A 72,089-nucleotide genomic window follows, 5' to 3' on the forward strand; every position below is an offset into this window, starting at 1 on the left:
TTGGTAAAAAGCTAATGTTGATGGAGAGATACAGTGTACACATTTATGGAAATATCACAATGACTAATAAAAGTTAATAAAAGAATGAAAAATGTAGAGATTTGTTCAAATTACATATCCTATAAGTGGTTGACAATTACATGTAACAATCTTTCTTGTAGTGCTCTACTACATTCATCAAATAGAGTTTGCATCAAAATGTTTCTTTTTAACTCACTAATGTCCTCTCATCACTGACAGAGCAAGTACTAACATTATTCAAAAGGGCAAGGTTCTTCAGACCAGAATTATAAATCTCCCCTTACACCCTCCTCAGATCCCACAGTCTGGCTTTTCAATATTGCAATATTTCTTGTTTCAGTCTACTATATATGCTTGTAACATCATGCTTTTACTCTTCTTCTCCATCACTCCAAACTATTGCCTGGTAGCTACAAACAAATATCACTTTAACTTTGTATATACCTCAATACTGTCTCAGAATTTCTGTAAAATTCCTTATGCTCCATTTGCTTTGTATGTCAATTATTTGTTTATATTTCTGGTTCTGTTAAGATTTAAATGTTTTTAAAATCATGTGTATGCCTGGTCTATCATCTCCTGGAAATAGATTCCCTCACAGGCCCCCAACTCTTGATAACATTTGATACCTAGATCACTTTATGCGCTGGTTCACAAACGTTGCTCCAAGACACAAAAATTGTATTTACCGAATACTCAAGTGTCTGAAGGTAGGAAGAGGTGATCGTTCCTCCTGACAGGCTCTTCATATTTTGGAAATTTTGGATATTTGAAGAAGCCCCTGTAAACATCAGATAAAAATTACATGTACATGACACTGGCAACCTGTGATAGAGCTAGACAGAGAACTGGACTGCCACTGATCAATGATGCCACTCAAGAGTTAGCCCAACTGCCTTCCTTTAAAGAGTCGCCTTAACAGTAGATTCATTGGAAAATAATAAGATATCATGAAAGTTTTCTCTAGACGCTTGGACTGACACCATTTGTTTTTCTATCTCAACTAAACAATGAAAACAATTTTTGTCTGATTTTCCTCCATTAGGTAATAAACTGAATCCCCTTGCTTCATAGATTTTAAAAATATAAATGAGAAAATACATATGTCTCTACCTGTGTGGGAACTACAGTGTAAGTCATCATAAAGCTCTCTTGATTCTGTTTAGGGTATATTATCCTTCAATATCATTATTAATTCTGGTCAAAACACATTCTCCATGCTAAAGGCATTGCAATGGGCTTCTGATTAAGGCACTCAATGGATATTTTTCTATCTTTCTGGACAGAGGGTACAGGCTTCATGAAGTACCAAACTGAGTTTAACACGAAATAAATTAAACATGGCACATTTTGGTCAGTCTAAGAAAAATCAGGAAAAACAGAGCAGTTGGCTTTATTTATTTATTTATTGTTTTGGTAGTACTAGAGCTTGAAGTCAGGATCCTGGGCTTGCTAAGCAGGTGCTTTACAACTTGATTTGCATCACCAGCCTTTGTGCTTTAGCTGTTCCTCCAGATAGTATCTTATGATTTTATCCTGGGCACGACTCAGACTACACTCTTCTTACACATCCTTCATGACTAGCTTACTTATTGAGGGTCTCACTAACTTATTTCTCCCCCTGTGCCTTAAATTATAATTCTAAGTAGCTACCCTGCCTAGCATTTGACTTTATTATTGATGACTGACTGCTGATAACTCATTTTCCAAGCTATGTCAACGTGGGACAATATTTTACAGGTGGTAAAATTGGGTAGAGCTATACCCTATGACCCAGAAACCTCAGTTTGGGGCATTTGCCCAAAGGATCACAAACAAGGCCATATTAAAGCTACCATCACAAGCATGTTCATTGCACTATTATTTACCATAGCTAAAATATGGAAGCAACCCAGATACTCCTCAGTAGATGAACGGATCAAGAAATATGGTTTATATACACAATGGAATTCTATGCTACTATCAGAAAGAATGACATTTCCCCATTTGTAAGGAAATGGAAAGACTTATCTTATTAAGTGAAGTGAACCAGACCCAAAGAAACATAGACTATATGGTTTCCCTCATTTGTAATAATTATTATAGGTCTAGGATACTCCAGGGAAATGATCACATTGACTCAATAGCTATGAACATATGATCACATAAGATGACACTAAGCGAAATGAACTCCAAGATATGGAAACAAGTGGATTATCATTGTTGTTGTTTTAACATGCTATGTGAAATTATTTCTTTCACTTAACTTCCCTATGGTTCAGCCCCTTTTGTCACTGTATTTGATTTTGGTACTTGGGGTATTTTATATATTTTTGTCTGGATTAGTGAAGGGAAGGGGAACATCAAAATGGAGAGACAAAGGGTTAAAGGCAAACCAATGCAACAGTAATACTTAAAAGACAATAAGTTTTAACCAACTGTACAACTTGGGAGAGAAGGGATTGTGGAAGAGGGAAAGTGGGGGAAAAAATAAAGGAGGAGGTAACAAGTTTAACAAGAAATGTATTCACTACCTTATGTATGTAACTGTAAACCTTCTGTATATCACCTTGACAATAAAAATAAAAAATTAAGAAGACTTAGAAAAGATGTTTATATGCACAAATCTGAGAAGAGTGAATGATAGTTATTTTTATCTAGTTATGACTTGGTTAGCCGGCCTTCGATATTTTTCCAGTCCTCTGTGTAATCTGAGTAAACAGTTAATTTGCGACTGTGCTCAGGGGAATTTCTCAAAGGCTTTCTCCAAAAAGACCCTGTGTATAAATTTTAAATGTGTTACTTTTATTTCAATACAAAATCTTATGAGGTAGTTCAGATCTAGCATTTAGTTGTCCTATGATGTCAGATTGATAAAATAGTATTTTATATACATGAAACAATATAGATAATACCTACGCTATATGAGATTATATATGTATATGATATCCTTATATGTACCAGGTTTTATCCAAGATTCACATGCATGCAAAATAAAAGTTTCCCATTTCAAGAATCCAGACATGTATTAATCCCAAATCCATTAATAATTTATCAATAAAAATATTTGATAACTTCCTAGTGGGGCCTTGAATCATTTCATATGCAAATGAAAGTAGGAAGTAAGTAAAAAGGAGGTACTGATTTGGGCTGCTTCCCCTATGGAAAGATCCACAGTTGACAGAAATTCAACATGACCGCACACAGTGCTGAGAGTCTTGAGACTCTCAGTGCTTGAGAGTGCTGTGGGAAAGCCAAGGAGCATCTGGAAGGAAGTCGGTATGGAAGAGGGTTGTGTCACCAACACTAGAACTTCAATTGGCATTTGTAGTCTTTACCGATACATCCACATTTGTTTCTCATAATTCCATGAGGTGCTTTATTATCGCCATCAGTTTAGCATTGTACTAAGCTCTGTTTATAGGCAGCCAAATAAAGCTTGGTAGCTGATGGGGCTCGGATACAGTTCTTTAGTTCATGAATAACAGTACCATGTGTTCAGGCTAAGGAAGCAGAGCCTTTCCTCTGGGTCATTCTATCCTAGGGGCACGGATTTCCTTAAATGATTTTCTCATAGCTTATGAGAAGCATGTGCATGAAATAGGTGAGATTTATTTGGAAAAATACAAGTTTCCAATGTATTTCTTTCTCCTTTTGCTCTTTGGTCTATTAAGCACAATCAGTAAGAATGAGATTGTAAATGCCAGACTAACATTTTTTAAATTGCTTTAGGAACTATAAGATATATGAAAGAGCGCCCAGTACTCTTTTGAAATACTTTTTATTGCTATAAAGGTGATGTACAGAGAGGTTACAGTTACATAAGTCAGATAAACAGCATATTATTTTGGACAATGTCATCCCTTCCCTGACTCTCTCCCAGTTTTTCTCTCACATCCCACAAACAAGTTATATTGCTGATTTTCCACATAGTGTCCATTGAGTTCCACTGCTGCATTTATCCACCTTTGTCCCTCCTTGACTGTGTCTTTGAACTATTTGGTTTCTGTAACTTGCTTACCAGCTTTATTTTTATTTTCTTTGCAGCATTGGGCATTGGATACATAGCCTCATCCATGCCAATTACTCTCAACACCACCAAATTCTATCCTCAGCCCACATTGTATATTTGTCTTTTATTTTTCAAAAAAAAGGAATCAGATTCTATAGTGCAGGATGAACACTATCATGTAAGAGGAAAATGTGCTGTTATTTACATGGTGGATGGTACTGTACATAGGATCACTTATTATTCCAACAAACATGAATTATTTGTATAGAATTACCAACTAGGCATTGGTTAGCATATATAATAATAATCAGCACAATGGAAGTTTCCTTGTAGCCTATTTTGCTGATAAATCCATTTCCTTAGCTGCTTCTTCAACAGTTGATAGGGTTTCATAGAAACAAAATACTAAGCCAGTTCTTGACAGATGAAGAGAATTTTAGCGAGCATATTAAAAGTTTCTATATCATGAAACACGGATAAGCATAGTCCTTTGTTAAATAGAATTGTTTCTGAAACAACATTTAAGCATTAACTTATCTTAAGGTTTCTAATTTCTATTAAAATGAGCCAGGGAAACCTCAGTAAACAGGGTATTCACTGAAATAAATGAAGGCCATCTATCTTACAATATAGTAGCTGACATACACCAGTAATTAAACATTTTGGAAAGTGAAGAGGAACACTACATATCTTGATTTGAGTTTTTTTGATGGACTACTGGGTGAGCCAGTCCTGAGGCTTGCATTGAAGAGTCAGGGCACTACTATTATTGTACCTTTTTTTTTCTTTTTTGTTTAAGGTGCGCTATGTCAATTAACTTTAAATAGCATTGAGATTTTTTGCTAACGTCTACCATTCTAGTACTATCCGCAGATCCACTTCTGGCTTTTTTTTTGGCAATTAATTGGAGATAAGGGTCTGTAATTTCTGTCCAGGCTGGCTTCAAATAATGATACTCAGATCTCAGCTTGTTAAATAGCTAGGATTACAGACTTGAGCCACTGGTAACTGGTTTCATATTGGCCTTTTATACAATAGTTACTCAAATTTTTCCCTGAAAAGAAAATCTATTGTATATAATAGATTTATAATAATAATAATATATAATACTATTATAGCATATTTATATATAATTGTAATTATATATTATGTTATTCATTGCAAAATATATTTAACACTATATTATATATTGATAATGTATTATATATTTTATATAATATACATATAAATTATTTCAAGGAATTACCTCATATGATTTTTTTGGGAGTGTGGGAATTCTAAACCTTTAGGATGGCCAGAAGATAGGAAGTAAGGGGAAGAACTTCGCTAGGAAAACTGCCTTCCTTCATTCAGTTGACTGGATGAATACCAAAGGTATGAATTTATCGAAAGCTGTTAAGCACACTACAAATTATTTCCAAAAAACACCAGTTATATTTAAAATAACATGGACATGTCCTATAGTATAGATTGCTTCTTAAAGTTAATTGACATAGCACATATTTAGGATCTGCATTCTGGAGGGACAATTCCTGGGAATGGAGTAGAATCACATGCACATGTGGCCTTGAGCCTCTCAGAGTTTCTGCTTCTCTATGGTGAAAGTCAGATAACAGGATAAGCTCTACCAGTACCCTGCTTTGAATGTAAATGTGATACATGAACCATTAAGAGCAGGACCTGGTGCAGCATAAGCTCTGAGAAAACAGTTGTTTTTTTTTCTACTGTTAATATATTCACAATCCTGCATAGGAATGCAAAAACTACAGTAAATTTTTAGATGTGAAGTCTCATTTTTATATCCCTGCCTTTACAAATATTAATGATTAAAGTATTAATGATTTAGGAAAACAATAAACTGAAAAATAGATAAATGGAGATTAAGTGTAATTTTAAACCAACGATCGCTACTTATGTTGTGGAAAAACTTGTACATGAAGTTCATTGTTCAGTTGGTTAGATAATTAGGCATTTTAGCTATGAAACCTTTACTTGTAATCATGATTTATGATTCACATGAGAAAGATAGTCAAAAATATCTGCACTTGAACCATATGTTTATGCTTAAGTACCAGATGCTAAACGTGTCAGAAATTTATATCCATTTTAATTATTTTAATATTTTAATGAGTCATTTTATCAAACTGCAGTTAACTAAAAGAATAAAGCAAAGGTAAACTAAAACAGAGCTATTTCAATAAAACTGAAAATACTGGTTAGCCATGAGTATACCAAAGCATATTTTAGTGTAAGAGCATAATTGTCTATTAGAATATAAGAAATAAATTATTGTATTTGAAAGAAATCCTCTTTAAAATGTTATCATTATAATAATAATAAGAAAGTTATACTTTGGGATATGCTGATTAATATTTTTGTTTAAAAAATCTATATTTTACATTTGTTCATTGTAGATTCCAAACACACATCATTCTAGTAAAGCTTCTGGTAATTTATATGGGGAAAAAAAAACAGTTTTAAGCCTATATGTATAAAACACATTTTATCAGTGACTTTATGTCCTACTAAGTTAGCATCGTATCATATTCATTCTGAAATGTTCTTCTGTTGTGTATATCATATATTATCTTCTCAAGCATACGTTTCCATAGAAATGTGAGAAACAGTCACTGAAATCATAACATAGAAAGTAGAAAACAGGAGATACGGGTGGACCATTATTAATTATTGCCCATAGGTTAGCCATATACCAGAGAAAGAAAACTATCACTCCATAGCAAACACTTCCCTCCACCATACCAGGACAAGTAATGTTAAAATACACTAAGTTACCCAGCTATAATTGATGCATGAATTTAATGGTTTATCTCTTGAGTTAAGGAGATCATCCCATTAGTTTACAAATATCCTAAAATAACTATTATCTGATCCTGTGTGAATCTCTATCACATTAAAAGCTTTGCCAGCACAATGCGGGCATACTCCATCTGGTATTGGTTTCCTATTCAAATTCTGGGTTTTTATAAATTGAAATCAAGTTACTGTAGAAGTTTCTAGTTTGATATCCTCCAAACCACATCCACATAAGTTGTGAGAGTGATATATTCCTTATCATGTTTCCTTCACCTGTTAATGCAGGTGAGTGTGCATATGAATGAACATAGTGATATTTTTCCATAAATACCTCTAGTCCGAGGACAGACTTTTAAAAATTTCTTTTGTGCTATATTTTTATTGACATCAATTATTTGGACACGATGATTTTCATTTCAACAATTCCAATAATGTATACAATGCTCCTTGATCATAATCATTCCTCTATCCATTCTCCTCAGCCCCTGAAAACTAGTCTACAAGTTCTCTTGTTCCTTTTCACACACATGCACACATACACACTATACATACATACATATATATGTATATATATATATGTATTCTATTTCCAATGACTGGTTGTTTAGGATAAATATTTAGTCCTAAATCCTCCCAGGAAACACCAAAACCCAATTTTCAGACACACGTTTAAAATTGGTTCTTTTGAAACAATTTATAATAAGATAGTATAGAAAACTGCCAACGATTGTGAGATCCTAAACTTCAGGGGGAAAAAAACCCGAGAATCTGTCATAAATTTTATGTGAACATGACACTTTTTATATCTCACATGCTGCTTGCTGCTTGAAATGTTTTACTTTGTAGAAAATAAAGTTATCTTCTATGACTTTTTTTAGTTGCATGGATGAGGTAAAAAGATTACTGAACAGAATTCTTCTGAACCTTAACAGAAGCATCTTCAGAAATAAGAGCTCACAGAGAGTGATAGAGCGAAATTGTTTTACATTTCCATTTTTGTACTTAAATGTATGGAAAACAAAGTGAACATACAGAAGCACACTTAGAATGTGCTGCCTCTCCTTTTTGAAGAAACCTACAAAAGTACACTTTCTGGTACATGGAGAATTTCCTCTTAATCATTGCCAAACTGATATTCTTAGCACAATTCTGTCTCTCATTTGTTTGTCCTGACTGCAATGGCAGCCAATGGCAGTCTGATTACAAATGGTTACAAAATGGCTCAGCTCTAATTTTCTATTGTAATAATGTGTTCAAATTTGTACATAACTCAAATATCATGTCTTAAAATATTTCAGTGTCAGATTTTTTTATATTTAGAAGTTGGTTGATAATAAACTATTTCAACAGAAGTAGGAGATATGTAGCTAATGGAACACTGGCACATGACAAAATGAAAACACGCTGTAATGATAAAAAAAAAAATGTGTAGCAACCAACTGCAACGCCACTGAGACAATTCCAGTGCTTCAGGTGGAGGCAGTGGATACCCATGTCGATCAAGTCACATCTCCTCTGATGTTTGATAACATCTGTTCTTGTCAGTAATTATGGGTATCTGTTCCATGCACAACCTACAACACTGAGATGCAACAGTCATCTCATCTTCCTGCTCCAAAGAATTCTAATAGACCATTGTCTGAGAAAATAGACCTCTCAGTTCCCAAAACTAAGCCTCAAGAGCAGAGCCAAAGAACTCTATATGATATTTTACCCCAAAGCCTAAATATGTATACTTCCAGGTTAAAACTCAGATTTCCTTGGCATGAATATATTAAATATGCCAAAGTATATAACTACTATGGCAGATCTCTTTTTAAATGTTTTAGGTCAGTCAGTCATTAGCTGTGAAAAGTAGTCACTTCCAGGAGGGTATGAGGGACAAGGTAACAAACAGTACAAGAAATGTATCCAATGCCTAATGTATGAAACTGTAACCTCTCTGTACATCAGTTTTATAATAAAAAAAAATTTTTAAAAGTAGTCACTTCTTAGTTTTGAACAATTCTGAGCTAATGGATAATGATCAGTAAAGACTGTGATGTGATTTTACAAGGACAAGAAATAAAATATACCAGCATACATGCTTCCTTCCTGTGGGCTTGACAGTGTTCAAAACTACACCTCTGCATAGTCTTGACAAAAATAGCACAGAATGACTTTTAGACCCATAATCTCATTAGTAAACAGGGGTAAAGAGCCTACCAGGTATAAATACACCACTTGTGCCACAACTTTACTTCTAGATTTTTGGTGGTTAATCGGGCTAAGTATCTCATGAACTTTCCTTCCTGGGATGATTTTTTTTTTTTTTTTTTTTTTTTTTTGGCCAGTCCTGGGCCTTGGACTCAGGGCCTGAGCACTGTCCCTGGCTTCTTCTTGCTCAAGGCTAGCACTCTGCCACATGAGCCACAGCGCCACTTCTGGCCATTTTCTGTATATGTGGTGCTGGGGAATGGAACCCAGGGCCTCATGTATATGAGGCAGGCACTCTTGCCACTAGGCCATATCCCCAGCCCTCCTGGGATGAATTTGAAACACAATCCTCAGATCTCAGCCTCCTGAGTAGCTAGGATTAAAAGTGTGAGCCACTGGCCACCTGTCCCCTTGAGGCAGGTTCTCAACCATTGCTCAATTGGACCTTAAAGTTTTATTTCTCCTTCCTTCATTTTCCTATTAGTTGATTCCAGTTGTAACTCACCATATCCACCTGGTGTTTTAAAATCTAAGTCAAGGTTAAGTATTTGTGGTAAAAATGCAGCACGTCTACAAAAGAAGCTGAGCAATGGTGCACAGACCCTGAGTTCAAGCTCCAGGACTGGCAAAAAAAAAAAAAAATAGTGAGACATAACTGGGGTTCATGATGTCCTGAATTCTACTTGAATGTGCTTTAGTTAATGATTGATTTCAAATTAATGAGATAGAGATACTTTGAATATCTCTACCCAAGTAGAATTAACAAAATCTTTGGGGAAAGGAACAGGAGTTAAAGCATGTCTGTCCATACATTCCGGACTTCACACAGAAAGGCATTGTCTTGAGTTTTTGGCATGCAGTGATTTGGAATGAGGAAAAGTGTAGTACATAGGGCTGGCTAAAGAAAGAGATTAATTAAAAAATAAATCAATGGAAAATAGCCACAGGTGGTTTACATCCATAATCCTTAGCTACTCAGGAGGGTGAAATTTGAGAATCAAGTTTTGAAGCCAGTTTGGGGGACTGCATATCAAATTAACCAGCAAAAATTGCTGGATTGGAGGTGTGTTTCATGTTTCAAGTGATAGAGCACCAGCCATGAGTACAAAGGTTTGGGTTCATGTCCCAGTACCATAACAACAACAGCAATAATAATAATAATGTAGATGCGAGTGGCTCACATATGTAACTCTAGCTACTCAGGAGGATAAGACCTGGAGTATTTCAGTTTGAAGCCAGTCTAGGCCAAAAATGCTTTGAGACTCTATCTCTAATAATAACCAGCAAAATATCTGTCTTTCCTCCAGACAGATTGCATAGCACAAACTATTTTTTAAATTTTTATTATCCTTAAGTAGTTATTCAAAGGCATTGTCATATAAGAAAGCAATTTGTACATACAACATATCTTGATAATATATCTTGATCAGTGTCATCCCTTTCAAGATTCTCATCTATCCCTCCCCTATTCCCTCCATTTCCTCACTTTTCTACTTTTGTAGGATATACATTGGATTTTGTTTTACTACATTCTTCCCTTTTTCTCTTCTTTCTTTGTCCACCCCTTTCCCCTTGACTCCATCCCATCTACAGAATAAATGTTTACTTAAACTTTTCATAGACTTCATAAACAGCATTTAAATATATTTCCTCATTTGGCTATATTACAAAACAAACTTTGCTTTCTAAAAGAAGGGGGAAATGAAGATGAGAAAAGTAAAGTGAACTCATTGAAGACATACACCTACTAATAAGAGAAGGACCAAACAAATCAAATTTTCACCTATTTGGCCAGTCCTAATCAACGTTTCTTACATTTGGGCTCAAACTCTATTGTGTTATCTCTGTATCTTTGCTATATTAAGGACATCAAGAACTGTCTTGGTGTGAGTAGATGGAAGATTTCTGAGGAATGTTTAAAGGAAGCTATTAACCCCCCAATCTTTTGGATTCATCTCACTGAGTGTTGCTTTAACATCAGTCCACTATCAGCAAAATTTCCAGCTCAAATAAACCCAGTGAAGACCGTTCAGTCCACAATCTCTTTGAAACTACAATTGAAAAAGAATTCTCTGCATGATAACTGACATTATGAAATTGTGAATTATGATATAATTTATTAGATGATTTTAGTAAATGTGAGAATGTGGACTGTAGAACAAGTCACTTTTGTCATGAAGCATAGAAGATGCTGATCAAGGATTCAGAGGTCCCACTTCTAAACAAAGTTTGATCAAATGATTGATAGATGGCAAGAGTCCTGACTGCAAGGGGAGACAGTTGAATTCAACACGATTTACCAACTTAGTGTAGCCCCACGACTTACGTTCCCCAGAATGAATCTAGTTAGAAGATGCATTCTAATTTTCAATCATCATAGTTCCATTCATTTATTCCACATATCCAACAGGCACTTCCCCCTATATTTTGACAGCTTCAGTTCCACTGAAATATTCATAATGTTCCCAGCCTCAAGCAGTTTCCTTTAGAAGCTTCTGTAAATTCAGAGTGCATCAAGAGGATAAGACATTTCAGGTTATTTCAACTATTTTACATTGAACAAAAACACATTTATCAAATTAAAGGAAGATCGTCGAAGGCACAATAGAGCAATGAGGCTCTCTACAAAAAAATAACTAATACTTCATATGTAAAAGAACATTTGGTGAATGTTTTATTTTTACAATTTCCACAGTAAGAAAACAAACATTTTATCCAAATACAGAACAACGACTCTAACCTTCTAGCTAGTTCAATTTCTGTTATAAAAGAAATTTCCTTTGGCTACTTTGTCCTTCATTGAGACATTTAAAAACTTTCAATAACTTGTATAAAATTAAACATTGTACCTTTCATCAACATTGTACTTTGAGACAGTAATCTAATTCACATTGTATAGAAGTAGAACTGTATGCATCATTTTCTGAGGGCATATTAAGTTTTGGTTTATTGTTAGTTGTAGAAATGTAACTTAAACATATCTATAATTACAGGAAATTATGTGTTGTGTAAAATTAAACAAGCCATATATTACAAGTTGCGTTTGGAACAAGGAAGCATCTGAGATCTCACAATTGTTCGAATCTAACAAGCTCGTCTGCTGTGGCTACAGGAGGAACATTAGATATTCCTGGGTCAAAGACCAAGGGATTTTGTTGTTATTGTTTACAGTAGTAACAATAATGGTAATTTATCATTTGCTTAAAAATTTTAGGATGATATGATGATACTGTGATCCTGTATGTGCAATAGTCTTTGTGGTAGAAGAAATCTGACATAAGGAAATCTCATCTTTTGTACTCACCTGCAGGTGAGCCTAAAGAAAAAAAGAAAAATTTGTCCTGTTGTCCAAATGAAAGCATCATCTCTTTTTCTTCAGTTTGTAATCCTGGGGAAAAGAGTTCCAGAAGAGGCCTCAGTGCCTCTGCTTGCAACATCCACAGAAATATGGAAACTTGCCTGGTCTTTCACTGCATTTTTTTCACTTTAGACAAAAATAACTTTTATTCTACCGTAATCTGCTAACAATGGGTGCCATACATTTTTGACCACAGTGAAACTTAAGCACTAATCTGCGGAGATATTTTGTTAGGTAAAATTCAGAGTTGTAGAATATAAAGATAACAAAGTTTGGGTAAAAATAAACCACGCTTATTGGGATTTTTTTTTAATAGTCTTAGAATGTTTTCATAAGAATTCATTGGGGAGTTGGGTAAAATACTGATTCATGAGTCCTAGCCCCCTGAATTCGCTGGCTCATTATCTCTAGTGAAATGACCTTGAAGTTTGAATTTTTAACTGATCATAAAAGGAATTTTATGTGTCTTAAAATTTTTGAGCAATGGGTAAAACATTCAAGCTGATTATAGAGAGGACTTAAAGGCACTATAGGAGAAAAATATCAGATATAAATAAAGGTAGTAAAAAATGTAGGGAGCCTAAGTGCTGGAAGCAAAGCCCAGAATGGTTAAAAGTTTCATCTTTATTACCAGCCACTTCTACATCTTTCTTGAAAGCTGGATTCACCCGGAGCCTATAGGACTGACATATGACAATAGATCGTACTCCACTTTTTAGAATTATCATCTCTAAAACTAAAAATCCTCACCTAATAAACAGCAAGTAAAATTCACTAGTATGTAAAAATAACTATATACCATGACTAAAATGGAAGTTACTTTAATATTTAAAAATAAGTTGATGTCACTAGCATATTAACAGCATAAAATTCACAACGATATAATCATTTCAAAATGAAGAAAAAACACTATATAAAACCAATATGCATAAATTTTTTTTTTTAGTGGCCAGTCCTGGGCCTTGGACTCAGGGCCTAGGCACTGTCCCTGGCTTCTTTTTGCTCAAGGCTAGCACTCTGCCACTTGAGCCACAGCGCCACTTCTGTATATGAGGTGCTGGGGAATCAAACCCAGGGCCTCATGTATACAAGGCAAGCACTCTTGCCACTAGGCCATATCCCCAGCCCCCAATATGCAATAATTTAAACTGACCAACAAGCAAGCCAAAAAAGGAGTTTTCTCAGCATGACACAGGCCAGTAATCATAGCTATTTCAAAGGCTGGTCCTGTAGGAGTATAGTCTGTGAAACTTAAACTCTGACTCAAAATGAAGTAAAAAATAAAATGCTAGGGATATTAACTCAAAGAAAAGGCAGTTATCTAGAATCTATCTAGATTATCTAGAATCTATCTGGAATCTAGGAGATCCTAGGTTCAAGTCCTAGTCCCACACTAGTATTACGTCTGTGAAGGGTACTTGTGCCAACAATAAATTTAATGGATAAAATCCTGAGATTTAACTCTAAAATAGGAAATTAGTCAGTAATGTTTTATTTTACTATTTCTGCTCAACTTCATATTAGAGATTATTTGAAAGCTTAAGTAACTAGAAGAATAGGAAGAAAAAGATGAGGACAAAACAAAGAAAAAGTAAGAAACAATGAGTGGACCAGGGAAAGGAGTTAAAATACAAAGAGTAGCTTTGCAGAAAGGAAAACAGTAAACTTGGTTCACAAACACAATGATCTTATATTCAAGAAATGTGTTTAAAAATCTAGTGGACCTATTTAGCAGCATTGCAGGATACAGATTAATATATAAAAATTAGTTGGCTAGCTCTACGTAGAAATCACACATATGACTTGAAGTTCAGTGGTGCCTTAGACTTTAAGTCTAGTTAAACTATTAGTCACAGTTTTCATCTCTGGCTTTTTTTCCCTTTTTTTCCTTTCCTGGTATGTGTTTGGTTTGTTCTTGGTCAGGAGACGACTACTGCTAACAGAAGTCATCATTGGGCATAGCTGCTGTTGAGAAAAAAATCCTCCTAGACTGGAAGAACAAATTAATCCCAGGCTTACCTTGATTATGCTAAATACCACACACTAGGCCACTGAGATGTCTGGTGCTGATTGGGGTAGGCCGGGTCACTGCTCATTACTGGCATACTTCTGAGGCTAGGAGTTATTGTTAGCACCCCAACATTGCTATTTTGAAAGGAGAAAACCATTATCTGAAGAAATTTTTGGCTCTTATTTGAAAGACAGAAACAGCACAGGTTGTTCCATCCCTCAAATTTGTTGTATGATAGTTATTGTAGTCACTATCCTCTTCCACACAAATGAGAACAATGACAGCACAACTGTGTTATACATACAACAAACCTAACTTCAGTATTTTAACCAGTATACATGTATTGTAATCTCTAAAGCTATGAATACAAGAATTGACACTGGATTTTGCCTGATTTCTCTTTCTAACTGATCACAAAGTATTTTTAAGTCTCCCTGATAACTACCTCTTGAAACATGAGGAAATAAATGAGAAGCTTTTATAAAAGTTTTTTTTTGTTTTTATTTACTTATTAAAATATATTTATTTGACAAAGAGATTTCATTGTGATACCCCATACATGGATGTAATTCTTTTGGTCTTAGGCGCTCTTTACAGCATATCAAAATTAGTGAAATACTATTCTAATTGCCTTTCATCTAGATTTTCTAGTTTGTCCCTCTGTTTTTGTCCATGTGATTATTCCATTTTCCTTTCCATCACAGTTACCAATATATTACACCGAAGTTTTTCATAGGATAATTTTTGTTTATCTGCTGCTTAACTTATTGGTATATAACTATTATACATCACCTACCACTTACTTGGTTCTCTTTATTACAAGTGATAGGAATAGCCTCATTTACATTTATTTTTTATATATTTATTTTCTTTTTATTTATATATTTTTTTATTCTTACATAAATTTCTATTTACTTTTATATTGTTATTTGCTTATATATTAGTTACACTTAATTATGCCTTAATTTTCTTCTCCTTTTGGATAGTTTACTACTTTTTAACTTAATTAAAATACTAATTTCTTTTATGATATATGTTTTGGCTGCTAAAAATTTCCTCTTCTGTTAATTTCATTTTATTGTCAAGGTGACATATAGAGGGGATATAGATACATAAGTAAGGTAGTGAGTACATTTCTTGTCAAACTTAAACTTTTCCTCTTAAATACAAAGTTAGATACATTCCACAAGGTTTTTCATCAGAAACAGTCTCTAATAAACATCAACATAAAAGGTTGTTCATAAATTCTGATTTAACTATGTATTAATTTTTACTTTGTAATTTTTAAGATGTCTTGATTTAGTATCCTACCAGTATCAGTACATTGTCACAGGCAGCATCTACATTCTCTGTTTTCAAGAAAGTTAAAGATTTATGATAAATATATGCTTTTTACCTACTTAACCTTCATTTATTTGATGTCTATTATTGTCAGATATTTTACCAAATTTCTGTTTGGGTGGTTTTGTTTTATTATCCTTTGCTTCACACACACACACACACACACACACACACACACACACACACTATAGATATTGAACATTCTTGCAGTCCAGGAACAGTCAGAGCATAGTCTTATTCATAAACATTCTTTGAATATGAGAAGAGTTTTAAAATAGTAACTAACACTGATTTGGCAAGATTAATTCTTTTACACATTTTTGAAGTTAAATATCACTGAAAAAAATCTTAAGCTTATCTTTTAAGTACAATAGAGAATATTTGTTTAACGATTCCGAGGTCGCCATTATGAAGCATGTCACTTCCCTCCTCAGGGACAGACTAATAACATTCACAGTAGCTTTCCCTGATTCACATTTTAAAAATCCTTGACAAGTCTTAAAAATCCATGAAAAGTCTTCAGTGTCCTCCATACTTTTCCTGTGTGGTAGGGAGTTTTTCTTTCTAGCATTTTTGCAGCAATCTTTGATCTGTCTGAAAATGTTCAGAATGGACTGGTATTTTACCTTACAGACTATAATACATAATTTCAAATTTATACTCATTTTCTTTGTGTGTGTGTGTGTGTGTGTGTGTGTGTGTGTGTAGTTTAGTTGTGTGTATTCCAGTCCTGCAGTTTGAATTCAGGGTCTGTGCACTGTGTCTGAGCTTTATTGCTTAAGGTTAGACCTCTAGTAGTTGAGCCACAGGTGTTCTGTTTTTTGCTTGTTTTTGGTAGTTAATTGGAGAGGAATCTCACTGGCATTGCTCTCTGGCTGGCTTTGAACTGTGATCCTCAGATCTCAGCCTCCTGAGTATCTATCATTACAGGTGTGATCCACTGGTACTTGGCTTCAAATTCATCTACGTTATTGATCAGTTTCGTTCTTCATCCTGAACTATAGAGGAGCAATAGCTTCACAGTGTTTTCCAACCCACTGTAAAATGGCTCAAAAGTCGCTCAGACCTCATTTGAGTTTGGTGGTACTTATCACCACAAATGTTGCTTTTGTCTCAAAGTTTTCAGTGGAAACCTATGTGTAAGAACATGGATGAAAATGTGACAAAGGCAGAAGACAAGGAAAGGAAGAAATTACGACCTGCTTGTGTATTACTCCAAAGCACAAAGTAAAACACAGGCAAGTCTGTGGCTTCGTGGCAAACCTTGGCAGCCTTGCCTTTCACTGTGTATGTAAACACATACATTCCCAACTACAAAGCTAAGTATTATTTTGTATATATACACACCTTCTGCACATAATCACAGTGATGCAAATATTATTCTACTTCCTTTTATCTAAATAATTACCTTGAGGCACTGTTTCTTGAGACCATCTTTCACTTCTCTAGAATACACTGGCGTTTTCCTATCCATGAGATAAACACTAGATTCCCCTATTATGGTTTTAGTTTGCTACTTTGTGAATGTAAAAGATAAAATCAACATCTGGTATATAATCCAACTATCACTTATAATTTTAATGAATTTTTCTAATCTCATTTCAGAGAAATGTTAAAGACCCAAGAATGGAAAGACATTTTCGTAAGTGCTTCCATTATACCAAAACAAATTTGAACCTTCATCAAATCAATTAACTCCAAAGAAATCAATATGAAAATGCCACAATCAAGTGGAAATTTAACTCAGAAAGAGGAAAGGTCAAGTTTTTAAATAACCAATTTCATTGAATAATCTTGCCTGAACTTTTATCTTGAATGACATAAAAAATATTTTAATGAAAAGTGAAATTGTGCAATTGGCATGCAGGAAATTGAAATGACAGAAGTCTTAAGTAAATATCAAAGAGATAGTTACATGAAGTCTAAGACAAAGAATGGTATTAATATTAAGATTTGTACCTTACTCTTGCATGTATAATATGCAAACTTCTCTGTGTAAGTAGTGACTCATACCTCCTAGTATTGATCAATTTTCTGTGGCTGAATGTTCTTTTATATAAATATAGTAGATTTTGTCCATCTACTCATCAGCTTATGGATATATGGGTTGTTTCCACTTTGAGGCTATCATGAAGAATGTAGCTCTAAAATACAGATCAGAATAAGCATGATTTCTGGAGTCAATGACAATCAGTAAGAGAAAAGAATTATTCAAGGTAAGACAGTAGAGAGATGAAAATATTCCATTTGCAAAATTTTGGAGGTCAAAGAAATTTATCAAAGAAAGAATGATGAATTATATGCTTAAATCATGGTAGGCCCATATTAGTGCTCAACTAAAGAACAGAGCCATGGGCTGCAACCACAAAGAGAAAACTACAAATATTAATAGTAAAACAGTAAGACAAGCCTCTTGAAATTCATTGTGTGACTGAGATTACAAAGGAAACATGCCACACAAAATCTAAGAAAAGTTTACCCCTCCCCAAAGGGAAGGTACAGCAGAGGAAAGAAAGCAGAAACAGAACAAAAATTAGAAAGTGATGGAAATGTCTTCAAATTGATAGTTTACTTGCATGCACAGCTAACGTTGCACTCATATTATATTTATCGATGAAACCCATTTATTGTAATAATGTCCAGAAAAATAGAAGATGCAATGAATACTTCTAACAACCCTACTCAATATTTTATTGGATTCCCTACCAAGTACTCTAAAATAGCTGACTCCTACAGCTAATAGGAAAATAAGTAAAATATTACCTATTCAAAGAAAATCTGATTGTCAGGTTGAAAACTATTCATTGACAAAAAAAGTAGAATTAATTAATGTATCCAGAAGATAATTTTTTTAAGTTTTTATTATAAAACTGATGTACAGAGAGGTTACAGTTTCATACGTTAGTCATTGGATACATTTCTTGTACTGTTTGTTACCTTGTCCCTCATACCCCCCTTCCCCCTCCCCCTTACCCTTTCCCCCCCTGAGGTGTTCAGTTCACTTACACCAAACAGTTTTGCAAGTATTGCTGTTGTAGTTATTTCTCTTTTTTTACCCTGTGTCTCTCAAGTTTGGTATTCCCTTTCAATTTCCTAGTTCTAATACCAGTATACAAAGTTTCCAATATACTCAGATAAGATTACAGAGATAGTGTAGATACAATCACAAGAAGGTGATACAAGAACATCATCAATAGTAGAAACTACAGATACACATGGGAGGTTGAAAGTAGTTACAACTGTGATATAACAATCATTTCCATAAAATGGAGTTCATTTCACTTAGCATCATCTTAGCATCATCATAAGGGTATAGCTATTGGGCTCTTGTGATCCTCTGCTCTGACTTGCCTAAACCTGTGCTAATTATTCCCAATAAGGGAGACCATAGAGTCCATGTTTCTTTGGGTCTGGCTCACTTCACTTAGTATAATTTTTTCCAAGTCCTTCCATTTCCTTACAAATGGGGCAATGTCATTCTTTCTGATAGAGGCATAAAATTCCATTGTGTATATATACCACATTTTCCTGATCCATTCGTCTACTGAGGGGCATCTGGGTTGGTTCCAGATTCTCGCTATGACAAATTGCGCTGCAATGAACATTGTTGTGCTGGTGTCTTTACTGTGATTTTGTTTGTGGTTTTTCGGATAGATTCCCAAAAGTGGGGTTGCTGGGTCATAGGGGAGTTCTATATTTAGCCTTCTGAGGAATCTCCATACTGCTTGCCAGAGTGGTTGAACCAGTTTACATTCCCACGAACAATGAAGTAGGGTTCCCTTTTGGCCACATCCCCTCCAACAACTGTTATTGTTAGTTTTCTTGATATATGACATTCTTACTGGGGAGAGATGGAATCTCAATGTTGTTTTGATTTGCATTTCTTTTATGGCCAGTGATGTAGAGCACTTTTTCATATGTCTCTTGGCCATTCTCATTTCCTCATCAGAGAAGTCTCTTTGTAAGTCTTTAGCCCACTTGATGAGCAGGCTATTGGTTGTTTGTGGTTTTGTTTTGGAAGAAGGTAATTTTTTTAGTTCTGCATATATTTTAGATATGAGGCCTTTGTACGTTGAATGGCCGGTAAAGATCTTCTCCCAGTCTGTGGGCTTTCTGTTTATCTTGCGAGCTATGTCCTTTGCCATGCAGAAGCTCTGCAGTTTGATGCAGTCCCATTTGTCCAACCTTTCTTTGATTTGTAGCCTTTCTGGGTCTTTGTTAAGGAAGTTCCGTCCTGCGCCAATCCAGAAGATAATTAAGAAACAAAAAATATGAACTCTATTTCTGTAAACTAGCCGGAAAGTGAGGCAAATTAAAATGAAGTAAATATACATAATGATAAAATGTTTCAATATAAATCTGCCATTTTTTAACAATTCTACAAATAAAACTATGAACAGTCAATGAAAGAAGTCAATGTTTTTGTGCATCAATTCAGAATCGTGTCACCAAAAATCTTTAAGCCAGATTTTAATTATATTTATTGAGTATTTATGACTAATGGATGTATTCCATTATGATGTTCATGGAAAATACCCAAGAAATTGAAGGTAAAATAAAAGTAGATATTTATTAATACACTGGCCTATTAATAAAAAAAGAAGCCAGAGGTGAGAAGCAACAAGCTATCCTTATGTCAAAACATGAAACAAGACTAAGATACCTATTTCTCCAAATTAAAGTCCTAAAACATTTTATAGATATACATGGGCTAATTATAAAAAAATATAAAATTAAAAACAACTAAAATAGGTAACACAATTTTGAAAAAAAAAAAGATTTGACGAGGACCAGTCATGCTACCTGATTACAATTCTTGATAGATAACGCTTAATATTCCAGTGTAATAGTAATCAGACACATAGATTGTTAAAAGAAAAGAGAGTCAAAGAATATGAATTTACACATGAAAGATTCATAGACAGAAGACACACAGATAATAGATAGATAGATAGATAGATAGATAGATAGATAGATAGATAGATAGAATTGGATTCAATATGTACTTTGCTTTTCTAAAATGTATAAAGGAAGTTTGAAGAAAAATCTCCTTTTCTGGGGCTGGGGATATGGCCTAGTGGCAAGAGTGCTTGCCTTGTATACATGAGGCCCTGGGTTCGATTCCCCAGCACCACATATACAGAAAACGGCCAGAAGTGGCGCTGTTGCTCAAGTGGCAGAGTGCTAGCCTTGAGCGGGAAGAAGCCAGGGACAGTGCCTCAGGCCCTGAGTCCAAGGCCCAGGACTGGCCAAAAAAAAAAAAGAAAGAAAAATCTCCTTTTCAACAAAAAGCACAAAAAATAAGATATACAAATGCAAAAATATTTTATATAACATTGGATTAAATCTTATGAATTTAATAAAAAGAAAATCTCACACTGGGTACTTATGAAGGGAGATTGGCAAGCCAGCTACACAAACAGACAGAACATTTCAGTTAGCTAGTGGTGGGGCATGGGCCTAAGTTCCTAGCTACATTAACAGCATAACTAGGACAACTGATATTCCAGTCATACAGAGCAAAAACATAAACCCATACCTTAAAAAATGGCTAATTCAAAAAGAGCAGAAGGCAAGGATCAAATGCTAGAGGGCCTATCTAGCAAGCAAGCAGCCAAGTCTAACAAGTATTATCAAAGGAAAAAGAAAACAAAATACATGCTTTGAAATAAAATCTAAGATTTTGATCCTTGTAAGGGAAAAAAACATGAACATGTGAAATTATGCCCTTTTTCTTTTGTCTTTCTTTCCCATGGTTTTACCTCTGATGTCACTGTAACTGATTTTAGTACCCTGGATATTGTATATATGTGTATTGGAACTAGGGAAGGGAAAGGGAATACTAAAATGGAGAAACAAAGGATAAAAAGACAATCCAATGTAATAGCAATACTTACAAAACTATATGATGTAAACCAACTGTACAACTCATGGGGGAGAAATGGGGAGGGGGAGAGGGGGGAATGAGGGAGGAGGTAACAAGTTGGATAAGAAATGTACCTCATGCCTTACGATGAAACTGTAAGCCCTCTGTACATCACTTTGACAATAAAGAAATGAAAAAAAAAATCTGTGAATCTAAGTGAGCAAGTCATTGTTTTTAAATAACAGAGCAATAAAATGATATGTTAAACATACGTGAACCAGACTTCACCCATAAGAAAAACGTACTTTTTATAAAACCACCAAAAAATAAAAATAGCAAATTTCTGGCAGAATGTTTGAAAACTGTATGTCTGAAAAATAAGTTCTCTTTAAGACATATCAACACCTCTCTATACTCAAAAGAAAAAGTCTTCACTAAGATAGGATAATAGATGCTTCACCAAATGTGTGAGTGAAAATGTTATAAAATGTGCCCATTCCATTAGACATTAGATATTAGGGACAGAAATGCAATTTGCAGCCAAGGGAAGTACGACATCACTCTACTAGAAGTGATTATGAGCATATACCAAGCATTGACAAACCAGAGTTCTCATCCCAGAAATGTGGACTCAAACTGCCACTCTGAATTCAAGCCTCAGCCATTCTGTGTATTAACAAAGCACAGAATGGCACTACTCTATAGGAGGCAAAGAACACACACCTAAATTTGATTGTCATAAACATTTCATAATATGTATGTATATTAAATAATCACATCATAGATCTTAACTATCTGAAAGTTTTATTTGTCCATTATATTTCAATAAAGCTGGAAAGGAAAAGTGAAGCAAAAGAAATACGAAAGTGATACAAACTTCACTGAATCCTTGCTTAAAGAATCCAGGAAGAAATGCCTCTTGAATTCCAGAATGTTGAAGATGGCTTGGATTATTATGGCTAATATCTGTCGCATGTGTTAAGCAGTAGATTCTTTAAAAATAAGGGCCTAAAATAATTATTAAGATGTTAAATTTCTCTTATGCATTTATCAAGCATTATCCAAGCGGAATCTCACATAGATTAATATATGAAGTAGACTCACTATGAATTTGACAAGCATGTACTTATAGCTGTCTCTCAGAACATAAACCCCTGTGCTTATTGAGAAAAACAAAATCATTACCTCTGCGATATAGCAAGGCACGTTCCTCAGTGTTTTTGATTATATTCATTTCTGTGAATGTGTAACAAATAAATTGATACTAATATTATCCACATTTATAAGTTCTGCATGATAGTTCTGGTGTTTAACCTCATTAGCAGGTTTCATAATATAAATTCTGCAGCTTAAATGAGAATTGGCACTAGGAAAACACATATTTCATGTAGAGAGAAAATTTCTCTAAAAATAAAAGATTATGGAAAAGATTTACAAATTTTGCTTGCTATTAAAGTCTGGCAATGTGAACAAATGTTTAAATAAATTAAAACATAGAAAAACAATTAATTCTGATAAGCAGAACCAAGAATTAGGCAAATTCATAAGTGATGTGATGTTAATTATAAAAGATAAGAAAAAGCAAAAGGCAATGCATAATTATTATCCAATGTTAAATGTTTTTTATAATATATATGACATTATTTCTTATAGTGAGCAAAATTATCATTAAGCTATGCCACTAAAATTATGTAAAATGTTAAAAATCATGGGCTGGGGATATAGCCTAGTGGCAAGAGTGCCTGCCTCGGATACGCGAGGCCCTAGGTTCGATTCCCCAGCACCACATATACAGAAAACGGCCAGAAGCGGCGCTGTGGCTCAAGTGGCGGAGTGCTAGCCTTGAGCGGGAAGAAGCCAGGGACAGTGCTCAGGCCCTGAGTCCAAGGCCCAGGACTGGCCAAAAAAAAAAAAAAAAAAATCAAACCAAAATACTGTTTATAAGTCATAAATTTCATGTTGATACTGGAGAACTTACATGCTTTTCATGATTCTATCTTGATATAAAATGTACATCATAAATATAGTTCAATCAAAGCTGTTTTTAAGTAATCGTTTCTAGACTGTGAGTAAAGTTCCATCACAATTTCTGTTCATCTGCTCTTATTTGTGTTAGCTCTGAGGTAATAAATGTTTGAATTAATACAGCATTTTCTAATGTATGTAAAATATTACTAGTGATTATAAAAATCATTGTCTTTATATTGTGTTCTGTATCAACATAATTTAATGAGTTAAACTGAAGGAGAGCCTGAGATCTATACAAGTAGGAGTAGAGTTGACTGAAATAATCTGCAAATAGCACCAAAGAAAGAAAAACTTCCTTCAAATAGATTGTTATGTATAATTAAATGGTAATTTACCTGAATGTTCAAATTCTTCATGTGATGTATAATGTCTATTCATATATTTTTTACTTTTTGTATCTTGGAAATTTTGTAAAACTAAATTTAATGTTTGCTAACTGTGCACTGTACAACTGCCAAGAAATTGTTGAAAGTTTTCTTCACCTTTTGAGAATGTGAAGGCAGGAATGTTGTTTTGCTACTACTTGTCTCACGGTTTTTATCACAGTTGCCATTTCAGTAATATAGAACTAAGAATTATTTCCTAGTATCTATCAGAGTACTGAGTATTATTTGTTTCTTTTTTTAAGTGAGAACATTTAGCATGACATTATATATATTTAGAAAAAAATTCCATTTAAACAGAAAAATCTTGTGTCACATACCAGTCATGCTACTTACCGTTGAAAAGGTTTAGGTTGTTTTATACAATTTCAGTTTTCTGGTCCATTATCATTATCAGATATGAAGTGTATGGTTTAAAAATATTTTTTTAGCCAAATAGAATCCAACTATTGTAGACATTTTATAATCCATAAATTAATTTAGGAATCCTCTTAGCAAACAGATTTTCATCAATGTCACAATTGAAACCATCCTATATCCGTTGGATTTACAATTCAATTTCTATAATGCAGCCTACAAAACCACAAATCATCATTAAGTACTACCTGCATGTGCTAGTAGTTGCACTTGCTGTGTTCTATCAATATTAAACTTTAGGAAATCAGATACCCTTTGTTCTTTGGAAGTCGGCATCCTTGCAAATAAGAATATAAATGGCAAAGTTAAGAGTTACATATGCTTGTTGATTAGCATAGTGTGTGGAGATAAAGAAAAAAGGGCTCCCCTAATCTATAGATAATAAGCAGAAAGGAAGAAAAGGAAAAGAAATGAAATGAAACTTCATGTCCCACTTTCTACTAAGTCTGTTCTGTGGAACTTTCTTTGAGACTCAGAAATACCAACAAGATGGGTCAGAAGTACAAGTTATCCTTTACAGTTTTCTTCAGTCACTAAACTTTTTTACATTACTTTACTCCAAAAATTACAATCTTCCTATATTAGGGCTATAAAGGGAAAATTTCAGTGGGAGATATCAGGGCATGGACCACCAATCACTGCATCCAAAAGTAAGAATTAAATTGGATGTTATCACCGTACTTACTACATAGTTACATACAGAACATTATGTGTAAAAAAATTATTTAAAATTTTAAATGTACAATTAGAGATTTATTTTGCACAAGAATAAACTAATGTTAGTCTGATAATGAAATACCCTAAATATTGAGGTATTGTTTAGACCAGACTCCACATGTAAAAGAATCAATCAGAAAGAATCAATTCTCTTTCATTAATTTCTTAGCAACTCTGGTGGAATTAGTCCAACAGAACAGATTTCTTTCTGAGACATTTGTTCTACCTCATTTGATTATGAATAAAGCCTTTATGTTCCTAAAGCTAGTCTGTTAGCTTTAGTCACCAAATTAACCTGAAATACTTCCTGCACATTCTTTGCTCAGAGGTTATTTCTTGATGATTTGGTTTTCCACAAGCCACTATGTAGCATTTACATGACATAAAACTGTCATAACTTTGTACTATAAGTTATGCAGACTGTCTGAAAATTTCCTCATGAAAATACATACTTCAAGTAGTAATTTTAACAAGAGATACTACCCTTCATCTCTGATGGCTCAATTATTTGAAGCTGATGAATCTATAATACTTCTTCATGACCCAAAACACTTCCATTATGGGAAACTACTGTATTGTCATTTAGTCTGTGAAATACAAAATGCTGATATGTGGTACATGCTCTCAATACCAAAGAAAGTATAGATGCCAATTGCTCACAAGATAGAAATTTTAAAAGATAAAATTCATATAGCACATGCTCAGTTTCTCAGGAGAGGTCTTAAACTTTATGTTTCTAACCATCTGTTAATACTATGCTGGGACAATGAAAAGCTTTTTTTAGAAATAAAATGCAGTTTTTTAAACGGTCTCTTTCCTTGTTTTATGTTAAATATAATAGTAAGCAGGTAAATAGTATGATCTGGGAAAATAAAACACTAATAATAGTGGTAGTGTAAACCTGTTGAGAGGTCTCAAGAGATATTCTAGAAACTTAATAGATTCCCCTATAAGCAAGGCTCATACTAGTCTAGAAAGCTATTAAATAAACATAACAAAACAGGAGAGCAATATGATTAATATCCTGTGTAAAATTAATATAAGTTAAAATGTGAAAACATCTTAATTATAGTCAAGGGTAGCACATTTTTAGATACATTTATGTTGTATATGTTCACATTTTTGGGGAACTTTCGTAGACATTAAACCTATCTCATTTTATTATTGCATATCTTTGATCAAGCTCTTGGATTTTTGTTTTTGTTGATATAGGTAAGAGGTAGAAAGAAGTAGGAAAGGATGCTCTAAAATGAAAAATCATTAACCTAATGAAAGTACAGATCCAGTAGACAGTTAAAAAGGAGAAATTCAGGGCTAGGGATAGAGGTCAGTGGAAGAACACTTGCTTGGCAAATGCAACGAACTGAGTTTGGTCACCAGCTCTGAAAAATAAAGCAAAAAGACTAAAGAAAAAAAAACCCTAGCAAAAAAGGAGAAATGCAAAATAGACGAAGTGACAGTGATTGACTGACTACAGACATGTTAAAAGCTTAAGAACTTCTCCTGTTATATAAACTATGCTTGTCATACACAAAGGAATTGGAAAATCCTTGGCATGTACTTAGACCTCAGCTGGAAATGTTATGAATGAGACTTGATGGACAGGCTCAAGATGTAATAACACCTAAGTGTTCCTTCACTGTGGGTAGAAAATTGCTCCTTCTGTTGAAATGAATTAAACAAAAGGGGGATACATGCATTGAGAACATCACTCCCCACAGCTATGTTTTCCTTATGGCTCTAGGCATAAACAAACGATGGCCCTACTTATAGAGAAGTTGATTGATTTGCAAGGGAAAATATTATGATTAGGGCATGTAACTCATCATGATGGCCTTTGGAATCCTATGCTCTAAATAATGCTACACAACCATAAAGAAACTACCATCTAAAGCTATGTTCTCTTCATTCAAAAGTCCCAGAAAAATTTAGTTAAAAATGGCAGTTTTAGTCAATATATTAGATTTACTTTTAGAATGCAACAGACGATCCCTGCCCACCAGATCTAGGTCATGCATTCCCTTCTTTGCTTTCATTGCTTCAGCCCATAGTCAGGACGGAAGGGCTGAGAAGTAGGGTGACTACTTGTAGTTACAACTCCATCTTCACACCTAGTTCTCCAACAATTACCTTAATTCCCTTGGCTTCCGTTGAGGGAATCAAGTGACAATTCCATTTACTCTTGATAAAGTTCTCAGGTCAGTCAGGCAGGCAGAAGCAGTCTTGGAAGAGCTGTGAAATGTGTGAAGCTCTTGTGTCTATTCATGAGCTACATTCTTTTTACATTTTACTAGACCATGAAGATACATTAAAGTACTCGTCCAATATGGTACATCATTCTGATGTACACGTCGGCATAAAGCCAAAAGATTTTGAAGAGCTAAATTTTTGTTGAGAAAATTTTTATTCCCTGGCCATGAAGTCTCTTTAGACTGTTGAACATTAAAATTGAGCAATCTTTCTTTAAAATAGCTATCAAGAGCAAAGGAAGGTGAAACAATATATTCTCTACCAACTCTCTGAGAAAAATAGGTCTACCCTGTCTGTCAGTTCAGCTCAAGGGAGCAGTTTAATGCTATTTCCACTCTACCAGTCGGTCACAGAGATCAACCAATCAGAAAGAGCCTCACCAAAATGTTGAAATGAAGTACTTTATTGTCATCTAAAAGCACATGGTCATGGTCTGGTTTGTCTTTAGATCACATAAATTTTTTACCTCTTAAAAGTACATCATGGCCATAAATATCAAAGATAACTTTTTCTCTGGTGTAAAAATTATTTCCCATGATAGCCCTTTAGACATCCAACATCTGGGAGAATTTAGTAGTTTCTCTGATTTCTATATGCCTACACTATAAACTGATTCGTGTAATGAATGTTTCTTTGCCTAGCATTGGAGTATGGCATGCATGTGACTTATTTCTGAGTAAAATAGATCTGTTGAATTTGAAAATAATATGTATTAATCAGTACTGGCCAATATGTCAAAATTCCTATGACTGGGTGGCTAGAACAATAAAAAATAAATAAATAAGTAAAAACAAGGCCACTGGGATTTCAAGCCAGCATGATCCATTTCTTTGTAAACACCTGCTTTCTGGCTTTTGGGTGGTCATCTTGTTAAATCCTCACAGGGCAGAGAGCAGAGGGTTAGAAGACTCTTAGGAGGGCACAGTCCTATTAGGAGGACTCCACTAGTAGGACCTAATTCATTACAACAGAAAGATGTATCACATTAGGAATTAAGACTCCATCATGAATTGAGGGGGAAATCGAACATTCAGTCCATGTGAGTAGTATTAGCAGAAGCAATTTAAATAGTTATGTTCTATATTTACCTGGTCTCAAAAGTAGTTAAACTATGTTTCATAAGTAGTGAAACTACCTGAGAATGAAGCAAATATTTCTGACTGTAGTAGGTAAGTAGGTGATTTTTTTCCAATATGACTCTCACACAATGTCTGCCAACTAATTAGCAATCCTCAAGTATGGACATGAGGACATTCAAGGCATCACTTCTTCATTCCTTTCTGTCTTACTCTTTTAGTTTAGGACAGTTCTGCCATGACATTGCTGTAGTAAACTGCTAATAAAAACATTTTAATAAAGTATATAGCCACTTGTCATAAAGCCCCAGATACCATATAAAAGCTAAATTTAATGTGTATTGAACATTTTAGGTATTTTTCCTATAACTCCTCTCTGTTCAAAACTTTTGTTCTAGTTTACTGAAGTAAATTGGAGCACATTTGTGTAGGAAAGATATTTTAAACATTATTTTCTTGGTTCAATATCTTGTACTTAAATTTTTATTCTTCTTTCTTGGTCTTCAGTTCCAACAGTCTATAATCTTCAACTACATCACTCTTCTTTTCTTAATTCAATTTCTTGGAGCAGCATTCTATCAGACATGTTCTATTTTTTCTTCAGAGAGATGCTGTTTGCAGCAATGTTACATTGGGTTTCGTAGCCAAATCTGCACAACCTTTTGCAAGTTGTGATTCAGTGTTTTCAGCTTATATTTGTTCCTGCTGGAAGCATTTACACCAGGAACCTTGAAAAATATTACAAATCAGACCTTCCCTAGAGAATTTACATGGTTATGTGGGTTCAATTATGAGGTTTGAAGTTCCCCAAATCAAGAATGTCAACCTATATGACATCATCCGACAACCCTACCTTCCTCAATAGCTCATGATATTATTTTTTAAAAAACCCACAAAACATAATTTCTGTCTTTTTGGCAGTACTGGTGTTTGAACTCAGAGTCTGTTAATGTCTAGGCAAGCACTCTATTACTTGAGATACACATCTATCTCTTTGCATTTTTATTCATGAAAGTAAAGGGTCTTGATATGAGGGTTTTGAATTTTTTCCTGGAACTAGCATTTGACAATCCTATTTTTGTCTCCTGTGTGGTTGGAATTATGGACATGTACCAACCTGATCAGAGAAATGAATAGGCTTTCATTGCCAACTAAATTTGCTAGTATCTCCAAAAGAATAAAACTTTTAAAGTATCTTGAATTTTGAGGAAAAAAAAGGAGCATTCAATTCATAACATAGTCCTAGTAAGCACAAACTCAATATTCATTTAAATATCTCCTTGGTTTCAGAAGTAGTTTCACTCTATATCAGAAATAGCTACAGGCAGGGTGCTGGTGGCTCATGCCTGTAATCCTAACTACTCAGGAGGCTGAGATCTAAGTGTATGGGTTCAAAGCTATTTCCAGTATAAAAATCTGTAAAACTGTTATCTCCAATTAACCACTATAAAACCAGAAGTAGGTCTGTTGCTCAAGTAGTAGAATGTTAGCCTTGAGAGTAAAAGTGTTGGGAGTTCAAGGAATAGTGCTTTAATTTCAAGCCCATGTACAGACATGTAGATGCATGTGTCTGCACGTGCGTGCACGCACACACAAACTCATGCACACACACACACCATACCTATAGTATATGACAAATCAATATTTCTGACTTTCTGATAATTACTCTTTTCTGCTTGAACCATTTTATTTAGTCTCGTGTACACAGATATGAATATTGTTTTGTATATTCTATAAAGCTTGTGCTTAAAAGCACAATCCTGAGATTTGGATTTGAATCCCGAGACTCAAAGAAAAGTTTTCCTAAGCTGGAACACAATCAACAAGATGTATTTATTCAGTTCTTTTCTCTTCTCTGAAATACAGGATTGTAAAACCCTGGTTTGAAGAACTGGCTCTTCTTTATTTGGGTTTTTCTATGGGATTCACCCTTCCCTCAGATAGTGATTCTACACTGTAGACTTTCTCCCTCCTTGAGAGGCAAGTACGAATATGGAATAAAACTCTACTGTGACGGAAGCATGGTGAGCGCGGTGCTCTGTGGTAAGAGTGCCTTGTGCACCTGGATTCTTTAGTGTTGCATGCCAGGAAACTCCTGTGACCTTGCTCCTCCGGTCAACCCCTTTGGCGTCCTCCAGAATTCACTTACCTATCTGCTGTTGCATCCCATCCCATCTCATCTAATAAATCCCCTAAGACCTCTCTCTGACTGTATTTTTAAGAAGACTGGCATAAAACATGTAAACGTAATGATTCGTATTCTAGAAACATTTAGAAAAAATTGTGTGTGTGTGAGTGTGTGTGTGTGTGTTTCACAGAGGAATGATCAGTTTCCAAAGTGTGAGGGGAAGAAGGGATGAACCAGAGACAACTGGGAATAATTCACAGAAGATGGTAACTTCCTGACCAACTTCCTGACCATCTGTTCTAATCTCATAAATAGGTTGTTATATTTAATTTCTAGGGTTTTCCCAGGTGGATTTCAACAATAAACAAACTAGTAAAGCAGCTCCCTTCAGACAGTTGAAAGTGTCCACCTTTGAGGACTGCATTGGAGTGGAGGCTCTGTTCCCGGGCTGCATCTAAAGCTGTGGCTGGACTACACGTGGTAGATGGGATGGGAGCAGATGCGAACAAAGGCAAAAAGTCATTTCTTATGACATCCATAATTTTACAAACCCCTGTGTTCTTGTCTTGGGAGTCCTGGGTGACATTTCATGTCCTTCACAGAGTCAAGTCAGTGCTGAGCTCTATTACATTTACCATTCTTTCTGATGGTTAGGCTTTTGCCATAAACAGTTAGTGGAGTGGAAATTGATTCCAATCGCAGGAGGCTGATCTTGGTTTTACATATACTGAAAATACTGATAAAACTGTTGGGATTCCTAGAGGTGGATATAAATTTTTATTTTAACCTTACTTCTCAAACAAAATTGAAAGATTATTTTGTAGAGTTATTACTAGTTATAAACTGGTTTGTCTGAGGATGTTTCGTTACTGAGCAGCTGAAGTAATTATATTTTGGTAGGACCACACAGCCTCCCATTAGTAAACAACCATGCCATTTTGGGAGGCGTGATTCTTTTCATTTCTTCTTTCATTTTAGGTATATCTTTTTTTTCAAGTGGAGTTGAATTAAAAGGAAATCTTTCACAAATTATTACATTTTTTTTTCCTGAAATAGATTGCCATTTGTAAAAATAACCGGGATAGTCACGCAGAGTAGTCACTCAGGAAACACAGTTTCCTTTAGTGTATTTTGTGTTTGTAGAAAAATATTATTTGCTACTTGAAGCTTTATGTCTCAGTGCATGGTTGACAATTTCATTAAGTATTTCTTAAGCAAGTCTTAAAATCAAGCTTCCATTAGTAATGTATCTGTTTTATTGAGTTATTCAAACTCTGATTCCCCCTGTCTCCACTGAATTCAAGAAAAAATATTCAAGTTTGTCAATGATGCCTTTGACAGGGACTGACATGAGGCGGACATTATGACTGACTGCTCAAGCCAAGTCCGGGGCAGTGGTATTCCCCTGCAAGCTGTGTTTTACAAGTGGCAGCATTGAAACAATATCCCAGAAGAAATGATGTGATTTCAGATAGGAAGGCCCCAATTATGCCTCTGCCAGTTCCATACATGTGTGTTTAAAAACATAAAATGATGAAGAACATGTGAGATTTACTCTGATTTTCTGACCATTGCAATACTATTGTTCATTGTAATGAGGGCAGTTTTCTGCTTTGGAGAAACAAACTCCATTTTGACCTTCATTTGATTTCATTCTACCGCTCATTGGCCTAGTCATTCATCTCCTCTATATCTTTATCCTTTGTAAACCAAACCTAGGGTTTAACTTTGAAGTCATGTTTATTTTAGGAGAACATACTCCAAAAACCCTACAGTGATTTTTTTTGCATTGATTAAGTCATTCATTAGAAGGTGTTTGAAATATTAGTGTGTATTTTATTAGTATTAGTTCTTCAAATTTACAAATGGTTTTTCTCTCTTTAGCTATGCAGAAAGGAATAGAGGTCTTCTGTTTAACCTTGGTAGGCAAACTGATAACTTGAAATTCTGAAGTAACATAGGACCAGCCACTGAGAAGTCAACCCATAAACACTGAAGGACCTGCAGCATGAGGTAAGCTAGCTTTGCTCAGATAGTCAGTCAGTAGATTTCAAGGTGACTCAAAACAAAATTATTGAGTTATCCTATTGGAGAGAAATTGAATGTACCAACATGCTATTTAAATTCTTGAAAGGTTTTGCCTGCTGGTATTTTGTTGAAATAAAATTAAGGCTCCTATCATGTATAGATATCTACCTACTGCTGCTTTTGATGTCTTTTAGACAACACAAAGTTAATCTACCCAGGATATTAGCTACTGGTCCAAAGCAAGGCAAACGAAACAAAATGCAGAAACAGAAGAAGCAATGAAAACACTTTCCTACTGCTTATGATAAAAAGTAATCAAACAACATGGGAAAATAAATGTAGTGTGATACATCCAAAGGTCACTATAAAGACTTATAGCTAGGAAAAAATTAATTAAATAGCTGAACCCAGGAAACAAAGGTATGAAATAATATAAGGACTAATATAAAACTGTACAGCCATTATGATGAGCTAAATTGTGTCTCCTGTACCCTGCCAATATCCATGTTGCATCTTTATCTTCAACCTATTTCTTTAAGGAAAGCTAAAAGAACTTTTAAACAACAAACTTTTAAAGTATGTCCATCATGCCCCACAAATAAAACATTACTTAGACTAAAAGAAATAAAATTCGTTCAAAGAAAAGCAGGTGAAGAGTGATTTTAACGTTTTTTTTGTTTGTTTGTTTGTTTTTTTTTTTTGTTTTTTTTTTTTTTTTTGCCAGTCCTGGGCTTTGGACTCAGGGCCTGAGCACCATCCCTGGCTTCTTCCCGCTCAAGGCTAGCACTCTGCCACCTGAGCCACAGCGCCCCTTCTGGCCGTTTTCCATATATGTGGTGCTGGGGAATCGAACCCAGAGCCTCATATGTAGGAGGCAAGCACTCTTGCCACTAGGCCATATTCCCAGCCCCAAGAGTGATTTTTAAATTTAACAGGAGATGGCGCTTGAAATGGATGGAGTAAAGTTAAGGGTAATGAGTCAATGAATGGAGTGAAGGAGGGAAAAAAAGCAGCCAAATTTAATATCTATCCTACAAAATAAAGAAAAGTGAAGGAAGGGGTGGATGATTGAAATATGTGACCATGACCAAGGAGATGATATTGATCGAGACATATGGTATTCACAAACTGCTTTGTGAAACTCTTTTGTACAACTACCTAAAGGCAATAAAAGTATTTTTATAATTAAGGATGAAAATCCTAATCATAAATAATAAAATTTATGTTTGCTTTGTTTATATTTTCTTAAAAAATTACGAATCACAACTCATAAAATATGGATTTCTTTTTTGTAATTTCAGTGAACATGTTTTTAGTTCTGCCTTCTATAATTGCACTCATCACATTACAGTTTTTTAAACTGTAGAGAAAAGAAAAGCCTGTGGAATGGACAAAAGAGATAATTATCTTTTAAAAAGACTAGCTGGATGTCTGTGACTTAGGCCTGTAATCCTACATACTCAGGGGGATGAAATCCCAGGATCTGCTTTGAAGCTAGCCTGGGCAGAGAAGTCTCCATGAGACTCTTATATCCAATTAACCACTCAAAGTCTGAAAGTGATGCTGTGGCTCAAAGTGGTAGAATGCTGGCCTTGAGTGAAAGAGCTCAGGAGGAAAGCCCAGGCCCTGAGTTCAATCCTCACGACTGACACACACACAAAAAAGATGAAAGCCCAAGGAATTATTATATTCCATACAGACATGACTTTACTAAGCTATCTAAAGGCTCAATAGGAATAGGTGTTAACCTGTAATAAATAACAACAAACTCAACTTTTGTCTATAAGAATGTGGACTAGGGGTATCCAATTGGAATAAAATTGACTGTTATGTATAAAACAGGCAACATGTGAAAAACCCAAACTAATTTATGCTGTGTAAAATAATAATAACAATAATATTGATTGGAATGAACATGTATATAAATAAACAACAATACATAGATGAGGTAACTTGGACATTCAGGGCCTTCTACTTTGGAGACCATTGATCTAAAAATATGTTTCAAATACAGGAATGTCCTATTTAGATCTCTCACTATTACAGCATAATTTATGAATCAATTCCATTTATACTTTCAAAATAAAGTTTTACCTTAAGGCAAGTTTAGATTTATGAAGATTTGTGATACTAATACAGGAAGTTCCCGTATGGAAGTATCATTGGTAGTTCCCTACTCCTTCCTCCTTGCTAACCAGTCAAAACTACATTTATCATAATTACTCAATTAATATTGACATATTATTAACCCACGTCTGTAATTTGTTCAGTTTTTCGAATAAGATTTTTTTATTCCAGTCCCTCAATAGGAGACCATATTATGTTCAGTAATCATCTTGGTTCCCTAGTATGTTTGTCTGTGACCGTTTATAAGATTTTACCTACTTTTAATTAGTACAAGTTTAGGCAAGTCATAGCAGAGCATCACAAGGCCCAATAGCTATACCCTTATGAACACATAAGATGATGCTAAGAAAAAAGCCATACATGCAGCTGTGGCTCAAGTGTTGCCTTGAGCAAAAAACCTCAGGGATAGTGCCCAGGCCTGAGTTCACATCCCAGCACCAGCACTAGAATGAGTAAGAAATAAGTAAGTAAATAAATAAATAAATTTCAAATTGGATGAAACAAGATCTATGACAGTGTTCCTCCAGAAATGTTTGTTGGTAGTTTTGAGTTCATTTTTCAACAACCATACCCATTTCACCAGATCCTCAGATGTCTATTTTCCAGTACAGAAGGTATTTCATGACATCACAACCCTTATTATTCCCTTTCACAGGGCTTGCTGTACAAGCTGCCAAACAGTATTTACTCTCACTGAGCAGTTTTCCTCTTCTTGATTGTCAGTAGTTTCCTTATGGCCTGTCAGTCATACTTCTTTTAGTCAAAAATTACTTCAAGTTTCTCTCTTCCTACTAAATGTACTTTTGTTAAAACTGGAAAAAAAGAAAAAAGATGATGCTAAGTGAAATGAACTCCATGTTATGGAGACAATTGTTATATCACAGTTGTAGCTACTTTCAACGTCCCATGTGTATCTGTAGCTTCTATTATTGATGATGTTCTTGTATCACCTTCCTGTGGTTGTACCTACACTATCTCTGTAATGGTATCTGACTATATTGGAAACCGTGTATACTGGTATTGGAACTAGGAAATTGAAAGGGAATACCAAAATTGAGAGACACAGGGTATAAAAAAGACAAACAACTACAAAAGCAATACTTGCAAAACTGTTTGGTGTAAGTGAACTGGACACCTCAGGGGGGGAAGGGAAAGTGGGAGGGGGGATACGAGGGACAAGGTAACAAACAGTACAAGAAATGTATCCAATGCCTAACATATGAAACTGTAACCTCTCTGTACATCAGTTTGATAATAAAAATTTGAAAAAAAAGAAATAAAAAGATTTTACCTACTTTTAATGACCTTGAGAAGCTTAAAATGTACTCATCTTATGTTTTGTAGAATGTTTTGAGTGGGTTTATATGTAATAATTTGTTATATGGCTACAGAAATGTTATTTGGGTGAGGAAAACCACAACTTTCCGTTAAGATCTTATATTTGTTCAAGATAATTTGCAATATGAATAGATGTTCTTTGTAATCTGTAATCATATTATTAAATAATAAGATGTTCAAATAATAATTAACTCTCAGTTAAAATATTGAAGTTGCTGCAAAAAGTACAGTATTAACTCAATTCCTTGCAAAGAATCAGTGAAATAGTTGAGAAGAAACTGTCATTGGAAATGAAGTAGGATACATGTACTTATAAAAAAATTAGCTTACCTTAAGGAAAAAGCAATCTTACAAGAAATAATCTCTAGTAGATGATTTTAACCTGTGCTGCATTGAAAAGTGAATTCAATTTATTAAAATGTTAATTATTTCCCAACATCATTGAACAGAAATTCAATTCCCTACAAGCTCATCTATCTTTATTCACAAAACAGAAATCCATACGTGGCCACATCCAGATACTAAAAATTAAACTACAATATTAAAAAATGAATTTGGAGAGAGAAAGATGGCACTGCGACAGTAGGGAGGCACCCCGACTTGCTCCAACTGAATAGAAGCTGGGAACTCCAACACCCAACACCCCATCAAGAACCCAGCAAAACCAGCAGCCAGAAGCAGTGGAGAAACGCAGGGAAACAAAAAGGAGCAAAAACAAAGAGCAGAAAACCTACACAGAGCCGGAGAATCTCCGAGGCACCCTCCCCCCACCAGCCGACCCTGGCCCAAACAGGGTCAGGCTGGGAAAGGGGAACCCGGCGATCAGCAGACAGGCTGCCAGGAGCGCAGAATTCATATAGCGGGAGACTCCACGGTCATGAGGGAGGGTGCGGACCAAGACACACAACAGCAGCGACAAGAAGTTCGGGTCCACACCTGATTCGGACAAGGGAACCCAGCGCGGCAGAAGGAGGGAACTGGGGAAGCCACCACGACACTTCGCCACCCCCTGAAGGACCAATGGCTGCGAGGGACACACACACAATCCAGGACCAGTGAGCCCCCCATTACCCCCTCCACCAATGGGAGACCAGCTATCAGAGACCCAAAACATGATCTTATATCTGAAGGACCCAAAAAACTCAGTCCCCAAACTCCTACACCTAATAAACCAATTTGGCAAAGTAGCAGGATACAAAATCAATCCACAAAAGTCAGCAGCTTTTCTATACACCAGCAATAGACAAACAGAAAAGGAAATTATGGAAACAATTCCATTTACAGTAGCCAAAAAAAGAATAAAGTACCTAGGGATCAACTTAACCAAGGACGTGACGGACCTATTCAATGAAAACTACAAAAATCTAATAAGGGAAATCAAAGAAGACACAAGGAGATGGAAAGACCTCCCATGCTCATGGGTAGGCAGAATCAATATAGTGAAAATGGCCATAATGCCCAAATTGTTATACAAATTCAATGCAATACCTATCAAAATCCCAGCCACATTCTTCACTGAAATAGAGAAACCAATCCATAAATTCATATGGAACAGCAAAAAACCTAGAATAGCCAAAGCAAATCTAGGCAAAAAAAGCAGTGCAGGAGGTATCACAATACCAGAATTCAAGCTCTACGACAAGACCATCATAACAAAAACAGCATGGTACTGGTATAAAAACAGATCAGAAGACAAGTTGTGTTGGTGTGTTTCAAGCTGTGCAGTCAGTTATGAGTACAAGAGGAAACAAGGTTATAGTTCCTGCTTTCATATAATCATGAAGTTAAGAGGGATAAAGTTCCCAAAGACATTAAATATAAAATGAATTCACAGAATGAATTCTAAGCATAGAATTGGAAGAAGTTTTTTATTGAGAAGGCCTTCATTTGTTGAATACATCATAAAGTATTCCTCGGGTCAGCAGAGTGTACAGGAAAGGATATTATTAGTCAGACCAAAGATCACTCAGTGTAGAGGCTAGAATGGGCTAAGTGACTTCCTGACCATTAGGCTAGCACCTGGAAGATCTGAGTGGTCTATATCTGCTATAAAGCAGATGTCAGTTCCATGACTTTGGCTTCCTGTTTGTGTTGTAAACTACTTAGTGGAAACACATTTAAGTACTTATTAATCATTCATGATGCATAATTGGCAATTGTAATGTATATGGTATTTACATGATCTATTTTAGGATCATAGCTTCAAGTGAAAGGTTGAATAAAGTTTACTAATCCTAGAAACATGTTTAATTTTTAGTTGTGACATAACTTCAAAACTTTTTGTGTTTGTGTGGTTATTGACAAATGGGATAACTAGAGAAATAGTTAGGGATTATTATGCATCTCCATAAGATAATACTTGAAATACTTTTGCATAAAAAATCTATATGGGAATCATTGTTAAGGCAATCATCTGTATGAAGTATAATGTTTCCTACTCTTGATGTGAAATTTCTTTTTTTTGGTGGATGACCTTGTTTCCTCCAAAGCACTATAGACATTTGGTAATGATGGGTGTTGTGGAACACAGTGCACAAACCACAAAACTGCACAGTGTCATACAAATGCAATCTAAGCAATCACAGTGTAAATGTCCATATCCAATTCTCACATTGATTCCTCTTTTTGCTCTTGATACAGTCCCTGAGTAAAGAATGAAATAGAAAGCCGAAGAGAGAAGAAATCAATTTGCCAAAAGAAAAGGATGCTTAGTTGTGTCGTAGAAGGGAGAAGATAGAACTCCTATTTCTTGTGGATGACAATAGCAGAGAATTGCTGTGTGGAGCACTGGGCAGTGCTGTTGGCAGGTTGATGAGAAGACAGGCTGGAGCAGAGACTGCAAGGGCAGCCTCTTCTCAATTTATCATATCACTGAGCCAACTTGGACTAAGCTGGCAATGGAGGTATGCACATGCAGCTTGTTAGTTTTCATTAAATCTGAGTTGACAGATGAGCAAACTATTGTGTGAAGCATGTCATTGGAGGAATTAAGATGGAAGAGCTGGCTTCTGTTACTTCTTCATTGCCCAAATTTGCTTACTTTTACAGAAGAAGTGATAAAAAAAATATCCTACACAATCTTCCAGGATAATATCTTTCTAGATCTTGTCATGACATAATTACTTGTTATATCAGATTTAAGATGGATTTGATCTAGAGAGACTTAACTTTTCTCTAAACGTCACTGAACTCTCCATAGGCTTTTCTTTTATTTTGCCTCTAGGTTCCTTTTATCAGTAAAACTACTTTAGAAAACATTCTTTATCTGCCCTTCTAATCCTCCTGAAAATCTTACTCTCTGTTTCTATGATTTATCTTTCAAATTGCAAATTCCTTGGAAGAGAGATCATGCCAGGAGTTAAAATAAAAAGGAAGGAAAATAAGGAGATATTGATTGTAAAGATGGTACAAACTTAAAGTTATAAAATATATAAATGTAGGTTTAAGGTAGAAAATATTTCTATAATTATAAATAATGTATCATATCCTTAAAACTTTGTAAAACTGTCTAGCACAGTGGTATAGTGTGCAAGTAATATAACTCCAGAGGCAGAGGTGGGAGTATCTTGAGTTGAAGGCCCATTATGAGCATTATAGTGAGACCATGTCATGAAAAAGGAAAGGAGGAAGGAAGGATAGAAAAACAGAAAGAAAAGCTTGCTAAGAATAGGTCTCAAGTATTCTCAGTAGAAAAGGAACAACATCACCATATGCCGTGATGAATATGTTAATTAACTTGATTGTGGTAATCATTTCATAATATGTGCACAGTAAATCATCATCTGGTACACTCTGAATTTATATAATAGTTTAAATGAATACCTACATATAGATGAAAAAAATAAATAAACCAGAAAAAATAGACAAGGTAAGGTTTTTCTATACCATCAAATACAATATCCATTAGACTTATGTAATCCTTCAAATTAAGTAATTAATTAAAATTAAATGCAATCCCATACTGAGTTTCTTGACCTCAATAAACATATTTCACATTCTCAGTAGCCACATGTAGAATACTTCTATGATCACATGCATTTCTCTTTGTGTAGCACAACTCCTACAGACATAGAGAGCAGAACAATAGCGTAGAAGAAAGCTAGGCATCTTGAAATAAATGGGTACAGCAGTCTGCCATTTCCAGTCATTCTTCCTCACAATATTATTTGAAATTGAAATAAATAATATTATGAATAAAAAATATATGAATTTTAAAAATAACTGGCCAATTTTTCTTTCATTTCTGAAATGTATTCATCAAGAAAGGCATCTTGCTTCAAACTATATAACTACTTTCTTGAAACTAAAAGAAATTTATGTTTCCTGTGGATAAGGTAAGTTAACACTAACAAGTGCCAAATGATTTGCCTGTGCTCAAACTCTTTGTTTTGGCAGGTAAATTCATGGTAGAAGATCAAAATACCCCAATAGCTACACCCATATGATCACAGAAGATGATGCCAAGTGAAATGAACTCCACATTATGGAAACAAGAGTTATACCACTGTTGTAACTATTATCAATATGACATATGAAACCCTACTTTTTATATTTTTTTCTAGTTTGTTTGTTTGGTTTAGTTTTGTTTCTCTTGTATTCCCTTCCTGTGGTTGGACCCTCACTACCACTATATCTCATCTGAATACCCTGAATACTGTTTATTCGGGTATTAGAACTGGGGAAGGGAAAGGGAATATCAAAATTGAGAGTCAAAGGACAAAAAGACAAACCATTACAAAAACAATAGTTACAAAACCATTTGACTGCACAACTCTTGGGGGGGGAGGAAAAAGGGGAGGAGAGAGGGGGGAAATGAGGGAGGAGGTAAGAAGTTGAACAAGAAATGTACTCACTGACTTAATATGAATCTGTAACCCCTCTGTATCACACTCTGACAATAAAGAAAAAAGTTTAATAAAAAAAGAAATTCAGGGGCTGGGGATATGGCCTAGTGGCAAGAGTGCTTGCCTCGCATACATGAGGCCCTGGGTTCGATTCCCCAGCACCACATATACAGAAAATGGCCAGAAGTGGCGCTGTGGCTCAAGTGGTAGAGTGCTAGCCTTGAGCAAAAAGAAGCCAGGGACACAGTGCTCAGGCCCTGAGTTCAAGGCCCAGGACTGGCCAAAAAAAAAAAAAAAAAAAGAAATTCAATCCATCACCTCTATAAATTTCAAGGAGATCAAAAATATAATATTTTTTGTGTTAAGTAGCCATTTTAAAGCTTTTTATTGTTGTTTTCTTTCTACTTAGATGAGAACTTTCAGATAAAACCTTGTCAAGCCTCATGTATAAACACACAGACACACAGACACACACACAGTTGTGGATATCCCCTTTTTAAAATATAATTTTATTGATATTATCAAGGTGTTGTACAGAGGAGTTACTGTTACAAAAGTCAGGTAATAAGGGCTGGGGATATAGCCTAGTGGCAAGAGTGCCTGCCTCGGATACACGAGGCCCTAGGTTCGATTCCCCAGCACCACATATATAGAAAACGGCCAGAAGCGGCGCTGTGGCTCAAGTGGCAGAGTGCTAGCCTTGAGCGGGAAGAAGCCAGGGACAGTGCTCAGGCCCTGAGTCCAAGGCCCAGGACTGGCCAAAAAAAAAAAAAAAAAAAAAGTCAGGTAATAAGTACATTCTGTTTGGGACAATGTCAACCCCTCATTCAGTTTTCCTCAATTCCTTCTTCCAATCCCTACCCCCAACTTATATTTATGTGTGTATTTTTAATTAATAACAATGTTTACATGTATATGGTATAAATCAAAAAAGCATAGCTTGTAGATTTATTTGGTTTCCATATAAATCTAATTACTCTTTCATTTTTCTTCTCTATCCAATCCACTATAAAAACATTCAGACCTACCTACTTTTTTGCTTTTTGATTTTTCTTGTGAGGACACCTAGGTACATGTAAAAGTTGCAAATTAGAATTTCTTGCTTTTCTTGTATTAATCTGTATTACATCAGTCCAGGATAGAACGTGAATGGGTTAGCGGATGACACCTTCCCTACAAGTGAAAGAAAGAAATTGATTTCCAACAAAAGAATGGTCAGAGTTATTTGTTACATATTGGCAGACAAGTCAGGTAGAATTCATGGCTCCTTGAAGACAAATATGTGTAAAAATTGATCACTTAAATAACACTTCGGAAAGTTGTGGAGTTCTTTGCGTGGTTGAAATCCCACAGTTTCAATGAGAAATAAGTTCACAGAAGTTAGTAATTCCTCAAAGTTAGTCATCTGTGTATTAACACGGTATCATTCTTTTTGAAAAATCTGAAAGGTGTGTATGTTTGACATGTTTAAAATGTCTCTTTGAGGCCTCTTTAAAACATGGGTGGAAATAGATTATAATATCATTAACAAAATTCAAACACAATTTTTGTTTATTTTCTCTTACTTTTCTTCAAAAGAATGAGGTTTTCTTTAACTTTGGAGCCTATGTCATTACATATTTAACTTCTAGGATCATGATTTACACCAGGTACAGACAATCTTGTGTTCCTAGAGAACTGGAAAGTACAACAGCAGGGTCTCATAATGTGTATATTGATATTGTAGGCTCCAATTATCTATTAAAAATAAATATGGTATGTTGAGAGGAAACAAATTATTTTAAATATGAACACTAAGTTGAAAATCACAATTCAACTTTAATAGCTGGTACAGATAAATAATCAGGCTACTCCTTAAATGGAAGACCATACTCCTACTTCAGCAGCAGTGATTTACTTGTCTGTAGTTGCTCTACTGAGGCCAACAAATATGAATACAAAACAAACATGTAAATAAAACATTAATAGAGAAAGTTAAATCAGATCAAAGTATATTCCATATACATGTATATGTATGTAGGCATGGACTTAGGATAAACCCTCTTGTGCAAATTTATATAATATATATTTTAGAAAATCAATAATTGCTAAATTATGAGCTATGCTTGCATCCTGATCCATGAGGAGAAGAATGAACATGGAACTCATCTCACTTCTTCCATCCCTTTTTTCATTCCCTCTTCTTCCTTCTGTTTCTTATCCACTTCATCTCCATCCCACTCCATCTTTTATGGGCTAAGATGACTGAAATTCATTGTCTTTAGATTGAGACAAACAATCCTGACGTAAGCCAATGCTTTGAGAATCCTAGCTAAGGGAAATGAACTCCACATTAAGGAAACCAGTGGTCTATCGTAATTATTTTCAACATACCATGTGAAACAGTACCGATTTTTTCCCTTTTTTTGCTTTTTCTCTCATATTCTCTTCCCGTGGCTTTACCACTGTTAGCACTGTATCTGATCTTAGTACCCTGGACACTGTATATACAATGTGCTCACTGTCTTACATATGAAACTGTAACATCTCTGTACTTCACTTCGACAATAATGGGGAAAAAAGAATCATATGCAATTAAGAATTATATATATATATATATACTGTAACAGTACATTGTATTTAGTAGTTTTTCCATTCATCATATTTTTAACTGAAGAACAAGGAAGCTCACAACATTTTAAAATAAATATCCAATTCAAACCAAAACAATTAATACTTTTGTTTGGTTGATTGATTGAAGTGAGATGCCCAGTGCTCGATATTTGATTTTTATTCTGCAAGATGTTTGGCTTTCTTCTTTCTTTTTCACATTCTTTTTCTTTTCAGTTGCTGGTGGTTAGGACTTTTTTTTTAGATTTACTGTTTTTTGTTGTTGTTGTTGGTTTTTTACTTAAAGAAGCTGTGTTGAAGAGTTCTTCTGTAAATTGAATATTTCCATTTTTATTCTGTAGCACACCTAATGTGCATACTTAGAATTTACTTCTCTATAATTCATGCCATGACCTATCTAGATATCATAAAATATTTCCACATTAATAGTACATAGCTTAGTATTTTTGGCCAAACCTCTCTTCCAACTTCATATTCTGACTTCTCTTATACTTGTCCTTATTACACATTCTAATTTTTGCCTCATAAATCTTTCATACCATTTTTTTCTGTCCTCCAAATTTCATATCACAGACTTACATACCTTTTCTTATTCACTCTGGAGCATAAGAAGAAATCAAGGAAGCAATTTTTATCTAACAGACAAAGATAAAAAGATGATAAACAATTACATAAATTTTCTTGTATTTATGCACATACACAACTGACGCAAATTGTGATTATATCATAGCCAGAAACATATAGATTTTCTAATATCACTTTTTTGAATAAAATGAGAATTGTTTCCTTTCACATACTTATGGTATGATAAAGAAAATTCATAAACAGATTACTAAGATTACTAAGATTATTAAGATTACTAAGATTAATCAGACCTTCTTGCACTGAAATAGGAACACCTGTGCCTATATTAAGTGTGTCAATAAAATGTAAACTTACCATAAATATCCACCATGCAAAATAAATAATTAAAAACAAAGACTCTATTCACTTCATTTCCTCATACCTGATATTTCTTAGAAAACAAATTACGCACTTTATATAGGTGTGCATATATGTATACCCAATATACATTTTATCTTTCAAAGTGCTAAATTCAAATAAGAAAATATTACAAGTTTATTTGAATTCATAGAGACAAAGCTCAGTTTCTTATGAATTTTCATTTGCATACTAATTCAGTATTTTCATTGTATTCCCCCCTAAAATCTTGTAGTAAATCCCCTATTAAAAACTATTCAAGGCTGGGAATATGGCCTAGTGGTAAAGTGCTCGCCTCTTATACATGAAGCCCTGGATTCAATTCCTCAGCACCACATATATAGAAAAGGCCAGAAGTGGCGCTGTGGCTCAAGTGGCAGAATGCTAGCCTTGAGCAAAAAGAAGCCAATGACAGTGCTCAGGCCCTGAGTTCAAGCCCCAGGACTGGCAGAAACAAAAAACAAAGTTAAATACTATTCAAAAGTTTCACAATGATATGCATGAAAAGTTTGTGCCTGTTGGCCATCTCATTTTATTTCAATGCAGAACCATGTTGTATATCTTCACTTATATCCAGAGAAACATTTGATTTCATATTCAAATTTGATAAAATTTTAGGTAAGTTTTCCTGGTGTTGAAAATATAAATATCTATAGTTTTGTGGTCAGCATGCTTATTCTCATAACTGCAATCATAGCTTCGAAGTTTCTATGAATTGTATTCTTTTCATTTTAATTATATTCTAAAGATGATGTACAGAGGGATTACAGTTACATATGCAAGGTCATGAGTACATTTCTTGTCCAACATTGTTACCACCTCCCTCAATTTCTCCCACTTTCCTTCTCCTCTACTCCCCCTCCAGAATTGTAAAGTTCATTTCCAACCTAGAGGTCTGTGAGTATGATATTGCATTGGTTCACTTTTTCTCATTTGTTTCACCATTTTGTTGTTCCCCTTCCTTCCCCAAATCAGATAAACATATGGACAACATACAGGATACCAAAATCAAAAACAGTGACAACAGGGGATAACACAAAAGGGGAAAAAATGAAAGTAACATATACATTTTCTAATACTACTTTTTTGTGAATAAAATGAGAATTGTTTCCTTTCAAATACTTATGGTATGATAAAGGCAATTCATACTCAGATTACTAAGAATAAAGGTTAATCAGACCTTCTTGCACTGAAATAGGAACACCTGTGCCTATATTAAGTGTGTCAATAAAATGTACACTTACCATAAATATCCACCATGCGAAATAAATAATTAAAAACACAGATTCTATTCACTTCATTTCCTCATACCTGATATTTCTTAGAAAACATAAATTAGGCACTTTATATAGGTGTGCATATATGTATACACAATATACATTTTATCTTTTAAAGTGCTAAATTCAAATAAGAAAATATTACGAGTTTATTTGAATTCATAGAGACAAAGCTCAGTTTCTTATGAATTTTCATTTGCATACTAATTCAGTATGTACTCTGCTCAATCTATAGCACTCTATGTTTATTTGCTTGTTTGTGTACAATTTTTTTGTACCAATAAGGGAACTTGTACTCAGAGCCATTCTTTCTCTCTCTGCTCTTTTGTTCATGTCTGGAGCTCTACCACTTGAGTCATGCCTCTACTTCCAACTTTTTTGCTGGCTGATTGGAGATAAGAGACTGCAGGCACCATCTTCCTTGCTCCTGGCAGCAGTGACGGTGGGTCACTGCGATTTGAACCATGAAGTTGTTAACCACAACCGTTCCTTCTCGAGATTTGATTCCCTCAACGTTGCCCCCAAAGTGAAAGCGGCGGCTGGCCCTCCAGGAACACCTCTACAGCCTCAGGACCTGGAGTTCACCAAGTTACCAAATGGTTTGGGGATCGCTTCTCTGGAAAATCATGCTCCTGTCTCAAGAATTGGTTTGTTCATTAAAGCCAGCAGTAGAAATGAGGACTTCAGCAACCTGGGAACCTCACCTTTGCTTCGTCTTGCATCTAATTTGACTACAAAAGGAGCTTCCTCTTTCAAGATAACCCGTGGCATTGAAGCAGTCCGTGGTAAATCACGTGTGGCTGCGACCAGAGAAAACATGGCATTCAGTGTGGAGTGCTTGCGGGATGATATGCAGATTCGAATGGAGTTCCTGCTCAATGTCACCACTGCACCTGAGTTCTGTCGTTGGGAAGTAGCTGCTCTTCAGCCTCAGCTAAAGATCGACAAAGCTGTGGCTTTTCAGAATCCACAGGCTCCTGTCATTGAGAATTTGCATGCTGTTGCTTACAGGAATGCCTTAGCTAATTCCCTGTATTGTCCTATGGGATTGGAAAAGTGACATCAGAGGAGTTGCCTTTCTTTGTTCAGAACCATTTTACAAGTGCAAGAATGGCTTTGATTGGAATTGCTGTGAGCCATCCTATCCTAAAGCAAGTTGCTGAACAATTTCTGAACATGAGAGGTGGGCTTGGCTTGTCTATTCCCAAAGCCAAATACCTTGGAGGTGAAACTGGAGAGCAGAATGGACACAGCCTTGTCCACGCTGCGATTGTAGCAGGAAGTGCGGCCGAAGGCAGTAAGGAAGCAAATGCTTTTGGTGTGCTCCAGCATGTCCTGGGTGCAGGGCCGCATGTCAAGAGGGGCAGCAACAGCACCAGTCTCCTCCACCAGGCCATTGCCAAAGGAAGTCAGCAGCCCTTTGATGTTTCTGCTTCTAATGCCAGTTACTGCGATTCTGGACTCCTTGGAATTTACACTATCACCCAGGCTGCAGCTGCTGGGGATGTCATCAAAACTGCCTACAACCAAGTGAACGCAGTTTCTCAAGGCAAGCGTTCCAGCACAGATGTCCAGACTGCCAAGAGGAAGCTGAAAGTTGTATACCTCATGTCAGTAGAGTCTTCTGAGGGTGCCCTGGATGAAGTTGGGTCTCAGGCTCTCATTGCTGGTTCTTACATGCCACCACCTGCTGTGCTTCAGCAAATTGACTCTGTCACTGATTCGGGTGTCATAAATGCTGCGAAGAAGTTTATTTCTGGCAAGAAGTCAATGGCAGCAAGTGGAAATTTGTGCACTACCCCTTTTCTTGACGAGTTGTGACCCGGAAGCAGTCACTGCAGGGTAGACACTCATTAAGAGAAACCCTTCAGCATCAAAAGTTCCTGACACGAATCTTCTCCTCAGTGAAGTAGAATACCTGAAAGCATATCAGGTCATTAGCTCAATGGCCTAGAGTCAATAAAACGATCTGCTGAAAAAAAAAAAGAGACTCCAGGATTTTTCTGTCCAGACTGGCTTTGAACTACAATCTTCAGATCTGAGCCTCCTTAGCTCTCAGTTTTATTGTTGTCTTGTATTTTCCTCTATGATATATGAAAGGTAGGAGTGAACATGCTGTATTATGTGGATTTACTTGTAACTGGACTTTAAATTCATCTTTTATGAGTCCCACTGATAGGATTCAGTACATGAGCACAGACAATGTGATGATGAGCTGTTGTTCTTTGCACAGGAAATGGCTTTGTAAATGGCCAGCCAATGTGGCTTCCAAGGTTTCTTCCAGGCTGCAAGATTCCAGCATGAGCAGCGCACAGATGTAACAGAGCAGCCTCAGCCCTGCCGGGTCTGCGACTCCCTTCACAGAGCTGTGGGTGACTGTGGCTCATTGTTGCTGGCAGCAATAATGATAACTAGGGACAGTTGGTCTAAGAGCAGAATTCCTCTGAGATGCGCAGGTGGTTATCACCCATGGTGATGCCTGAAAATGTTTACATCTGGACAATTCTACTTTAAAATGAACTTGATATCACCTTTCTAATGTCACTGTAATTCCTCCCCTGTTCAGCCTACAGCCATTCTGCTGCCTGTGTTTTCTAAGAATTATACATTTTGTCTGCAAAAACATGTAAAATTATTTTCTTTCCTTGATTAGATGCTAATGTGTGTATATGACATTTTAACACCTATAAAGGATATTAAATGCTACTACATACCTGAGTATAATAATTACGTGATGCATAACAATACAATATTCGTTCAAAAATTCCTTATTAACAATAATTTTACCCTATATTTTTATTCTAAAAATAATACTGAAATGAATATGCTTAAACATTATTATTGAACACTATCATTGTTCTTGCCTAAGAATAAATTTAAGGAATAATTGGTTAAACTATTTGATAATTATATATAAGATAAAATAATGTATTATAAAATATAGAGTATCATGCACTACAACAACTTTACTAAAGTTTCTTCACATGGTCCACTGCTTAACCATCTCAAGGTTAGCGTTGTTTGGTTTTGGGGGGCGGGGGTTGCTATTTCCTGCCTCTTTAAAGAAGGTGAAGATCAGGGTCATGCTTGTTATCATGGAATGTTTCATCTGGATGGAAGTGACATGTCGATGCTACAAAGAAAGCTTTTTGAATCAGCATATCTACCTAGACTTGGGTTAGAATCCCCTTCAGCTTTGTTTCACATCTGTGTCTATTTTGTGAAGAATGCTGGCTTCTTCAATATTTTATCATTTGTTCAGTTTTTTAATTTATTTTTTAAACAATGGACCACACGTATTTGTATGCTTTTTGAAGAACATATATTCAAGGAAAAAGAGATCCCATCACATGAGCACATTTTCAAGTAATCTTTTACATTTTTGGCTGTATTTTGGGGGAAAAAAGTTCAATCTTTGTTACTCCGAGTTTTCTGTGTTGAAATTTTATTTATTTTTTTATTTTTATTATTATTATTATTATTTTTTCTTTGGCCAGTCCTGGGCCTTGGACTCAGGGCCTGAGCACTGTCCCTGGCTTTTTTGCTCAAGGCTAGCACTCTGCCACTTGAGCCACAGCGCCCCTTCTGGCTGCTTTCTATATATGTGGTGCTGGGGAATTGAACCCAGGGCTTTATGTATACAAGGCAAGCACTCTTGCCACTAGGCCATATCCTTAGCCCTTAAAATAACAATTTATTTATTTATTGGTTTGTTGTGTTGGTTCTGAGGCTCGAACTCTGGGCCTCAGCACTGTCCCTGAGCTTCTTTTGCTCAAGGCTACCACTCTGCCACTTGAGCCACAGAGCTACTTCTGTGTTGAAATTTTAATCCTAAAAGCCATACATGAAGAGGGGAGTGGAGGGGAGTCTTTTGGGAAGTAATTGGTTTAAGAACACTGAGTCCTTCTGAACAGACTAGTGGATTGATCCGTGTTCAGGATGAAGCTTTGCTGTAAAAGCAAACCCATCTGACAAGTCTGTGCTGTTTCATCCTCTGACGCCCTCACTCTGCACTGAGGTAAGGTGCAGCTAGGAGGCCTACAACAGCTTCCGTCGCCATGCTGCTCTGGTTCCAGAATATAGCAATATGTTTCCCTTTTAAGTTACCAGCTCAAATATTAAGTAATGGCAAAAGACTCTAATATTCCGTATGGTGCTGTTAAATAGTAAAGATTCATACTTATTACCTTGAAAATGTCCGGTATTTGTCACTTAAAAAATTCATCTGTGAGATGACGCTAAGAGAAATGAAATCCAAGCCATGGAAATGAGCGGTTTATAATTGCTGTTGTTATTTTCAATGTACCCTGTGAAATTATGCCTTTTTCTTTTGTTTTTCTTCCCCATGCTTTTACCCCTGATGTCACTGTAACTGACTTTGTTACTATGGGTATTTTATATACATTCATTGGAACTAAGGAAGGGAAGGGGAACATCAAAATGGAAAGACAAAAGGTAAAAGCTAAACCAATACAACAGCAATACTTAAAAGAGTATATGCTGTAAACGGACTGTACAACGTGGGCTGGAGGATTGGGGATTAGGAAAACTGGGAGAAAAATGAAGGAGGAGGTAACAAGTTTGATAAAAAAAAAAATGTACACACTGCCTTGGGTATGAACCTGTAACACCTCTGTAATAATTTTGAAAATAAATAAACTTTTAAAAAGAAAACAACATTCACATGTGTACAAATACTTTAAAGTATTTAAAAGCTTCAAAAATGATTCATCTTACCAGTAGCACACATCGTTGGAAATTCATGTTAAGTTTTCAAACAATTTGTTCACATGGGAGCCAGAGACCCCACCCCCCACACACCCACCCCCACCCCCACCCCCCACCCCCCACCCCTGGCCCCGCGACCTCGCCTTCTGCTGGCACACTTCCATGCGAATGGAGCCTCCCAGGGCCAGAGCTGGGGCGGTTCTGCTGCCTGCCTACCAGTCTGGGCAACACCTTCACCGCCGCCATGGTCATGTACCATTTCTACCGCTGGTTCCCTTCTAGCAAAGTGGTTTTCATGGCACCCACGAAACCCCTGGTGACACAACAGATGGAGGCTTGCTCCCAGGTGATGGGTATTCCGCAACCCCACAGGGCCAAACTGACAGGTTCTACTCAAGCTATCACCAGGAAGGAAATAGGGTCCCGCAAGAGAGTTCTGCTTCTTACACCTCAGGTCATGCTAAATGAACTTCCTAGAGGAGCTTGTCCCGCTGCTGATGTCAAGTGCCTAGTCGTTGATGAAGCTCATAAGGCTCTTGGAAACGATGCTTATTGCCAAGTAGTGAACCAATTTCGTGATGGTGGTGACAACACATTAGTCTCTACCTGTGTTGGTGAAGAAGGTTTGAATATTGGGGAAGTTGATCTTATAATATGTTTTGATGCCCAAGAAAGCCCGATTCCCTTAATACAAGGAATGGGGAGAACTGGCCATAAACATCAAGGCAGGATTGTGGTGATCCTTGCTGAAGGGCATGAAGACCGGGGGATTCAACTCAATACAGAAAAAGTGCTTTTAACGCATACTGTTATAGCTGTGCTGCATGTCACAAAAATCGTGTATGAAAAATCGTGCAAGGTGTATGAATGTTCCAGCCCCTTACACACCTGCAATCAAGTGCAACTATAAATCATACTGAAAAAAGTTTACCATCTGACCAGTGGATAATACTTTCAAGAAATTTACTTTGCTTACCCTTTGCAGGATTCTAAGCTAAGTATTCGCACTGACAATTGTGTGCGTGTTTTGTTTGTTTTTATGAATCTGGCTTATTTTGGCTAACATGGTGATCTCTAGTTCCATTCACTTTCCAGCAACCAATCTTTACAGCTGAATAATATCTCTCTCTCTCTCTCACTCTGTGTGTGTGTGTGTGTGTGTGTGTGTGTGTGTGTGTGTGTGTGTGTGTGTGATATAATTTATCCCTGGGAAACCTAGAATGTCCTCATAACTTAGATCTTGTGAACAGTGCTTCTATAAGTATAGGTATGCAGGTCTCTTTCTCTTTTATAGATAATATTTTCCATTCCTTCATGTATATGCCCAAGAGTGGTGTAGCAGGATCAGTTTTGTGGTCATGATCTCTCAGTTTTCTGTGAGACATCCCTATTAATAACTAAGTACATAGAAAAAGGAAAGAAGAAGCAATATAGAAAGCGGATCCACAGAGAGAAAGAACAGAAAAAACTAGAATGCTGGTAAAATAATCTTAGGTAAAATGATTACAGCCAAAGATGAAATTACCGTTAAAAGAGACTGGCCTCAAGACAAATGCTCCTGATTCTTTCCTGCTTCACAAACCTCTTCCTTTCTCCATGACTTTCACAAACAGCAAATAGAATCGCTGTCTGTGTTGCTGTTTCAGGAGAGAAGACATCTTGGGATTTTTAGAAGCAGGAGGAAGACCTCAGATTTAGACTTCAAAAAGGCTATTCTAGCTCCAGGGTGGAGAGAGCGAGGGACAGTGTTTGACTTTCTTGAGGAAATCCCGTTCCAGACATGGCAGTATTGACACTTGCATTTCTGCCACCTTGGAGTAATGGTGCAAAATAATTAACTCCAATCCTGCTTCTAATCCTCACCTCATTCTTCACGTTCTTGAGGGTAAGTCATGCCAACTTTGCTAAGTCAAATTGGTCCTGGCTTTGGTTATAGCATTTCTTCCAGTGACTCGAGTGGTTAGTTGTGAAAGATCTGCCTTCAAAATGAAAACTCTTTTACGCATCCATCAAGAAGCTATGCCTCTTAGTCTCACCATTGCATGATAAGCATCTAGCAACACAGTCACACACATGCACAGACAGGACATGCACACACATGCACACACACACACGGCACACTATGGGTCAATGCAAATTCCTCTCCTAAAATCTAATATTCCTTTTATGTTCCTAATGATTGGCCAGCCAAACAGGCAAATTCTGAACCAAGGAAAGATCTAGCATGTGTTCATTTAAAAGACCTGGGTGGTCTTTATGTTCCAGCATTTCTAATAAATGTAGTATGTTTCCAAAACCAAAATGAAATAAAAATAATGTCTATGACTTTGAACAAAATATTCCTCAATTTCACTCTCTTCATGTCCTCCTAGGCCATTATTTGAATCTGAGCCACTCTTTTCTCTTGCTTGGACTTTCAATTGAATTAACGGGCCATTAAACTTTCAGACTTCTTTCGGAAGTGATCCGTCAACAGAGATGGCATTTGATGTGCTAAGTTGCTTTTGGAAATATAAGATACATATTGTTGCCATTTTTTCCCTCTTCAAAGAACATCAGACTTGGAAGTGCCCCATGGCTTACAGACATCTCTATTTCATGGCCGATCTTAGCAAATCTCACAGTTCTACACACCATCTTTATGCCAATTGTTCCTCCATTGGTGAATCAAGCTGGTTCTTTTACTAGAACTTCGAGCTCCTAATCAACTGCTTATTTAGCAGCTTAAATGGGTGCTAAATAGTCCCACTGGCATTCTATGTCTCTAGCTTTATCATCTTCTTATCTTTCTCAAGAGTTAATGGGGACTGCATTCTTTCAGTTACAAAGTAGGCCCAAAACCCCAGAGCTTTTCTGGTGCCATCAGCCCCTCAGTTTGTCCTACCAGTCTTGCTTTCAACACATATTTAGACATTAACTGTGCACCTCAGGACCTCCAACTGCTGTTTTCCCATACATTTTTCTGTAGGTATTGTGTAATAATTTCCTACCGGGTTTCCTGTTTCTGCTCTTATCCCTATGATAATCTAACAGCAGTCATCGAAATCTCACGGACAGCTAAGTTAGACAATATGAGTTTTGGTCCTCTTGCCCTGCTTAGGACCTGTCTCATTCTAAGTGAAAGCTCAACTCTATCAGGCCTTGGTGGCTCACATCTATAATCCTAGCTACCCTGGAGGCTGAGATCTGAGAATTACAGTTCAAAGCCAGCCCAGGCAGGAAAGCTCCTGACACTCTCATCTCCAATAAACCACCAAAAAGCCAGGAATGGAGTTGTGATTCAAGTGCTACAATGTTAGCCTTGAAGGAAAACGTTAAGGGACAACATCCAGGACTGGAGTTCAAGCTCTAGTACTTGCGTGGGAGGGGAAAGAAACGGGAAGAGAGATGAAGGGCAAGAGATGAGTGATACAATGCAAGTCTATTATATACATGCATAAAAACATCACAATGGAACTGTCATAACCCTCCAGGCAGGGAAATTCTGGAACCTGCTGTGTCACTGCCTACCACATAAAAGGGGGCATGGCATTAAGCCATTTGAGGAGAAAGGGAGGAGCCCAGACATGGGCACAGAGACTGAACATGGACTCAGAAAAGAAGAGCCGGAGGCCGGCCTAGGGACAGGACAGACGTGACCCGGGCCTGGGGGTTGGACAGATGCCACCCGGGCCTGGGGGCTGGACAGATGCCACCCGGGCCTGGGGGTTGGCCAGATGCCACCCGGGCCTGGGGGCTGGACAGACACCACCCGGGCCTGGGGGCTAGACAGACGCCACCCGGGCCTGGGGGCTGGACAGATGCCACCCGGGCCTGGGGGCTAGATGGACGCCACCCGGGCCTGGGGGCTAGACGGACGCCACCCGGGCCTGGGGGCTGGACAGATGCCACCCGGGCCTGGGGGATGGAGAGATGCCACCCGGGCCTGGGGGATAGACAGACACCACCCGGGCCTGGGGGCTAGATGGACGCCACCCGGGCCTGGGGGATGGACGGACGCCACCCGGGCCTGGGGGCTGGACAGATGCCACCCGGGCCTGGGGGCTGGACAGATGCCACCCGGGCCTGGGGGCTAGACGGACGCCACCCGGGTATGGGGGATAGACAGACACCACCCGGGCCGGGGGGTAGACGGACGCCACCTGGGCCTGGGGGCTGGACAGATGCCACCCGGGCCTGGGGGCTGGAGAGATGCCACCCGGGCCTGGGGGCTAGACGGACGCCACCCGGGCCTGGGGGCTAGACGGACATCACCCGGACCTGGGGACAGGACATATGCCACCCGGGCCTGGGGGATGGACAGATGCCACCCGGGCCTGGGGGATAGACAGACACCACCCGGGCCTGGGGGCTGGACAGATGACACCCGGGCCTGGGGGCTAGACGGACGCCACCCGGGCCTAGGGACTAGATGGACGTCACCCGGACCTGGGGGCTGGACAGAGGCCACCGGAATGGGGGCTAGACAGAGGCCACCCGGGCCTGGGGGCTAGACAGACGACACCCGGAATGGGGGCTAGACGGAGGCCACACGGTCCTGGGAGCTAGACAGACTCCACCCGGACCTGGGGGCTGGACAGAAGCCACCCGGGCATGGGGGTAGACGGACCCCACCCGGACCTGGGGGCTGGACAGACCACCTGGGCCTGGGGGCTGGACAGACAAAGACAGGCCTTGGGCTGGACAGACAGATGGACGCAGGCGGGCCTGAGGGCTGGAGAGCCCTAGCCTGGCCTGAGGAGAGCTGCAAAGTAAAGCCACAGCGCCGAGGGGAAACAGCAGCAGATGGCGGAACCGAGCCGACCTGAGCCCAGGAGCTGAGAACCACACATGGCAGCGGAGGAGCGGCGGGACAACAGCTCACACCTGTATCGGAGCAGCTGGACAACACCTCGCACCTGTATCGGAGCAGCGGGACAACACCTCACACCTGTATCGGAGCAGCGGGACAACAGCTCACACCTATATCGGAGCAGCGGGACAACAGCACACACAGGTGTTGGAGCGGCGGGACAACAGTACAAACAGGTGTTGGAGCGGCGGGACAACAGCACACACAGGTGTTGGAGCAGCGGGACAACAGTACAAACAGGTGTCGGAGTGGCGGTACAACAGCACACACAGGTGTCGGAGTGGCGGTACAACAGCACACACAGGTGTCGGAGTGGCGGTACAACAGCACACACAGGTGTCGGAGTGGCGGGACAACAGCACACACAGGTGTCGGAGTGGCGGGACAACAGCACACACAGGTGTTGGAGTGGCGGGACAACAGCACACACAGGTGTTGGAGTGGCGGGACAACAGCACAACCCTGGTGAGGAGCAGCACTAACAGCAGTGAGGACACCAGCACTAAGACGCCGCCGGCGGATCACCTGGCCGGCGGAGAGGAGCAGATCCCCCTCCTTGCAATAAAGCTTCCCTTTTCTTTGCCACACCTGGATGTCTGCCTGGTTTCTGGCCTTGTCTAGACTCGTCTAACAGTCAGGACATCAGGGTGAAGTTTGCACGGTACCATATAGTGTGGAATCCAATGGGAGAAGTTCATCTTGAATGGGGAAAGGCTTGTTTGAAATTGACAACTGACAGGGGAGGCTCCTTCTGATAGCAACAGGGCCTGGTTGTGATTTTGCTCTTAAGAATTCTCCATCTCACTACTTTGGTCAGGAATTTTTTCTTTATCTTCTCTCCCTCATGCATACACTAAAGCAGGGCACCAATGGCTCACACCTGGAATCCTAGGTGCTCAGGAGGCTGAGCTCTGAGGATCAAGGTTCAAAGCCAGACTGGGCAGGGAAGTTTAGGACACTCTTAATTCAATTCACCACCAAAAAGTTAGTTTGACATTAGGATTTAAAACTAGAAAAGAAAATCCCTAACATTATCACTAATCTCAGAGTTAAAGATAAAGACACAAAAAATCCCAAATGCCAAACAAGCATCATCATCAAATACCCAAATATTCTGCCATGAAGTAAAAGAATTATTTTCAAAACTTAAATTTTATTTACAATGGTTTTAATTGCTTGAGCATTAAGTATTTTAAAAGAAATGTATATGCCTCTTGTTGTGTGTGTGTGTGTGTGTGTGTGTGTGTGTGTGTGTGTGTGTGTGTTGGTCCTTGTGAAGTTTGGAGAAAGAAAGGGAAAGAAGGAAGGAAAAGAGGGAACAGAGGGAGGGAAAAAGGGAGGGAGGGAGGGAGCAGAAGGAGGTAAAGAGGGAGGGAGGGAAGGAGGGAGGAAGGGAGGGAGGGAGAAGAAGGAGGGAAAGATGGAGGAAGAGAGGGAGGGAGGGAGGGAGGAAGGGAGGGAACACAGGGAAGGAAGGAGGGAAGGCAGGCAGGCAAAATCAACCATCAAACTGCCTGCCCAAGCTGTTGAACCAATCAATGGCTTTAAGCAAGTTAACTTTCTGGGCTTCAGCACCCTCCTCTTCAATAGAGGAAAAATAATGGTCTACTTAAGGTACATGTGAAGATCAATGGCCCACATACAAAGCTAGAAGCTCCTCAGATACAGAAAAGCTTTAAGTAGATCTGTGACATGAGTCACAACCTAGGAACAATTTTCTTCCCCGTTTAAGTTACTAAATTCAGCACTGCAGGGTGCATGTGTGTAAGCAGCTCCAGCCACACAGGCAGAGAGAACGTGAAAGTCTACCTGGCGACAATGTTTCTCAATATCCCTGATCCTATTAAGACAATCCTCAAATTTCAACTGAAGCAAATCTTTGAGGAGCCCAAAGTCCACCTGGAAGGATGTAATCATCTAAAAATGAAAAGCATACGTTATTGTAAATGCATAGTCCAGCGACTTCACTGCTCTTGAGCGTATGGCCTTGTATCTGACTAGAATCTGGTTGGGCTTTCCAAAATTCCTCTCAGATGCCATGTACTTAGGAAATTTCAATTATTCTATCTTTTGGTGTCGATCTGGGCTTTCAGAAAGAGAGTTAATTTGCAAAATAAGGCATACGATGGCTTGGATAGGTTTCATTCCCTCCATAGCTGATGGTGACGTTTAGTTCCTGTGGGGTGAGAGGCATGGACAAGATGCAGGTATTGCGTTTGTGATGTTCAGGAGTCAACATTAGATCATTGGGAGAGGTAGGAGGAGGGAAGGCAGAAAGAGAAAGACAGAGACAGAGACAGACAGACAGACAGAGAGAGTACTAGGTAGTGCCTGCAAACCGTGTCTTAAAGAAGGTTCTCCAAAGCTGACACCCACCCCCTCTCTCGGCATAAGTTTTATTGTAGGAAAATACATCCGCACTTGAGCCACAGCTCCACTTTTGGCTTTCTGTTGATTAGGAGGAGATGGAAGTCTTCCCAGGCTGCCTTCAAACCCCGATCCTCAGCTCTCAGCCTCCTGAGTAGCTAAGATTACAGGTGGGAGCCACTGACACCGGGCTCCACACCTCCCAATACCACCTAAAGCCTATGAACCAAACCTCCATCATTTGGGTATACCAAGTTCCAAAGCCCTAAAGCTCTAAAACTTTGTTGAAACCTGTGTTTATAAAAGAAGATAGTAAATTGGCAAGTATGTTGGGAAAAGACCTCAAACGAGTGAAAGGCAAGCAGTGGAAGCAGGGGCAGGGGTCTTGGCAGCATCTTTCTAAGTGACTAATGTGTGCGTCCTCTGACTCCCAGAAGTGCCAGTTAAGAACTTACGCCCCACGTTTGCTGGCCCACAAATGAGAGGAATTGTACATCACCACAGTGAAAGATTAGAAGCTGCCAAATGTACATTTTGTGACATTAGATATGCTGGTGAACTAAATGTTTGAGGTTTTCTTTGGAAGGGGGGCCGACAATGAAAAGGAACCCAGGAATTTGGGTCGACAAGGCAAAACCTTTGCCCCTTGAGTGCTGGAAGTGAAATACCCAAGTCACAAGAAGACCACCACGGAGACCACCGAGAGCCAGACGTTCCGAATGCAAAAGCAAGGCTGTATTCAGGCGGGCCACGGCTCGGGCCTCGTCCTACACTCTGACACAGCAGAGGTAAGGAGGAAGGCCCCGAGTTGAAATTTCACAGGGTTTATAAAGGCAAAAATCACAGAGGTACAGTAATCAGGTGTTCGAACAAAAGGATGTGGCAAATCTGAGTGTTTCGGGGCTAGAGACATTCTGGGGTGGTTAGAGTTAACAGGGGGCTTCCTGTACAGTTACAGCAATCAGGTGTCCAGACCAGAGGATACAGTAAATCTGATTGTCTCAGGGCTAGACACATTCCTGGGTGGTCTGGTTCTTTATGATAAAAAATAAATCTAGGGAGATGGGAGGAAGACAGCAGAGGAGCTGCAGTGCACTAGCTCAGCTCCCTCCAGCATCGCAGTTTTCTCACCCCATAGAAACTTTAATACTAGAAACACAACCAGAGTGAGTTGTAACAGTGCAGGGATTCTGGCCAGGAAGGAAAAATCGACTTTGCTCATCTGAAAACACAGATTCGAGCTCTGGGCCGTATCTCACTGCCACGCCAGTGCCAGCGCCAGCACAGCGCCCGGCACAGAAACCGGCACTCCACGCAGGTTAAGCACACAGCAGAGACCAGGCAATGGCTGCCACGGACGACCTGAAATCGCAGAGAAAGCGTGAGTACCACACGGATGATATTCCCACTCGCGCCCACAGTGCAGCTTCTGCAAGGCAGCCCCTCCCCCACTGCCAGAGCAAAGCGCCATCTTTGCCACTGGCATAGGGTCAGACCAGATTGGAACTAAAGCGGGCCTTGGAAAAGAGAGGTCAGAGTAGCCATCTTTGAAAAGGGCAAGAGGGACAGAACAGTGAGAGGCAGCTCCGCCCAGAAGAACGCCCCCTGCGGCGGGAGGGGGGTCCTGGGCCATGGCTGATCCAGAGGCGCCCAGCCCTGCTCAGTCCACAGCCGATTCAAAGGCAGGCTGTAAAAGCCAAGGCCCTGCAGCAGACAGAGGAGCAAACTGAAATCTGCCAAACCCAGACAATCAGCAATATAGACTGCAGACCATCACAAGGAAACCAGAGACTGGGAAAAGACCACCCAAACAAGGAAGACTCCATTTCTTTTTCTTTTTTCTTTTCATCATTTTTTAAACTTTAAAAAAAAAAATTTTTTTTCAATTCGGAAACGTCATCTTTTTTTTTTTTTTTTCATGTTTCCTATTATTACCTGTTGGTTTTATCAAGTTTTTTTTTTCTTTTCTGTTTCTTTGGGTTGTTCCTTTTCTAATTTTTTTCCTTCTTTATTTTTTTTAATAATTTTTCTCTGTTGTGTGCATCTGTCTTCCACTATTTTTACTTTATTTCTCTCTTTGCATTCTCTTTCTTTAAAAATTACTTTCCTATGAAGAACACTTCCACTCTTTTCTGCTAACTCTCCATTATCTATCATTTCAACCTTGTTCTCTCTACTGATTCTACTCTTCTCCACATTTCCATGTCACTGAAACTAAACCAAAATCACCACCTCCCCTCCCCAATACATTTTACTCTATTCTCTTTACTACCTCCAACTTACCCTCCTGACTTACTGCCTGGACCTCCAGTCTACATTGACTCCTGGTTATTGGATAGAGGGTATCCCAGCTTAATCTGAGTGAATCAAAGTGAATCGTAGAGAAAGCCAGTCCTAAAAGAATCTAATATAAAAACAAGAATTGCTTATAGGGTTGTAACAGTAAATAATTAACTACTGAATACAGGGCCCCGGATCAGTTGTTATATTGAAATTGTATTCTTTAGGAACACCAAATCTAATTTCATTGACTGGTATACAGGATATCTGTACATAATTGTGAACTTGTAAGATTTACACAACAGTGCTTGGTTTGAGCTGCTTTGGGTCTTAAACGGTGCTCACAGGTGCTGGTAGACTGGCATCCCCAATTCAAATGGGTAGAAGAAACACAAGAAAGATGGCAAACAATGAAGTCTTATCCCCCACTCAAAACAAGCTGGAAGCAGAGCAGTCAATCAAAGACATAGAAGAGAACCCTAAAAAAGCTATACAAAGTCTACTGATAAACATGATAAATGAAAAGTTTGAATCTCTTCAGTCAATTATTCTAGAGCATGAGGAGGCAAAGCAAAAATTAATGGAGAATTTCATGGCATCCACAAATAGAAAGATAAATGAACTTCAAGAGTCAAATGAAAAGATAACCAGCTTAAAGATTTGAGAGACTACTCTCAAAACCAAATTAATGAAGTTAATGAAGTAAACAAGTCCTTACAAGACCTAAGAAATCACATGGAAATTATCAGGAAATACCAGTCAGAAGCAAAAGAGATTCGAAATCAACTAGTTAGCCTACAGTCCCGACAAAGTGAAGCAGAGGATCGAATTTCAGGAGCTGAAGATTCCTTAGATTCTATGGAGAAAGATTGAAAATCAATACAAATCCAGTTCAATCAACAAAACAGATCGCTACAGGAGATTCAAGACACGATCAGGAAGCCCAATTTAAGGATAACAGGTATTGAGGAAAACTTGGAGAAAGAGGTTAATGGGATAGGCAACCTATTTAACAGAATATTAGCTGAGAACTTCCCAAATATCCAGAAGGAAAGGCCAATACAGATATGAGAAGCATTTAGAACCCCAAACCGACCAGACCAGAATAGGACATCCCACTGACACATTGTGATCAAAACAGGTTCAGTAGAGTGAAAGGCAAAAAATACTCAAAGCTGTTAGGGCAAAGAAAACAATTACATATAAAGGAAAAGCAATCAGAATTACCCCAGACTTCTTAGCAGAGACCATGAAAGCAACGAGAGCCTGGAATGAAGTATACCAAACACTAAATAAAAATAACTACCAACCAACAATTCTGTACCCAGACAAACTCTCATTCATAGCCGAAGGTCAAATAAAAGTCTTCCACAATAAGGAAAAACTGAAACAATATATCTCCACCAAACCAGCTTTACAGAAAGTCTTCAAAGATGTACTATACAGGGATAATAATCAAGATCCCAACACAGACAGACAAATGAACCCTAATTAGTAAACATCACATCAAGAAATGGGAAGACACAGCTTTAAACAAGATAGTGATAGTGAAAGGAACATACGATCATCTCTCAATCCTGTCAACAATAATGGACTTAATTCTCCAATCAAATGACATAGGCTCATAAGTTGGATCAAAAATCAAGATCCATCTTTCTGCTGCCTCCAAGAGACACATCTATCCAGCAAAAGTAATCATCTTCTAAAAGTGAAAGGCTGGAAACAAATCTGTCAAGCAAATGGCCCCCATAAGCAGACTGGAGTTGCAATCCTAGTATCAGACAAAATTGACTTCAAATTAAAAAAGGTAAGAAGGGACAAAGAAGGTTACTACATACTAGTAAAGGGATCTCTCCTACAGGAAGATACAACCATTCTAAATATCTACACACCAAAAGCAGGAGCACCCAACTTCATCAAAAAAACACTATGGACTCTAAAAACACTCATAGACCCAAACACATTGATAGTTGGGGACTTTCTAACACTCCACTATCACCTCTGGATAGTTCAACATGCCAAAAACTGAACAAAGAAACCACAGAACTAAACAATTGCATAGACCAACTAGACTTAATCGACATCTACAGAATATTCCACCCAGCAAGGACAGAATACACATTCTTTTCGGCAGCACATGGAACGTTCTCCAAAATAGATCACATCTTAGTGCACAAAGAAAATCTGTACAAATTCAGAAGTATCAAAACCATTCCCTGCATTCTCTCAGTCAAAGGGTAAAATACGAGAAAAAGCAACAAAAGCAATACTTGCAAAACTGTTTGGTGTAAGTGAACTGAACACCTCAGGGGGGGGACAGAGGGAGGGGGAGGGGGGTATGAGGGACAAGGTAACAAACAGTACAAGAAATGTATCCAATGCCTAACATGTGAAACTATAACCTCTCTGTACATCAGTTTTATAATAAAAACTTTAAAAAAATAAATAAATAAAATAAAATTAGAGCTCAACTCAATCAGCCACCACAGAAATTGCTATAATTCATGGAGACTAAACAACACACTGCTGACCCATCAGAGGGTTATTTTAGAAATTAAAATAGAAATTCAAATGTTTATGGAATTTAACCAAGTTGAGAACAGAAAGTACCAGCTCTTTTGGGACACAGCAAAGGCAGTACTCAGAGGAAAATTTATATCTCTGAGTGCATACATCAACAAACTGGAGAAACAGCAACTCAATAATTTAAGGAAACACCTTAATTTCCTTGAGAGAGAACAACAAGCCAAACCCCAAATCAGTAGACCGAAGCAAATAATTAAAATCAAATCAGAATTAAATCAATTAGAGACAAAAAAAAACCATCGAAAGAATCAACAAAACAAAGAGTTGGTTCTTTGAAAAATTCAACAAGATAGACAGACCCCTGGCAAACCTGACCAAAACACAAAGGCAGCACACTCAAATAAACAAGATAAGAGATGAAACAGGTAACATCACTACAGAAATAACTGAAATTCAGAAAATAATAAGGGACTGTTTTGCAAACCTTTATGCCAACAAATTCAAGAACTTGGAAGAAGAAATGGATGATTTCCTAGAAAAAATTCATATCCCCAAACTGAACCATGAAGATTTAAACCTTCTAAACAGACCCATATCCAGTATTGAAATATAAACGGCAATAAATGATCTCCCATCCAAGAAAAGCCCAGGTCCAGACAGATTCACTGCAGAATTCTACAAGACCTTCAAAACAGAACTCAAACCAATATTTCTCAAACTCTACAATGAAATTGAAAGAGAACGTTCACTACCAGACTCATTCTATGAAGCCACTATAACCCTCATCCCCAAACCAGGCAGGGACTCAACACGGAAAGAGGACTATAGACCGATCTCCCTGATGAACATAGATGCAAAAATTCTCAACAAAATTCCGGCCAATCGACTTCAACAGGTCATCAAAAAAATCATACACCACAATCAAACTGGATTCATCCCAGGGATGCAAAGTTGGTTTAATATATGCAAGTCAATTAAGGTATTCCACCACATCAACCGGAGCAAGGCAAAGAACCACATGGATTTATCTCTGGATGCGGAAAAAGCGTTCGATAAAATCCAGCACCCATTTATGCTAAAAGCCCTGGAAAAACTGGGATTCCAGGGAACATTCCTGAATATAATCAAGGCAGTTTATGACAAACCAACAGCAATCATAACTCCAAATGGTGAAAAACTAAAGCCAGTCCCGTTAAAATCAGGAACAAGGCAGGGATGTCCACTCCCTCCCCTGCTCTTCAACATAGTACTAGAATTCCTAGCCAGAGCAATCAGGCAAGAAGAAAATATAAAGGGGATCCAAGAAGGTAAAGATGAAGTTAAACTTTCTCTCTTCGCAGATGACATGACCCTATACCTAAAGAATCCCATAGACTCTACCCCCAAGCTACTAGAGCTGATCCAAAACTTTGGCAAGTCGCAGGATATAAAATAAACCTTCAAAAATCAACGGCCTTTCTCTATGCCATCGACCTGAAGACTGAGGCTGATATCAGGAAAGCAACTCCCTTAGCAATAGCCCCCCAAAACATAAAATACCTAGGAATAACCTTAACCAAAGAAGTGAAAGACCTCTTTGAGGAGAACTTTAAAACCTTGAAAAACGAAATTAAGTTAGAACAAAGGAAATGGAAAAACCTCCCATGCTCCTGGATTGGGAGGATGAATATAATCAAAATGGCAATATTGCCAAAGGCTATCTACAAATTCAATGCAATACCCATTAATATCCCAACACCATTTTTTGATGAAATAGAGGGAGCAATCCAGAAATTCATATGGACCAATAAAAGACCTAGAACTGCAAAAACAATCCTAAGCAGAAAGAACAGAGCTGGAGGAATTACAATACCCAACTTCAAGTTGTATTATAACGCTATAGTAACAAAAACAGCTTGGTATTGGCACCGAAACAGGCATGAAGACCAATGGAACAGAATTGAAGACCCGGGAATGAACCCACAGAACTACGCCTACTTAATCTTTGATAAAGGGGCTAAAAGAATAGTTTGGAAGAAAGACAGCCTCTTTAACAAATTGTGCTGGAAAAACCGGCTCAACACAAGCAACAAACTAAAACTAGATCCTTATATATCACCCTGCACCAAAATCAATTCCAAATGGATTAAAGACCTCGAAATCTAAACAGACACCCTGAAAACACTAAAGGACGGAGTAGGAGAAACAGTTGAGCTCCTTTGCGCAGGACGGAACTTCCTTAACAAAGACCCAGAAAGGCTACAAATCAAAGAAAAGATGGACAAATGGAACTGCATCAAACTTCAGAGCTTCTGCACAGCAAAGGACATAGCTTGCAAGATAAACAGAAAGCCCACAGACTGGTAGAAGATCTTTACCGGCCATTCAACGGACAAAGGCCTCATATCTAAAATACAGGCAGAACTAAAAAAATTACCTTCCTCCAAAACAAAACCGCAAAGAACCAATAGCCCCCTCATCACGTGGGCTAAAGACTTACAAAGAGACTTCTCTGATGAGGAAATGAGAATGGCCAAGAGAAATATGAAAAGTGCTCTACATCACTGGCCATAAAACAAATGCAAATCAAAACAACATTGAGATTCCATCTCTCCCCAGTAAGAATGTCATATATCAAGAAAACTAACAAAACAATTGTTGGTGGGGATGTGGCCAAAAGGGAACCCTACTTCATTGTTCGTGGAAATGTAAACTGGTTCAACCACTCTGGCAAGCAGTATGGAGATTCCTCAGAAGGCTAAATGTAGAACTCCCCTATGACCCAGAAACCCCACTTTTGGGTATCTATCCAAAAAACCATAAACAAAATCACAGTAAAGACACCAGCACAACAATGTTCGTCGCAGCGCAATTTGTCATAGCGAGAATCTGGAACCAACCCAGATGCCCCTCCGTAGACGAACGGATCAGGAAAATGTGGTACATATACAAAATGGAATTTTATGCCTCTATCAGAAAGAATGACATTGTCCCATTTGTAAGGAAATGGAAGGATGTGGAAAAAAATATACTAAGTGAAGTGAGCCAGACCCAAAGAAACATGAACTCTATGGTCTCCCTTATTGGGAATAATTAGCACAGGTTTAGGCAAGTCAGAGCAGAAGATCACTAGAGCCCAATAGCTATACCATTATGATCACATAAGATGATGCTATGGAAAATGAACTCCATTTTATGGAAAGGATTGTTATATTACAGTTGTAACTACGTTCAACATCCCATGTGTATCTGTAGTTTCTACTATTGATGAGTGTTCTTGTATCACCTTCTTCTGATTGTATATACACTATCCCTGTAATCTTATCTACGTATATTGAAAACCGTGTATACTGGAATTAGAATTAGGAAATTAAAGGGAATACCAAAATTGAGAGACAAAGGGTTAAATAAGAGAAACAACAACAAAAGCAATACTTGCAAAACTGTTTGGTGTAAGTTAACTGAACACTTCAGGGGGGGAAAGGGGGAGGGGGGAGTGGGTATGAGGGACAAGGTAACAAACAGTACAAGAAATGTATCCAATGCCTAACGTATGAAACTGTAACCTCTCTGTACATCACTTCTATAATAAAAAAGAAAAAAAATGTAAATTAAAGAAAAAAAATTTAAAAAAAGAAATGCAAATCAAAACAACATTGAGATTCCATCTCACCCCAGTAAGAATGTCATATACCAAGAAAACTAACAATAACAATTGTTGGAGGGGATGTGGCCAAAAGGGAACCCTAGTTCATTGTTCGTGGGAATGTAAACTGGTTCAACCACTCTGGCAAGCAGTATGGAGATTCCTCAGAAGGCTAAATGTAGAACTCCCCTATGACCCAGCAACCCCACTTTTGGGTATCTATCCAAAAAACCACAAACAAAATCACAGCAAAGACACCAGCACAACAATGTTCATCGCAGCGCAATTTGTAGTAGCGAGATTCTGGAACCAACCCAGATGCCACTCAGTAGGCGAATAGATCAGGAAAATGTGGTACATATACACAATGGAATTTTATGCCTCTATCAGAAAGAATGACATTGCCCCATTTGTAAGGAAATGGAAGGACTTGGAAAAAATTATACTAAGTGAAGTGAGCCAGACCCAAAGAAACATGGACTCTATGGTCTCCCTTATTGGGAATAATTAGTACAGGTTTAGGCAAGTCACAGCAGAGCATCGCAAGGCCCAATAGCTATACCCTTATGATCACATAAGATGATGCTAAGTGAAATGAACTCCATGTTATGGAAATGATTGTTATATCACAGTTGTAGCTACTTTCAACGTCCCATGTTTATCTGTAGCTTCTACTTGATGATGTTCTTGTATCACCTTCCTGTGATTGTATCTACACTACCTCTGTAATCTTATCTGAGTATATTGGAAACCGTGTATAGTGGTATTAGAACTAGAAAATTGAAGGGGAATACCAAAATTGAGAGACACAGGGTAAAAAAAGACAAACAACTACAAAAGCAATACTTGCAAAACTGTTTGGTGTAAGTGAACTGAACACCTGGGGGGGGGGGAAGGTAAAGGGGAGGGGAAGGGGGGTATGAGGGACAAGGTAACAAACAGTACAAGAAATGTATCCAATGCCTAACGTATGAAACTGTAACCTCTCTGTACAACAGTTTGATAATAAAAACAAAAAAAGAAAAAAAAACCAAGATGTATATGTGTATATGCATATACTTGAACGATTACACTTATTATATTTTTATATCATCTATGCATATATTACTTTATAACTAGTCATACACACATTCACTTTCTTCTGCCTTTTTTTCTGCCTTTTTTTTTAGAGATTATAAAATTGGATTATTGCAAAAGAAAATTCAAGGATAACCGGTTAAATTCTTACCCCCATGCTACCCAGTACAAGCGAGAGGCATTAGCCACTTTGATGTCAGGAACTGAGACGCCCAAGAAGCCTGCGCCTCAGGCCGTTACCGGAAGGCAGAGGGGCCGCGCGGGCCTCCACGCGGGCCTCCACGCGGGCCTCCACGCGGGTACAGGAAGCAGGGACAGGGCAGCGCCGGGTTGGGAGCCCGGGCCACGACACTGAGGTATCATCAGGCAAGTGTGGCAAGGGCGAGGAGGATGCCGATGCGGGCTGTGCAGGTGATCAGAGACGTTCAAATTTACGAGCAACTGCCTGGAGTGACAGCAAGATGCAAGGCCCGCCTTTAATGAAGAGCTAGAAGTTCATCAAGTTTTCCCCTTGTTCCGGGAGGGCTCCGAAGCCCACTCCCACCCTCCCGCCTCAGCTAAAGCTGAAGCTGAAGCTGATGGAGCAGGTGCACCTGTAGTCCGTGGCTTACTGGTGGATGGAAGTCCTTCTAAGCAGCCTCAATCTCCCAGACCGCCCATACACCGGGCTCTGTATTGCAGGTACAATTTCACTATCGTTCTAAAACCCAATGCCTCTGCACAATGGCCATTTCTTTCCCCCAGACTTCACTCAGCATTGAATCTGACCGCTATTCCTTAATAAAATCCTTAGAGTCAATTACTATGAAAGATCAACCTACCAATCATCATACATAATACAGGGTTGCATCTTCTGAATACTCTTTAAGTTCTTAAACGTCTTCCACCCCTCCAAATCAAAGGGCCGAAATACTTTGGATTTTTGTAATTTTTTTTTTAAAAAAGGAAAGAAAAATCTATCTTCCTAAACTGAGGCTTCTGTCAGCTTTAGCCAAGAAAAGAGATTTTTGTCTGTTCAAACCCTTGAAAACAAGGGCTTCTACTAGAAGCAAAGACCCTTAGATCCCAGATGCAGGTGCCATTATAATGAACAACCAACTATTATCTCATAGCTTCTATTGAAGAGTTAATTCATGCTCACTTAGTTCCTTTAAAAATATTCTTTGGAAACCATTACTATTCCTGTAGACATATACTCAAGTTACAGCTCTTTTCATAAAAATAAGACCTAGGCATGTGTAGATCTACTTCTTGGCTAAATTGAACTAGCACGGTATACATGGATGGACCTGACCACTCAGCTGACTTGCAACCCCCGGCATTCCACGCACCCCGCACCCCGCGGAGGCCAGGTCTCAGCAGATCAGCCACACTTCAACCCAGGCCTAGCCCTGTTCATTCAACACTGGGAACCAAAGCTGAAGGTTTCCTGTGAGCCTGAGGCAAAGGCAAAGGGGAACCCCCAGAGCTCACGCTTGTCTGGGTGTCACTTACCCAGCGAGATCCTAGGAAAGCTCCTCATTCACCCCGAGGGGGGAGAAGCCTTTTCTCCTTTGCTCCTCGCCAGTCCGTGGGGGAAACAGATTCACTGGTCCCCTGTGCAGGTTCCGACAGAAACAACCAGCCATCCACCACAGCCACAGAACGCAACCCCAAACCCCCCACAAGAACATCCCCCCGCCCCGCACTGGAGCGCGTGGCAATCGTGAATACACTGCTGTGGGAACTGTCTCAGGCCTTACGAGCTCCTAAGATCACATCAAGCTCACTACATGACACTAAGATTTTCTTAAGTAACAATGAAGGATTATAGAAGAAAAGGGCATCATGTGGTACTGAGGAATTTATAGATACCTATACTCACACTATGTTGATGTTCAACATCTTCTCTACATGTGAATCTCTCCACAGTCTGCCATGGTTATAGTTAGTTCAGAAATAGGGACAAATTTGATTTTTCTGTATAAAGGAAAGTTTGTTTTCAGTGCCGGTTGTGAACAATCACATTCTGTGTAAGCCAGCATGTTTTCTAACGTAGAACTGAAGGTGGACCATGCTCTTTTCAAGAAAAGGCAAGTTGATACACTTGGCAGTTCTTGCTTAGCTGTAGCAGGTGGGTCTAACAGGATTTCCCTAAGAGATATTTCTGTTTCCTTAATTGTATGTTTCTCCTCCACCTAAGTTTAGTGATGAACGTCACTCTCTAAGGACTGTATCTTAATAAAAGTATACCTTTGTTCTCTTTTCTGCAATGCAGAACTGCCTGTGTTCTTATCAATGATTACAGTTTGGGTCAATTTGAAGATAGGTTTCCCTCTATCCTTGGGTTGGGCAGAAGGCTACTTGTATAGTTAATCAGTAAGGCTAACCAGTGACTTTCTTGGTCAGCAGTTTCACATCATTGCAGGAGGTTGCCTAACAACCGTGCTGGGATTCAAGTCCACTGGGTCTGTAGCTGCTTTGCTCATTATGCTAATCACCCGGAAGAATGCTCAGCTGGACTCATGCCAGCCCTCCCAGCACTTGGGGGCCAAGGCAGGAAGACCTTGAGTTGGAGGCCAGTTCCAGCTACATTTCAAGTTCCAAGCCAGCCTTGTCTATACAGTGAAATAACATCTTAAGCATTTTCTTAGATTCTGAATTAGATCTTCCAAGGAGTTATCTACGATTAGCATTCTTTCCTACATACACCATATTTTGGTTAATGGCTTCCCATACATGTGCACATGATCTGGCGTGTGTACTGTACTTATAAATAAAATCAAACTTCCACAAAGTAGAGAAAACGCGCGTCCTTGGTTTCCCTGGGCCTGATTTACTTCACCTCACATAATTTTTTCCAGGTCCATCTATTTCTTTGCAAATGATATAATGGGATTCTTCCTATTAAATGAGTGGGTCAAGGAGGGGATAAGGAGAAGAATGTAACCGTAATATTCAATGCACATCTGTGACACTATGAAAACTGAGGAGATGGTTGAGGTTGTTTTCCCTTGATATATGCATGTTCATGCATAGAGGAGATATCTCTGGAGTCTAAGCCATCCCAAGCCAACACTCAGCCTACGAAGAAGGGGTGTTAATCTTTTACAAACCCTAAATATCCCATAGTTGTGTTCTCTGCTCCTAGTAAAAGGAAATCAAAACAGAATATAGATGAAATAAACAGAGCTGGGACAGTTGTATTCTGCTTGAGTATTACCTTCATGATTCCCAGCTCCAAATAGTCTCCTGCTGCCAGCCGTGCGTCCTCACTAACTGAACAGGAGTTACCTGCAAGAAGTCGAAAGAACAGACAAAACTAAGGGAAGTCAGCCAAGGCTCCCAGAACCTTTATCTTGGAGTAAGAAAATAATTCTTTCTCTTTGTGGAAAATATTTCTTTGATCTTCTCTCTTAAAATCAGGGGTGATAGGGTCAATTGATCTGACAATCCCTTGAGGAACAAACCTTCTAATTTTCTTTGAAGAACCACTATTGTTATTTAAGAATATCTCTTTAAGTTGTACGGTCCCTAGGGAGCAAGAAGACAGTAGGTGACAATAAACAAGGAAGGGAAATGATTTTTGCAATTCATGCTCTTATTAATGAAAATAAAAAAAATCTATTAAACACATATTCCAGGTAGGTATTTCCTGAAATTCTAGAGTGGGACAATTCTTTCCCAGAGGCCTTTCATAGCAAATTCTCTGCTGTGAGAAGCAGCCCAAAGTGCACTGGCAGGATTAACCTGCTGCTGTCCTCAAATTCAGAATTTATCTAGTAAAATGACCAAAAAGTAATTTTCTATTTGATTAAAATTATACAAAATACATTTCTTTTTCTCCATTCACTGAAGCAGTTTATGAATACAGTGCATCTTATTCAACATCATCACTTTCAACATTTTCACCCTCCCCTCCAAACCTTCCCTTTCCCTTACTTAATCTCAGGTCATGTATTCTTTTACCTTTTAACAAGGTAGTTAATATGTACAATGCACATTAACCCATGACATCCCTTCAGTATCTTCACACCCCCTCCACTCACCCTGATATTGCTCAATCCTGTGGTATTTACAATGGATACTAGCCTGCATTTTCCCCTGTTCCCCTTCATTCTATGCCTCACCCCCTTGTCCCTCTCTGCAAGCACGCATTTCTTGGCACTTACTTCGTTGGGCTTGGGCTTAGTCTTTTTAAAGAATTACACTACTTGTGTTCTGCATACAGTCTATTACAATGCAGTACTTCCATTTGTAACCACTTGCTGTTTACTTGTAGATTTATACTCACATTCTAGCTCCCACAAATGAGGGGAAATGTGCAGCTTAGGGTTCTCTGGGTCTGACTTACTTCACTTAATATAAAATTTTCCAGGTCTTTCCATTTCCTTACCAATGCTACAATATCATTCTTTCAGTTGGATGAAGAGAATTCCATTGTGTATACATACTACATTTTCTTGATCTATTTGTCCATTGATGGGCATCTGGGCTGAATCTGTATTTTGGTTATGGTAAACATTTCTAATCTCTGTGTTTTAATACCAGATTTCCAATATTCAAGAATAAATTATAGTCTTTGGGTAGCTATATTTAGTAAATTGCATGATAGAGTTGAATTCTTACCATACATTACAGAGTTGAATTTTTTTGGGGGGAGGGCAGTCCTGGGGCTTGGACTTAAGGCCTGAGCACTGTCCCTGGCTTCGTTTTTTACTCAAGGCTACCTCTCTGCCATTTGAACCACGGCGCCACTTCTGACCATTTTCTGTATATGTGGTGCTTGGGGAATTGAACCCAGGGTTTCATTTAAGGGAGGCAAGCACTCTTGCCACTAGGCCATATTCCCA

General features: G+C 37.9%; 1 protein-coding gene across 1 annotated transcript; it reads left to right on the top strand.

Moving 5' to 3' along the window:
- The first annotated feature begins 33,708 nt into the window (after positions 1-33,708).
- LOC125339953 (cytochrome b-c1 complex subunit 2, mitochondrial-like) lies at positions 33,709-47,623 on the top strand. The gene is given in 3 exon segments (XM_048331312.1): positions 33,709-33,742; positions 46,198-46,839; positions 46,842-47,623. Coding segments are annotated over 3 exon segments (1,458 nt in total).
- Positions 47,624-72,089: the final 24,466 nt, after the last annotated feature.

This window comes from Perognathus longimembris, chromosome 22, assembly GCF_023159225.1.
Source record: "Perognathus longimembris pacificus isolate PPM17 chromosome 22, ASM2315922v1, whole genome shotgun sequence".
Classification (NCBI taxonomy): Eukaryota; Metazoa; Chordata; class Mammalia; order Rodentia; family Heteromyidae; genus Perognathus; species Perognathus longimembris.